Raw genomic sequence first — 72,089 nt, forward strand, 5'->3', positions numbered from 1 at the left:
ATTTTACAAAAAAAAAAAGAATAAAAACTAAATGTGTACATTTCAAAAAGTATATTACCCTATCAAGTTATTTTCCCTTGTCATAAATGTATGTCGCATGTACCTTTTAATGAAGCACATTATGTGTTACAAAAGGAATTTTTTTCTAGAAGTGGGTGAAGATTATTTTCCATTCCTATCTAATTGTGGTGGTGTTGACCAAAATCTTAACAAGTAGTTGAGAATGGAATAGATTAGTTTTTTGGTAAGAGAAAAAATGTTTGATTTTGTAATTTATTTTGGAATGGAAGAAGCTCATGCGAGTGGGTAGGGTTTAGGGGTTTATTTTTATTTCTTTAATGGTATAACAATTGAAAAAATGGGGAAAAAGTTAAAATGGTAAAATTGAAGTTTCAAGTTCTTAAGGACCAAAATTTGAAACCTGATGAAAAGAAAAATATATACAATTTTCATAAATTTTGAGAGGTTTGTACTTTGGACTTAATTACTGAAAAAAATTACAAACCATATTTTTGTTGGAAACAACTAACTAATCTCTTTCTAATTAACATTTATGTTTCAATGAGATTTCAACCCATAATCTCTTTATTAATATGATCACTTCTTACCACAGACCAAAAACAAATACAAACCACATGAACATTAGTTTTGTCTATATATAAAGTATCACATGAACATTAGTTTTGTCGACTATATATATAAAGTATCGTGGGTGGTAGAGGAATATGGATACGCTAAAGTGACATAAGGAAAAGGCACAACAAAGATGGCTATTTGTTGCCAACCCTATTATACCCTTATTTTATTTCATCTTTATCTTTATATATATTCATATCTACAGTGCATGCACATTTTTAATGATACATGATTTCTTTATATACACTTATACCTTCGTACATCTATATGCTTTGACTCCTGTCTACTCTTTATTTTCTTCATTAACTACTCCACAATATACAAGCACACACACATACCGTGTGAAATGGGTGTCAACCATGATGATGAAGATTTAGAGGCACTTGAGACTCTTTCTCTTACAGATTTTCCCCTAACAGAAGATGTGGATTCCAATTTTGAAGATCGACATCATCGTCCATCATCGTCAACCTCAGAAGATTTATTTGAGTTCTTTAGTGGCGGATTGGGTAGTTTTTCAGAAGAAAACGTTATGTCTCATGCTGAAGACATGATATCTGGTGGGAAGCTTATACCCATTAATGATCAGCCCCACCATGATCAACCACCACCAAGAAGTGAAAATCAAACTCGTAACCAGAAACAGGTTCATCGTCGGCGGTCTGAGTCAATGCGCGAGTTAAAGAGCAACACCAGTAAGACTACAGCGAGGCAACTCGTGAGAAACAGCCACTCTTTGGACTACAAGAAGCTGCAAAGGAACTCAAGATCGAATTCTGAGCCTACGGCGGAGATCCACCGCAACAGTTTGAGCAACAAAACTTCATCTTCTAGGTGGACTGATCTCGTGTTTGGGCCGGTGAAGGTGCCGACGGAGATGGATCTCCGGGACATCAGAAATCGGCAAACTGTGCAGAATACTTCGAAATCATTATTCCCTAATGCTGAATCCGGTGGAGGGTTGGCCGTTAGCCGCGTTGGCGATCACCGGAAAACTTCATGGGGAGTACTTGGAATCTTGAGCTGCAAAAGTTCCGTCAGTGTTGCCGTGACTATGCCGTTAAGTTGATTGAAATGTGTAAAGAATTGACACGTTGGTGCCCTTTCTTTTTCACAACAATACCATATGGGGCATAAACTAAAAAATTGTATTAGAATCTGAACCTTTTCTTGTTTGGTAGTTGTATGTGTTTAGTACAATCATTCCATGCATAAAGTTATAACCCATGATGCATTTTGTTTATATAATAGATCCTTAGACATTCTAAATTATTGTATGTGGTTTTTTCTTTTCTTTTTTTCTTTTTTGGAGAATAAAAATTATTGTATGTGGTTATCAAGTAATAAGATGAAAAATGAAAATCCAACATCTTGTTTTTCTTTGATGAAATTATGAACTCGTATGTGAAGGGTGATATTTTTATGTCAGTTTATGTCGGTTTTCGCACCATATTATATTCTTGATAATTCATATGACAATAACGAAATTTCAACTTTTTTTTATTTTTGAACCGGCGAGAAATTTTAATAAAGAGCCAAAATCTTGGCAAGGCACCAAGCAAGCTATACAGAACAAAAGATAGTTTTATATATAAACAAATTATAGGAAATTGTAGATTGTTTAAGACGATTATAATTGTACCCAACTCCAATTCTCCAATTTATCCTATTTTTAATCCACCCATAAACCAATGAAATTACATAATCCGCCGTTTTTGAAGGGATTGGAGGGATGTTGTTAATTAAAAACTTTATTTGAACCAGAATACTCTATATATGATACAAGAAAAACCTTCCTTTTCTTTAAGCAATGTCCCCACTTTGTTGCAAAGTTAATTAGTTTCTTCATTTTTGAAGAAGTCTGGCTATTTACGCCACACCATTTGAATATCCATATGAATGTTTCAATGGCAAAATCACATGAGACAAAAACGTGATTTGAATCCTTCTCCGCATCAGAACACATTGAGTAGGAATTAGAATTTAGATTGATTCCCCTATGAGATAGTGCTTTGGCAGTAGGAATACTATCCAGACCCTCCAAATAAAAATTGACACCTTCATAGGAATAATGTTGATCCATTTCATGATTATTGGTGTGGGGGAGGTTAGCAACAAGTCAATCTGGTCTATCACGATACTATCCTGAAAAGGAACCATCGTGAGGTAGGGAAAGTTGCCAAGGAGTCTGTGTTATTGGAAAATTCAAATGTGTGGACAATCCCGTGCAACGGATTGAGTTCTTCAATCTCAACCTGAGTGGAGGGGGTTTTCTTCCAAGCATATTTCAGATCATTAGAGTTTCGTCTTTCAGAGGAACATACGCAGATTTATGTTTCTCCCGAGCAAACAGACTTGGGAATCGGATTGGAAATGGTGTTGTAACATACCCCTCTTACATATATCACAATATTATCCACTTTGGGCTGCCAACACGAAAACTTTCCAGAGGTTCACCCATCATTGAATTGCTCTCACCCGAGCACGCTTAACTGCAGATTTCTTATGAGTTCTGTTGCCCTCATGACTTTAAAATGCATTGTGATAGGGAAGGTATCCACACCCTTTATAAAGAAAGCCTAATTCTCCTTACCAGTCGATGTGGGATCATGTACAACCCAACTTCACCCCATATTATACAGTTTGACGTCCTCGTTGAACACATCGACCCATGCCCCCAACTCGGATAACATTTGTAACATCCCTCTTCGGCACGTATCACAGTATTGTCCGGTTTGGACTCCTGATACGAAAACTTCCTAAGGGGTCACACATCGCTAAATTGTTTTTGCCATACACGCTTAACTACATATGATTATGCATCCATGAACAACTGTCCAAAAACTATAACTTTTGCCATTTAATCGATATGAAATAGAATAAATAAAAGAAAATTCTGACACTTAACAAGATTTTCAGTGTGAAATTAAATAGAAGAAGAATTTATTACGGAATGATTTTCGTTAACTCTCTAAAAGGATTACAACATAACATATATACATGTTCTAAGAAATAAACAATGTCGAGGGCAAAAGAGTAGATCGATGGGCTGATGCACAACACACATACACTACCCCCTCCCCCCCCCCCCCCCCCCCACACACACACACATATCCATTGTTTTTTTCAGGAGTAGATCGATGGGTGTTCAAACAAGACCAGAAATCTGAAAATAATTATGTGAAGAGCCCTTTTATAAATTGGTCGACATACTTACAGGATTATAACATACTCATTCGATAATATGATATCAACCCTATATACCTAGGGTTAAAGGAAATCAGAAGAGTAGGAATAACCCAAGAAACTTGCTCTTGATTTTCAACCAAAATCAAAGGGAACAAACACATATAATGTATCATTTTATGAGACAAGAAACTGCTAAAAAGATTGAAAGGCCAAAAGTGATCTCCTTAAACCAAAAATGAAAGCCTATAGATATAGGTAGTGACCGTTATATTGTGTTAGTTTTTTCCTGGGAAAATGACTTTTATTGTAGCATACATGTTGGTTGATTTTGAGGATAAAATCCTAAACAAGGGCAACGCCCCTTGATTCCCCTCCTAGCTAGGGGTGCATCCCCCAGACCTTCATGCTCCTAAGATCAAATCAAACCTCCTGAAGTCACTGTATAACGGAAAGTGAACCAAAGCTTGCCTCTAGTTAATCTTGATCATATTAAAGGGCTTGATGATATTAAAATCACCAACATCTTCGAAGATGTGAGTCAGTTCTAGATATTTTTTTTGTGAGGCGTGATGATTAGATTTTAGCATTAACAAAACTAAAAAAAGTTTTCATTCATGACAATCAAATAAACACATGGATATAAAGTTTTTTAGTAAGAACGGAAATTTTAAGGGATCAGAACGATTAAATGGATCACATATACTTTAGTGATAATTTTTTTTCACGATAAAAGATCTTACAAGAATTTTTGTAGTTAAATTTTATCGTCATATAATTGGAATAATCCAATAAAGTCACTCTCGATTTCAAGCAAAGAGACAAACATAGATAATGTATTGTTTAGGGTAATTTGCACGTTTGATCCCTAACTTTGCACGTTTGATCCCTAACTTTATTTTTTAACTCGGAAGGTCCCTACTGTTTGTTTTTGTTACGCACTTGATCCCTGTCTTACCTAAAAAAGACTATTTTGCCTTTGATTTTTTAATTTTTTTTTAAATAAACACACCTCAACCCTACCCACCTCACATTACCTTACCTACCTCACCATTTTTTCCTATTTAAATAATAGTCTTTTTAGGTAAGATAGGGACCAAACGTGTAACAAAAACAAACTCTAGGGACCAAGCGTGTAACAAACACAAACAGTAGGGACCTTCCGAGTTAAAAAAATAAGTTAGGGATCAGGCGTGCAAATTACCCTAAACCATAGGGACCATTCGTGTAATTTACTCATTGTTCTATGTGACAAGAAATCAATAACACATTGGAAGGCAAAAAGTTTTCTTCTAAAAAATGAAAGCTTATAAGTATAGGTAGTAACTGGAATAATCCAATAAAATTATTCTCCATTTTCAAGAAAAACAAAGAGACAAACACAAATAATATATTGTATTATGAGACAAGAAATCACTAAAAGATTGAAATGTTAAAAGTGCTCTAAAAAAACGAAAGCTTGTAACTATAGATAGAACACTTATATTCTATTTGTTTTTTGTTAGAAAAGAAGGCGTTTCTTGTAGCAGACACGTTGGTTGGTTTTGTTGGTAAAATCACAAACAAATACATCTGTTTGGTTGCCGCCCCTTGGAACCCCACTAGGGTTGGATCTTCCAAACCCTCATGCTCCCAAGATCAAATCATACCTCCCGAAGTCTCAATATACCCGAAAATAGGCTCAAACTTGCCTCGAGTTAATCATGATCATATACTAAACTGTTTGATCATACTAAAATCACCAAGACCACCGCGCTTTGAGCATAGTGGCAGGTCTAGGTATTCTTTTCGTGAGGCATGCTAATTATATTTTTAGTAGCGACGGATCAAAAAAGATGTTATTCATTCATCACAATCAAACAAACCTATGGATCTCAAGTTTTTCAATGACAAATACAATGTTAAGGGATCCCAATGTTTAAATGGATCACATGTACAATAGTGATGTTTTTTTGCCATAGGGATCTCACAAGAATTTTGTAGTTAAACTTTTTGGGCATATAGAGGGCCTTTCCTTACTCATCTACTACCGTGGATCAGACCTTGTGTGTGTCTTGGGATCGACTTTAAAATATTTATTTAGAGGATAACTAATTTAGTGGTTTTAAGTTCCTATTAATTTATTATTGGCTTACATCTTATTCTATTTATACACTACAAAGCATCAAATAAAGCCATATTGAGACAGGTCTCAAGTCCTTTTTCTTTTAGGGGTGGGTGGATCGGATATTGGCAACTAGCTAGGTCTTTTATTCATTATATTAGATAAAAGGGCACTAGAAGCTTAAGGGCCAAAATGGGAATAACTATATAGTCGAAGGTGAGACACTGATACATGATGTGGAAGGTACGACTCGGGTGGGGAATCACCACGGATGATCTTTGTCTGTCTTTATTAATATGACTGATAAGACGGTTTTGCCCTTGCCAAATATTGTTTTGTCTTGCATTTATTTGGGAAAGTTTTCTGTAGCATATTGCCTTTTAAAATAAAAATATATCAATGTGTATTTTTAGATAATTTAAGATATGAAATGGATTTTGTATTTTGTGCTTGTGTAAAAAAGTCGGTGGGATTCTTTATGATTGATGTGATGTAAGAACCTTTATTGGATTCAAATAAAGTTAGAGAGAGACTCGATTTCATATCTAAAATTTGAATAAATAATCAAATGTACGCTAATAATTAGTCTTTTTTTTTTAGAACGACAATTTTATAAAAGAGCAGACCCCGCCAAAGAGAGGGAGACAGGGGAAAAAGAAACAAAAACAAAAATAAAAACAGATTACAAAATATTGAAATGGCCGCTAATAATTAGTTGATGGGATTTTTATGTGTTGTTTAAAGAAACATTATAAGCATTATTGAATGATTTAAATTATGTTCTAGAAGTCTTGTAATAAGACACTTCCAATAATATTTGTTGACCTTTGGATCTATTGTCGAGTTGAATGGTAGATTTCTGTGATGCTACCATTTGTCTATAGTTTTTTATTGGGAATATTTTGATACTGGATGGATAATAAAAAATGGGGAATAACAAGATGATAATCGTGCATACTACAATTGTATTAAGAAAATATAAAATAAAAAATGGTTTTAATAAAAGAATTGGTTTAAAAAAATGATGGGTTAAAAATAAAAAGGAAATTGGTTTAAACAAGAAAAAGAAATGAAATTTGTTTTAAAATAATAAATAAATAAATAAATTCTCGTGAAAAAAAGTTTAAACAAAGCAAATGGATTTGTTTGTGTGAATCCAAGATGGGATCCATTTCACAAAAATGGGTCAGAAGCAGAAGGCATCTTAGACGGGTTGGAATCTCGGAAGGATGGATCGAACTTGAATCCAAAAAGAGATGGATCCGAATTGGATTAAAAGGTTGTTTGGAATCAAAATGTTGGGTTCGGAGTCAATGGATTCTCAAAAGGTATTTGAGTCCGAGATGGATGAGTCGAAGTTGAAGTGGTCCGAAATGGGTTATTGTGAATCCGAGAATAGTTGAAGTTTTGTAAAGACGACAAAAGGAAAATGGGTCGAGTTGGATACTTCGGAAACAACAACATGATAAGATGTCGGACCAGATGGTGTTTGTAGCTTCCGAGATAAGAGAGGTGATTGGTTATTTCTCTTGAAAGAGCATAACAATTCTCGTACAATTGAAGAGCCAACAAAAGTAATTAATATGGAGAGAGAGAATGTAGAGAATGCAGGGAACTGGTCGGGTGGCAACTGGACTCAAATCGAGACAGGTCAACCAACTCTGTTGTCGTGTCAAATGCAGAGGCATGCGCTTGATGGTAGTTGTTTGTCTAAAGCTGATAGAAAAAGAAAGTGGGACCTGACTATAGGCGAAGTGGTGCATGATGCTTGGTTGCGTCTCTCACACACTCAAAGTGAGAGTAACATTCAAGGCACGCATGTGACAACCCGAAATTTCTATCTTGTACAAACCATTCACTTCAATCAAAGTCAGACTTGTTTCTACTAACTTTTAGCACTTTTTAGAGTCTGTTTAAGCATTTTGAGCTTAGTACACCAAAGGAATGAGTGAAAGGAAGTGCCAATTGAAGTTGTACCCCATTAAGCAAACCATGAACCCTCAAATGAGGAGTTTACGGCTAGGAACCATGAGTTTACGGCCATAAACTCATGGTGGCCGTAAACTCCATGCTATATATATGGTCCTTAGTTATTTTTCAATCACTTTTCACATTTCCAAGCCTAGAAATCGGATTCGCTCTCAACATTTAGTTAAAATAGAATACAGGTAGACCCTTCCAAAATTGAAGCCATTGAGAACTGGTCAGCACCGAAGACGCCTACTGAAATTCGTCAATTTCTAGGCCTCGCTGGCTACTATCGCAGATTCATACAGAACTTCTCAAGAATTGCGAAACCTCTTACAACATTGACCCAGAAAGGCGTGGCCTTTGACTGGGAAGAGAAACAAGAGAATGCGTTCCAAATGCTGAAACGAGTTTTATGCATCGCACCGATACTATCCCTTCCCGAAGGGGTAGAAGAATTAAAAGTATATTGCGATGCATCCAACCAGGGGATCGGCTGTGTTCTGATGCAACAAGCTAAGGTCATCGCCTATGCCTCAAGACAGCTGAAGACTCACGAGGTCAACTACACCACACACGATCTTGAGCTAGGAGCAGTTGTGTTTGCTCTGAAAATCTGGAGACACTACCTGTATTATACGAAAAACACTATCTTTTCACAATTGATCCTTACTATCATGTTCATCTTTGTAAACTTTTAGTTAAAAGATGCCTCCGCGCCGATCAACGAGACGCGATCCTTTGGTAACTTCAAAACCACCACCACCACCACCACCTCCGCAATATAATCTGGCAGCTATCCAAGCTGCGGTAAATGCGGCTGTTACGACAGCTTTAGCACAATTCACCTCGACCGGTACTAGTGGGAGTGAAACTTATGTGCCTCCTACTGTTGTCAAAGCTCTAGTGCGCTCTAGTGAGTGCTCGTACAAGGACTTCACTAGCTGCAAACCCATGGCCTTCAATGGAACTGGCGGAATCATTGCCCCCTCGCAATGTTTCGAGAAGACGGAATCGATCTTTAAGATCTGTTCTTGTCCGGAAGGGAGCAAGGTAAAATTTTCCGCCTGCACCTTCGCGGACCGAGCTCTTACATGGTGGAATAGTCATGTCAAGTCACTATCCCTTATAGTGGCAAATGCTATATGCTGGGAAGCTCATGATCGAAGAATATTGCCTGAGGGGCAAAGTTCAGAAGCTGGAGCAGGAGCTATGGAGCCTAACCATGAAGGGCTTCGACATAGTTGCTTACACTGCTAGATTCAACGATCTGGTAGCGCTTTGTCCGTGAATGGTCCCTTCCGAGGAAAAGAAGGTAGAGAGGTATATCTGGAGGATAGTGCCTCCATTTCAGGGGAATGTACTCATTTCAAACCCCGCTACCTTCGATAGTGCCAAGCGATTGGCACAACGGCTCATTGACCATGGGGTATGTACCTCGTCAACAACAACAACCCTAGCCATCTTGGAACCCTCCGAAGCCACTGACAACAAGCGGAAATTCTGGGATGACAAGAAGAAGCAGAAAACTGCCAAAAAGCAGCAGGTCATGGCAGTTCATGCTGCGATAGCACCTGCCGCTGCTGCTCCGGTAAAGTGGTACGCTGGAAACTTGCCGAAGTGCAACAAATGCAACTTCCACCATAATGGACCCTGCCGGGAAAAGCAGTGTTCTAACTACAACAGGAAGGGGCACACTGCCCGTTTCTGCAAAGCTCCAGTAAAGCCAACCAACCAAGTCCCCGACGCTGGTGTGGGCCAGTCTTGCTACGATTGTGGCGATGTGGGCCACTACAAAAGGAACTGCCCTAAGGCAGGGAATGCCGGTGGAGTGGGGAGAGTTTTGGCCATAGGCCACAAGGAAGCGGTTGCTGACCCTACAGTGGTCACTGGTACGTTTCTCTTTGAAAACTCTTATGCATGCATACTATTTGATAGTGGAGCGGAGAGGAGTTTCGTGAACCAAAAATTTGCTCATTTACTTAAGCAAAAACCACGAACACTTAAAGAACCGTTCACTGTGGAGATGGCTAACGGAAAAACTGAGAGCACTAGCAGTATATACATAGGATATACTCTAACTCTAGATAGATTCAATCCCAATTGACCTCATGCCAATCTCAATTAAAAGTTTCGACGTCATTATCAGCATGGATTGGTTGAGTCTTCATTGCGCCGACATCATGTGTTACGAAAAAGTTGTTCGTCTTAACCTTCCGTCTAGCGAAACTCTTATTATCTACGACGATAAACCCAGCACGAGCCTTCGTGTAATCTTAAGTATTCAAGCCCAAAAGTACTTGCGTAAGGATTATCATGCATTCCTTGCTCATGTTGTCGATACGAGCCAAGAGTTGAAAGACCTAAAGAACATTCTAGTAGTACGCGACTTTCCCGATATCTTTCCTGAAGAACTACCAGGATTACCTCTGCAACGACAAGTCGATTTCAGAATCGACTTAGTGCCAGGGGCTACCCCCGTAGCCAAATCGCCCTATCGTCTAGCACCAGCAGAGATGCAAGAACTATTTGATCAACTTAACGAATTGCTCAGTAAGGGCTTCATTAGACCAAGCTTCTCACCTAGAGGAGCACCGGTCTTGTTTGTCAAGAAGAAAGACAGATCGTTTCATATGTGCATCGACTATAGAGAACTCAACAAGCTTACGGTCAAGAATCGTTACCCTCTACCTCGCATAGACGATTTATTCGACCAAATGCAAGGGCGAATTACTTTTCAAAGATTGATCTAAGATTCAGGTATCACCAATTACGAGTGCTAGAGGAAGATATTCCAAAGATAACTTTCTGAACTCGCTATGGACACTACGAGTTTGTAGTGATGCCATTCGGATTGACCAATGCGCCCGCGGTATTCATGGACTTAATGAATAGGGTATGCCGTCTTTACTTGGATTAGTTCATCGTCGTCTTCATCGATGACATACTTATCTACTCTCGAAGTAAGGAGGAACATAGTGACCATCTGCGACAAGACCTAGGAACCCTATGAACATAGAAGCTCTACATAAAGTTCTCTAAATGCGAATTTTGGATCCGAAGAGTCAAATTCTTAGGACATGTGGTTAGCGAAGAAGGAATCCATGTAGACCCTTCCAAAATTAAAGCCATTGAGAACTGGTCAGCACCGAAGACGCCTACTGAAATTCGTCAATTTCTAGGCCTCACTGGCTACTATCGCAGATTTATACAGAACTTCTCATGAATTGCGAAACCTATTACAACATTGACCCAGAAAGGTGTGGCCTTTAACTGGGAAGAGAAACAAGAGAAGGCGTTCCAAATGCTGAAACGAGCCTTATGCATCGCACCTGTAAGTCCCCAAAATTGCTTGTGTATCAATCAGATCCATTTGATGGTGCGGAATCCCAATCAATTGGATGATGTCAGATCAAATATAGAAGAGAAGGAGAAGAAGAATAACTTGAATCTAATGTATTGATGATATGATTGATGCTCCTTACAATAGATTCTCTTTCACACACACTTCTTCTCTCTAACTTTCTCTCTCTTCTTTATCCTTCTCTCTTTTCTTTTTCTCAACCGTACACTCACATGCACTCCTCTATTTATATGGACCTCCGGCCATACACATGTGTACAGCCGCACACCCTGTGTACGGCCGCACACAGGGTGTGCGGCCGTACACACGTGTACGGCCGTACACACAAACCCCAAACACATACAACATTACATAAAAATATATTTTTCCTAGAAAAGCAAAGTATAAACCATATTTTTGACCCAAAAATCTCCCCTTTGGTTTATAAATTTCTTTTCTAATTGACCCAACTAGCTCCCCCTAAAAAGTAGCTGGCTTTTTCTTGTTAATCTTCATTGGGAGCTTGGCTTCAGCATTAATCTTTGATTTCTTCACAGCTTCAAGATGAACTTGATGAATCTTCATGAATGACTTCATCTCGAGCGGTTGGGATTTTCTTCAAGATTTTACTCTGAACGCACATTGGGTGAGGAGGGTTGATGTACATATTCTTGAAAGATAGCGCTTCAGCTTGAGAATCTACAGAGAGAACAAATCTTCTGGATCACTTCAGCAGGTACAAAGATAACAGCAGATTGATTGAGGAGACTTCAATGCAATCTGTGACATAATCTTCAAGTACAGCTTCACCATGCTTCTGGGGTTGACAGATTGAATGTCGAAAGAATAATCTTCATTTCTTGCTCCTTCGAATGTGAATTCTTCGATGCTCATGGACGAGGCTTTGGCTCAGAAATCTTCAACACAAACTCCATGAGTCTTATCTATACCTGAAATCACTTTTCAAGACAAAACAAAACTAAAAGAAATCTTAGAACACAAATGAAAACATAAACAAAAAATATTTTTGGATTTTTGATTTTTCTGAATAAGAAATAAAACAGAAATAACACTATTTTTGGATTTTTAAATTTTTCTGATTTTTCTTTGATTTTTTTTTTATTTTTGATTTTTTTTGATTTTTTTTTAATTTTTAATTCTCCCTAATATTTAAATTAGAAGAAACTATGACAAATTTAACAAAAATAAAAATGATATCTAACTTTAAGAGAGATTTGGGATCAAAGTTTTTAGACAGCCTTTATCCACTTATCGGTACCTTTCATATTCACATCTTTGTCTGGTCGATCGTCGGTATTGTTGTCCACTTAAACACGAAAAATTGTGACAAATTTAGGACATACTATTTGTTACAAGACAGGTGAACTTAAGTTCCTAAAAATTATATCTGATCCTAATTTCTTAGATACTATATCTTAAGGACCATTCATCTGACGACGACCAGGGATATTGTTATCCACCTAAATTGAGCAGCGAGATCTATAGACAATCTGTATGTGTTCAATTTTAAGTGTACTAGAACGTGTTTCCCGCTTCCTGATATGCCCCAGCCATCAAGAACTTCCAGAGTACTCCTTACACCGGGTGAGCAGACAACCATTCAGAGAGAAGATAGATTCAGAATTCTATTACTTATTACTTATTACTTCAGAGGGGTTGAGAAGTAGAAGGTTGCATATGCTGTGTACCAGGTCGGATTAGAAGTCGCGCAGAGGAGACATCATATGGCTAACAGATAAGAAGTCTTTCAGATATATAACCTGCAAAGAAATAGAGTTGCATATATTGTGTACCAGGTCGGATTGGAAGTCACGCAAAGGAGACAGCATATTACTAACAGACGGAAAGAAAGAAAATGATATTCTACAGACCTAATTTATCGGAATTTACCAGTCGCCCCATCCAACCGGAATTAAGGACAGAATCTGCACATCGAGGAAAAGTTAAGCCACGGTTCCAAGTACGGGTTCAATTATTGTGACGAGTAGATTCCCATATATATCTCCCTGCTCAACCTATCCGAGCGCTGTATTGTCAGGCTGAACGGATCTAACTAGGTCAAGATTTGTCAAGTCTATAAATTTCCTAAGTTCAACTCTCCCTAGTTAAGTCCATTTAAAAAAATTTCGTGCCTACCGACACATCAAACCAGAGCATAGACCCTTCAACTTCGGGTATGCTACGCAGACTCAGGTTGCCTGTTATCACTTTATCATATCACTTCCCAAAACATCTCCCTCAAGCACATTCTATAACCAACATAATTTTTTTAATTTTTCTGATTTTCTAATGTTTTTGGATTTTCTAATTTTTATGTTTTTGGATTTTATATTTTTTTTATTTTTGTTTTAAAATTTTCTAATTTTTGTTTTGTTTTTATTTCTCCCCCTAAATTTGTGCATAAGAGAGAAACGAAAGTAAATGCACAAATTTAAACTATCCTAAGACAAAAATTAGTCTTTAAAGCGAATCAGGTTAAGAAAAACTCAGGAGTATAGAGAAGAAAACGCAAACCGTAAGTCACCGATTGAATTTGCATCCAGAAGGTCTGAGAATAGCACGCGTAAACTCAGAACAGATCCGAAAATTCTTCATGTCGTTAAGCACAAACCCCGTTTGTGATCTCTTCCTTTCTTCCTTTCCCGCCAAGGACACATACTCTCAAATAATGTTCTGAGTACTGTACAGTTGAGAGCTGTCTCCTATCATGTGCCTGGAACAGCTACTACCAACAAACTGAAGTCTGATGATATGCCTCCATAGCTGCTCCGACACAGAGCGGGATTAGTTGGTCTTTGGAACCCAGTCCATTTTGAAACTGGGCCGACCTTTGTCATCGACACACGATACTTTCTCCCATGACATGTCCAGTTTATCACAAACATAAGACATAAAAATATTAGAATCGTTAGTTGATTTGGGAGATTGAGCCTTTGGAACCCATTTGTAGTTAGGTTTAACCCATTTCTTTTTCGATCTGATGGGTGGCTCAGTACTTGCTTTTGAACTTGATGTCGGCCGTTGAGATGATTTTGATTTTGACTTCACGGGAGCATCTCTTGGATTTGGCTTCTTTGCCGAAATTCCCTTCTTGACCTTGTGGGTTTGATTCTTGGCCTTCTGGGCATTCCAATTGCTATTGTCTGAATGCGGCCTCGAAGGGTTTCTTTTGTAGAATCTCCCACTTTGCGCGTTTTGCCAGCCTTGTGCATAGTAGGGAACGTATGCTCGATTAGGACAATTTCTGGCAATGTGTCCAGGTGTTCCACAGTGAAAACATGTCTTTTTCTTCACTGTGAAGTTGTTTCTTCCTGCCCCTGGTGGTGTGTCTTTGCCTTGTCTCTTGCTTTTCCCACATGCACAACTGCAACAGGTCGGCTGTTTCACTTGACTTGGTGGCCTGTACTTCTCAACAACAGGTTGATCAGAAGCAACTGAGTTCGAAGAAAGAGATTTAAAGTTGAAGGAGATGTTGGTTTGTTCAATGGTGTTCTCCTTGTTCTCATCCTCTGCTACTTTACCTGCACATGAAGTAGAAGCATTAGTATCGTTTAGCTCAGCACCCTCAGTTGGCCCTGATTGTTCAGTCTTAACTGAATCTGGAGCAGGGGTTTGGCCATACTGAGCAGACATTTCTTCCTCATTGGTCTCAAAGGGTGGGTTATAATTGTGATTAAAAGGAGGTGGCACACTGTGATACCCTAGACCCTTGGTTTGACATGAAACTTCATTTACCGGAAATGATGTGGAACTCATTTTTTTATTTTTTTTTATTTAGTATTTTTTAATTTTTTTTTATTTTTAATTGCCCTTTGACTTAAAAACCGAGAAAATCAACCTTAAAAGTCAAACTCAAAAGTCAAACTTAAAAGTTAAACTTAAAAGTCAAACTTGAAAAGTCAAACTTAAAAGTCAAACCGAAAAGCCAAATGTGAAAAATTAAAAGTCAAACGAGAAAGTCAAAATTTAAAGTCAAAGGTCAACTTTTAAAAGTCAAAGTCAAAATTTTAAGATAAAAAAAACAAAAATAAAAGTCAAAAATAAAAAAAAAACCTAAAATTTTGGATGAAAAAGAAATTTAAAAATAAAAAGAAAATGATTTTTGGGCAAAAAGTGTTAAATTTGCTAAAATATGAACCGGAGATATAATATTTGAATTACAAAAGGGAAGGAAAGAATCAAGAAGGCGCCTAGCTGAATTGGTAAGACGCGAAGCTAAAGATGCAGGAGACCCGGGTCGATCCCCGGCTCCTACAATGCGTTTCACCAAATTTTTTTAAATGTGCGATGCGAGGACTTCTGCTGTTGCTGACCGAGACCGAAGCAAAGACGCTGGATCATACACGAGATTAAGCCACACACACCGAGCCGGCCGCACACCGAACCAAGCCGCACACCAAGGACCGCACACTCCGAGCCGTATACCGAGGCTGCACACCGAAACCCTAACCGCACACCGAGGCGCACACTCCGAGCCGCACACTGCTGAGCCGCACACACCAAGCCGTATACTCCGAGCCGCACACCGAGGCTGCTGAGCCGCACACCTTCAACAGATTCGCGAAAAAAACGACGTTTTTCACCCTTTTTTGCTCCAAAACTCGATCAAAAACTCGTTTTTATGAAAAATGCAAAGAAGTAACCCCCCTTATTTTTGCGACATCTATCCAAAAACGCTATTCTCTTTTCAAAATAAGATCAAATAAGCTCCAGATCTAAAAAAATTGATTGATACAACCAAGCTCTGATACCAATTGTAAGTCCCCAAAATTGCTTGTGTATCAATCAGATCCAATTGATGGTGCGGAATCCCAATCAATTGGATGATGTCAGATCAAATATAGAAGAGAAGGAAAAGAATAATAACTTGAATCTAATGTAATGATGATATGATTGATGCTCCTTACAATAGATTCTCTCTCTCTCTCACACACACTTCTTTTCTCTAACTTTCTCTCTCTTCTCTAGCCTTCTCTCTTTTCTTTTTCTCAACCGTACACTCACATGCACTCCTCTATTTATATGGACCTCCAGCCATACACATGTGTACAGCCGCACACAGGGTGTGCGGCCGTACACACAAACCGCAAACACATACAACATTAAATAAAAATATATTTTCCTAGAAAAGCAAATTATAAACCATATTTTTGACCTAACAGCACCGATACTATCCCTTCCCGAAGGGGTAGAAGAATTCAAAGTATATTGCGATGCATCCTGTCACACCCCAAAACCAAGAACGGCGGAAACGTTCTGGGGCGGAGGACGTCATGTAATGTATCACAACAAATGTAAAGTAGTAAACAAGCAACAACATCCTCCATTGCATTAATAGTAATAGTTTAATACATGTGTGTTCTTTCATAGTAATAAGATATTACAACAAGTAATCAAAAATAAAAGATGAGTCTTGACTGCTCCGTCTTTGCAAAACCTGGTCATCGTACCTGTCTATTGGTGACCTAAGAATACAAGATATTTTGAAAGTGTAGGTCAGCATTTAAGCTGGTGAGTTCATAAGTATTTAATGTCATTGTTCGTATAAGTTTGATGATAACATTTGAAATCGTTCAATGTAATTGTTTGTATATGTTTTGAAAACTCCTAGAAAATCCCATATTTTCTACTAGTATAAAAAGTCGTCTTCTACCAAGACCTGAATGTTTTGAAAGTAGTCTTTAACCAAAACTTGAATGTTTTGTTGTAACAAAGATGATTTTCCCATTTATGACTACTATTAACGATATGTATAGTCTAGTTCATCGTTTACGTGAATGTATCACAAAATAAAAGTAATAGGGAAAATATAGCCATATAAGTATTATCCTTTTTTATTAGGATAAACACGACATCGCGACTGCCGAAACGTTCTCACCGTGAATATCCGTAGATGTTCATTTTCCTATGTAGCTACCAGCAGGTGGAAGGAATGGTTAGTTCCTTAAATGTCTTCCTAGTATAAGTATTAAGCGTAGACATCCGTAGATGTCCATTTACCTCTGTTGCTAACAGTCGGGTTTAGGAATGGTTAGTCCCTTATTGTTTCTTACCACATAGTATCTATGTAAAAGTATCCCTATAAGTGTATCCATGTAAGAGGAATCTCTGTAAGAGTATCTATATAAGTATATCCATGTAAGAGAAATCTCTACAAGAGTATCTATATAAGTGTATCCATGTAAGAGGAATCTCTGTAAGAGTATCCCTTCATATAGCATGTAGTTTAGACTCATGAATGAACTGACTTTGGTGTAATTTCTTGTAAGAGGCATAATGTTTTGTATCCCCTAAACTATTCCTATAATAGTTTACTAGAATGTAATTGATGAGTGTCCAAGTAGGTTTATACACCCTTGCTACCCAAGAGTGTCGGAACTGAATTAACTGATGGATCATTTATGACTATATATGTACACATGATATATAACTAATATTTAAACGACCTTCGGAAGAGTACCCGATATCCCACCAGACCACATCCAAATCGAGGAAAAGGAAACAGGGTGGATAGCCTTCCTAAGTATTTTAAACATTTCTTATATAACTATACATATAGAGGCATGCAATTTATAATATAAAAGCATAAAAGAAGTTTTGTAAAACCTTTGAAAAGTTTAATAATTAAGAATTTATGACTTGATGTCAGTTTATAAATCGGTTTGAAAGACTGTTTGACAAGACAGTTTAAGTGTGAGAAAACCTTCGTTTGAAGCACAACTATAATAGATTTAAAAAGGAAACTTACAGTTTGTAAGATAGTTTCTAAGAGTGTTTTCAACATGTAAAAACGTTTGTGAAAACTATTTGAAGTACATATGAAAATGTTCGTTTGTTCTTGTATATGAATGTATCTCCTTGAAATAGTATTTCTAATAAGTAAAAGTTCGTGATGTTCTCGTAAAACTATACCTATTATAGTTTTCTTTAAGTGTGTCTCGTTTGTATAGTAATCCCTAGTAAAATATTCACTTGTTATGAAAAGTATAATTTTTATAGTGTCTAAGATGGACACATAAACATACAGTATAAGCAGAGTGTTTGATTTATACATATATAACAAACTTTTCATTTCAGAAGATATGATGTTATCGTGATGCATTTTGCATATGAAAGTTTCCTTATAATAGTTATAAATCACATATGATTCCATTCATAAAAAATGTATAATGAAACTTTATATAACACACGAAAATTATCGTGTGTTTTACTTGTATTCCCCCCCTTAAAAGCATATAAAAAACATTTATAAAAAATTTAAAAGTGTGGATTATAGGGGTATGAACTCACCTGATTGATTGAAGAAAGCGAGACGAAAACCAAGCAGAACTTCTACTCAAGCAAGCGGATTTCTCGGGATTCTCGGGAATCTCGGAAGCGTAAAACTTCCTTCCCAACTTGGATATGAAAACCAGGCCTTTGGGATGACTCCGAGGGTTGAAACGCAGAGCTTCGGTGCGAGAAAGGAAGGAATGGAGCAAAAATGGCCGGCACCCTCGCATCCCTTTTATAGTGGCTGGAGGACCTCGGTACGTTGGGCGTACGAGAGTACGCGGGGCGTACTCATGCGTCATGCATGAGCGCATCCTCGGTCGAAGCATCGGAGCGACATGGACGAATTGAGGCCGAGCATCCGAGTACACTGGGCATACGAGGGTATGCTGGGCGTAACCTGGATTGGTCCGATGACTCCTCCTTCGGATAATACTAGATTTTAAATTTAATTTATATTTTAATTATTTAGTAAACTTCAAAAATTCATATCTTTCTCATACAAACTCTGTTTTCGACGTTCTTTATATCCACGTGAAGGTGAGACTACGATCTACAACTTTCGTTTAGACTCCATCGGCAAATCTTGACTTTATTTTTAATATTATAATTTAATAGGTCGGAATAGGAAAAATCCGTTAAAGTTCCATAACTTCTTCATCCGACGTCCGTTTTCGTCAGACTTTTTACCGATGCACTTCTATTGTTGAGACCTTCGATTCTCATTTGATTTGTGTCGGCTAAAAGTCTCTCGATCTCTATCTCGAGTTTTTAGCCGTCTACTGCTATATCCGTAACTTAGAAAAATCATAACTTCCTCATACGAAGTCAGATTTGGACGTTCTTTTCATGTACGTTTATGGTTTAATGATATCTAAAACTTTCATTTAGATACCTAAGGCTAAAAATTATTGTATAGAAACTTCGCGTTTTATGTCTATCAGTGTTGCCGGTTTTGCCGAGAATCTTCGGTTGGTCATAACTTCTTCGTTACAACTCGGATTTTAGGGTTCTTTATATGTATGAAAACCTTGAAACGATTCCACCACTTTATTTAACCCAAATACGATTTTAGGAAAGTTAAATTTTTACCTATATTAGACTGGTGTTACATTTCATTGTCTCGAAATATTGGGTTGTCACATCGTCCCCCCGTTAGAGGGAATTTCGTCCCGAAATTAGAGTTTTAGCAGAATTGATACTACGCTACGGATAGAAGTTTTATTTGATCCTCACATTCCCAAGTGAAATCAAGTCTTCGCTTGTCCTTTCAGCGAACCTTTCACTATCGGGATACGACTTTGCTTCTTTCGTTTGACTTCACTGGTATGATAACTCCTCTTGGTAGAATGTATGTTGAATGTTTTTCACTTCCGGGCTCATAGTGACGATGTGTGCAAGGAATGTGTGATATTCCTTTCGTAAGTACTTTTAAGCTTGAATACGCGGAAAGATGCGAAGGTTCGCACTTGATTTGTCTCCGCAAATAACAAGAGATTCTTTGAATGGGAGGTTAAGATCAACTACTTTATCAAAGCCCCCGATGTCGGATCGATGTAGACTTAACCAACTCCAACTGATTATGATGTCAAAACCTTGGAAGTGGATTAGATGTCATGAAGATCTAAAAGAAAGTATGATTACTCCCGAATTAAGGAAAAAGGATAGGTATTTCTAAGTTTATTCACCCGGAAGCACGATCACTCTCAGTCTTGGGCAGTCTCCGTCTTGAAGTTCATAGTAGAACCCTTACCAGGTTCATCAATCATAGTCTCGGGTATATGATTCGTATATAAATAAGATTGAAACTGTGGGTCTTTGGATTGAACTTGATGTACTGCACGAGTGGTACTTCGGGGTGGTTTGCTGAGTTTTTCTTCGGAAAGGATAAGAAATATGAGGTGCTCTATGCCCGAGTACTTTGGTGTTCTGGAATGACGGCTTCGCTAGAAAGACGATTTCGGAGGAAGAGATGTACGCATGAAGCTGTTTTTGTGAGGATCAAATTGAATCAAGTCGTATGATAATGTCGGAATCATAAGGAAACATAAAGACATTAGATTTGAATATAAGACGTTTACAGACAAAACACAACCGTGCAACTATCAAGAGAGTTACAGTACTTTGGACTACTACAATACTATTGTTGCGAATAAGGTATACTACAAAAGGCAAGTATACACAGCACGAGCATCCCAATACCGACGGGATCCCGCAAAAGATAAGAATCTGGTTGCACTAGTTTTGGATGGTTTATAAGTTTGTTACAACGAAACGCCTAAATTACATTAACGTAGGTTCGGAGTTGTTTCTCCTGCAACTGTGATCCTGAGAATCCTACTGTCTGCGCCTAGGTTCTTTGTTATAGGGCAATCCTCCTTGAGGTGCCCTATCTCCCCGCATTGGTGGCATGACTGGCTAGTGCTAGCCTTGGTGGCGGGAGTGAGGTGTTTAGCCAGTGTTATGTGGACACGAGTGCCTTCCTCATTACTGCACCTTGGAAATTGCTTCCTAAAGCGTTCTGCAGGAGTTGCCACTTGTTGCTGTGGCATGGCAACTCTTTGGGATCTCTTGCGCTCCTTTGGGGTTTGACGATATCGTCTCTTCCTTTCGGTTTTATGGCTTCGCAAGTCTATGACTGTTGCCATTTGTTGGTTTCCTGGTTTGGTACTACCATCGGAACTCTCGATCCCTTTGTTGGTCTTGCTTGTGTTGCCTGAGTTGATGTGTGTAAGGAAAGTTGTCACAGTAGCTGCTACTGCAGCTTGTAATGTAGCGGCGTTGATATGGAGGATAGGGGTTTCATTGTTCGGTTGATTGTTTCCAGATGACGACATGATTCTGTAACACGAAAGATAAAGATTTTGTGAGCGATTATGGTTGACTCTAGATGTACTTCGATTGTTCAAATAAAGAGTATGACTATGTCCTCGAAAGTTTGACCTACATCCCTATGATGCAGTCCTAGTACGGATTCGAAGTATGTTCGCGGAGGTTTGACCCACATCCCTATGATGCAGTCCTAGTACTGAGTGGAAGTGTGTTCGTAGAATGGTCTCAAGACGCTTGTCGTCCAAGCCAAGGTATCGTTGTTTGATGAATAACATGATCCAACCACTAAAAGAGACTTGGAAATGTTTCCGGAGCTAAATTACTAAAGTCCAATGACTTGACTAAGGCGTGTTTCCGATAGACTCCAATGAGAGTATGATAAGAGTACTTGAATAAAGAATGACACAAAAGTTAGCAGACTGTCAATATCCTTTATATTAATGACGTAAAAGTTCAGGAATTTCAACCTTGTAGTAGGTCTTACATCATATTCGGAGTAGAAAAGCCCTTGACAGTATAAAGGGCTAACTAAAAGTACTTACAGTACATGGTAGTCACATAGAAGAGTGCTACCCAGAACATAGAAAGGAGAACGGTTCTTTAAAACAAAGAAGGATAGTATATCATCTCCTACTGGCGACGGTCACCCCTATTATGAACTCTTAGTTCAGCTAGTTGACGTTCCATATCTAGCAGGTATCTTTCGTACACCCTCTGGCGTACTTGAAGTTCCATGACTTTGGCTCGGGTTTCAGTTAGTGCTTGCAGCAGTGTCTCTTGGTTTCTCTCAGATCTCTCACTTGTTTTCAAGGTGATTGGTGCGAATGGTATGCATTCTTGCATTGGTATTAACCTCTTCGATACGTTGGAGAGCCGTCCTGCCCTGAATTTCGTTTCGGGCAACTCTACGGATTAGGATTGGCAAGATTCTGTCTGCTGAGCTCCCATTGCTCATGTCATAAAAGCTTCGGTCACCCATAAATGGAATGGGCTGATCTTGCTCTTCGCTCCATGTTTCCAAGCATTCCACCCAAGGAGACATCGGGCCATGAAAAGCCGGGCGAGGGTTAGGATTTGGAATGGGAGTTATCGGGGGTAGGTTCACAACCTCGGGTTCGGAGTTATCAACATCCGAAAGGTTTTCAGCATGGTGATCATTCAAAAGGGATTGGATGATCACTCTCTGGTTCTTCTTCAAACCATCCAACATTGTCTTTGTTCGGAAGGTACAGGTTGCCATGGGGATGGAGTCTAGTTATGTTATCTATGCGAGAATTGGGGTAAGGAAATAATTTATTAGACGAACTATCTAGATAATTATTAGAAAATCTTCATTAGTTACATCGCTATTTGTAAAGTGCATACTAGTCATATGTAATCAACACAGATAGGCTTTCGAATAAGTGACCTTAACTCCAAATTCACAAGGAATAAGGGTAAAGCAAAATTTCACCGATTCTAAGTCTATAACATCCCAGTTACATATAGCCTTAGTGTAATCACTTAGCAACTATCAACTTAGTAAATGAAGATCCATTTTAGTTCTCAAGTAAGTAATCATGGTAACCCAAAACACCCCTATGGTATTTTAGACTTACGGTATGTTATAATGTTCTCATTGTGGTAATGTTGGTAAGTTTAGAGAATTGTTGCTACATCACAACCATTCTTGGGCATATGCTAATCACTCCTCGGACCAGCATAGTTGATGAGGCTATGCCACTCCCAAGAATGACTATACATCCCCAAGCTTACTTGTGATATTCAACAATCGTAATACTTTTGTTCTTGTCGTTGTGACACCGATTTTAGTATGAATGCAGGCACGTATACTTACTTAAATATTTTATTATTTAGAAGTATAAACTGTAAGTCAAAGTATTTTAATCCCAATGTATTTATAGTTAGTATATCTTTTATGGGTTGATATACTATATTCACTATAAACAATGCTCTGATACCAATCTGTCACACCCCAAAACCGAGAACGGCGGAAACGTTCTGGGGCGGAGGACGTCATGTAATGTATCACAACAAATGTAAAGTAGTAAACAAGAAACAACATCCTCCATTGCATTAATAGTAATAGTTTAATACATGTGTGTTCTTTCATAGTAATAAGATATTACAACAAGTAATCAAAAATAAAAGACGAGTCTTGACTGCTCCGTCTTCGCAAAACCTGGTCATCGTACCTGTCTATTGGTGACCTAAGAATACAAGATATTTTGAAAGTGTAGGTCAGCATTTAAGCTGGTGAGTTCATAAGTATTTAATGTCATTGTTCGTATAAGTTTGATGATAACATTTGAAATCGTTCAATGTAATTGTTTGTATATGTTTTGAAAACTCCTAGAAAATCCCATATTTTCTACTAGTATAAAAAGTCGTCTTCTACCAAGACCTGAATGTTTTGAAAGTAGTCTTTAACCAAAACTTGAATGTTTTGTTGTAACAAAGATGATTTTCCCATTTATGACTACTATTAACGATATGTATAGTCTACTTCATTGTTTACGTGAATGTATCACAAAATAAAAGTAATAGGGAAAATATAGCCATATAAGTATTATCCTTTTTTATTAGGATAAACACGACATCGCGACTGCCGAAACGTTCTCACCGTGAATATCCGTAGATATTCATTTTCCTATGTAGCTACCAGCAGGTGGAAGGGATGGTTAGTTCCTTAAATGTCTTCCTAGTATAAGTATTAACCGTAGACATCCGTAGATGTCCATTTACCTCTGTTGCTAACAGTCGGGTTTAGGAATGGTTAGTCCCTTATTGTTTCTTACCACATAGTATCTATGTAAAAGTATCCCTATAAGTGTATCCATGTAAGAGGAATCTCTGTAAGAGTATCTATATAAGTATTTCCATGTAAGAGGAATCTCTACAAGAGTATCTATATAAGTGTATCCATGTAAGAGGAATCTCTGTAAGAGTATCCCTTCATATAGCATGTAGTTTAGACTCATGAATGAACTGACTTTGGTGTAATTTCTTGTAATAGGCATAATGTTTTGTATCCCCTAAACTATTCCTATAATAGTTTACTAGAATGTAATTGATGAGTGTCCAAGTAGGTTTATACACCCTTGCTACCCAAGAGTGTCGGAACTGAATTAACTGATGGATCATTTATGACTATATATGTACACATGATATATAACTAATATTTAAACGACCTTCGGAAGAGTACCCGATATCCCACCAGACCACATCCAAATCGAGGAAAAGGAAACAGAGTGGATAGCCTTCCTAAGTATTTTAAACATTTCTTATATAACTATACATATAGAGGCATGCAATTTATAATATAAAAGCATAAAAGAAGTTTTGTAAAACCTTTGAAAAGTTTAATAATTAAGAATTTATGACTTGATGTCAGTTTATAAATCGGTTTGAAAGACCGTTTGACAAGACAGTTTAAGTGTGAGAAAACCTTTGTTTGAAGCACAACTATAATAGATTTAAAAAGGAAACTTACAGTTTGTAAGATAGTTTCTAAGAGTGTTTTCAACATGTAAAAACGTTTGTGAAAACTATTTGAAGTACATATGAAAATGTTCGTTTGTTCTTGTATATGAATGTATCTCCTTGAAATAGTATTTCTGATAAGTAAAAGTTCGTGATGTTCTCGTAAAACTATACCTATTATAGTTTTCTTTAAGTCTGCCTCGTTTGTATAGTAATCCCTAGTAAAATGTTCACTTGTTATGAAAAGTATAATTTTTATAGTGTCTAAGATGGACACATAAACATACAGTATAAGCAGAGTGTTTGATTTATACATATATAACAACCTTTTCATTTCAAAAGATATGATGTTATCGTGATACATTTTGCATATGAAAGTTTCCTTATAATAGTTATAAATCACATATGATTCCATTCATAAAAAGTGTATAATGAAACTTTATATAACACACGAAAATTATCGCGTGTTTTACTTGTATTCCCCCCCTTAAAAGCATATAAAAAAACATTTATAAAACATTTAAAAGTGTGGATTATAGGGGTATGAACTCACCTGATTGATTGAAGAAAGCGAGACGAAAACCAAGCAGAACTTCTACTCAAGCAAGCAGATTTCTCGGGATTCTCGGGAATCTCGGAAGCGTAAAACTTCCTTCCCAACTTGGATATGAAAACCGGGCCTTTGGGATGACTCCGAGGGTTGAAACGCAGAGCTTCGGCGCGAGAAAGGAAGGAATGGAGCAAAAATGACCGGCACCCTCGCATCCCTTTTATAGTGGCTGGAGGACCTTGGTACGCTGGGCGTACGAGAGTACGCGGGGCGTACTCATGCGTCATGCATGAGCGCATCCTCGGTCGAAGCATCGGAGCGACGTGGACGAATTGAGGCCGAGCATCCGAGTATGTTGGGCGTACGAGGGTACACTGGGCGTAACCTGGATTGGTCCGATGACTCCTCCTTCGGATAATACCGGATTTTAATTTTTATTTATATTTTAATTATTTAGTAAACTTCAAAAATTCATATCTTTCTCATATGAACTCCGTTTTCGATGTTCTTTATATCCACACGAAAGTGAGACTACGATCTACAACTTTCGTTTAGACTCTATCGGCAAATCTTGACTTTATTTTTAATATTATAATTTAATAGGTCGGAACAGGAAAAATCCGTTAAAGTTCCATAACTTCGTCATCCGACGTCCGTTTTCGTTAGACTTTTTACCGATGCGCTTCTATTGTTGAGACCTTCGATTCTCATTTAGTTTGTGTCGGCTAAAAGTCTCTCGATCTCTATCTCGAGTTTTTAGCTGTCTACTGCTATATCCGTAACTTAGAAAAATCATAACTTCCTCATACGAAGTCAGATTTGGACGTTCTTTTCATGTACGTTTACAGTTGAATGATATCTAAAACTTTCATTTAGATACCTAAGGTTAAAAATTATTGTATTGAAACTTCGCGTTTTACGTCTATCAGTGTTGCCGGTTTTGCCGAGAATCTTCGGTCGGTCATAACTTCTTCGTTACAACTCGGATTTTAGGGTTCTTTATATGTATGAAAACCTTGAAACGATTCCACCACTTTATTTAACCCAAATACAATTTTAGGAAAGTTAAATTTTTACCTATATTAGACTGGTGTTACATTTCATTGTCTCGAAATATCTGGTTGTCACACATCCAACCAGCGGCTCGGCTGTGTTCTGATGCAACGAGCTAAGGTCATCGCCTATGCCTTAAGACAGTTGAAGACTCACGTGGTCAACTACACCACACACGATCTTGTGCTAGGCGCAGTTGTGTTTGGTCTGAAAATCTGGAGACACTGCCTCTATTGTATGAAAAGCACTATCCTACAACATATTCTCGACCAGAAGGAGCTCAACATGAGAAAACGACGGTGGGTCGAGCTACTTAGTGATTATGAATGTGAAATTCATTATCATCCTGACAAGGCCAACGTAGTAGCGGACACCCTAAGTGGGAAAGAATATTCTAGTCGAAGAGTCAAATCATTGACCATGACTATCCATTCGCACCTGTCCACGCAAATTGAAGAGGCTCAACTAGAAGCCTTGAAACCCAAAAATGTGGTAGGTGAATCCCCGAGAGGGATGGATAAGAACTTGGAAGTCAAGGGTGGCGGAGCCTTATATCTCATGAACCGGATCTGGACATCGAAACACGGTGGCTTCAGAGACTTGGTCATGACCGAAGCGCACAACACTCGTTATTCCATCCACCCAGGTTCATATAAGATGTATCTGGATCGTAAAAAGTTATACTGGTGGCCTAACATGAAAGCAAAGATTGCTACCTTCGTAAGTAAATTCCTTACCTGCACGAAGGTTAAGGCCGAGTACCAGAAATCCTCAGGTCTACCACAACAACCAGAGATACCGGAATGGAAGTGGGAGCGGATCACAATGGACTTCAGAACAAAGTTTCCAAAGACAATGGGTGGTCTCGATACCATATGGGTGATCATTGACAGGTTAACCAAGTCCGCACACTTCCTACCCATCAAAGAAACTGACAAGATGGAGAAGCTCACAAGAACATACATTCGGGAGATCGTACGACTACATGGTGTTCCTATATCTATTATCTCCGATGGAGATAGTAGATTCCCTTTGAGGTTCTAGCAATCTCTACAAAGTTCCCTAGGAACGAGGCTGGACATGAGTACAGCCTACCATCCACAGACTGACGGACAAAGTGAGAGAACTATCCAAACCTTGGAGGATATGTTGCGATCCTGTGTGATTGAATTTGGGAAGGCATGGGATACTCATTAACCCCTTTTCGAGTTTTCCTACAACAATAGTTATCACACGAGCATAAAGGCTGCTCCATTCGAGGCCCTCTATAGCCGGAAGTGCAGATCCCCTCTGTGCTGGGCTAAGGTGGGTGACACCCAGTTAGCTAAAGGACGAGTTCCTGACAGCACTCTCACATGTCCGGAAATCATTCGGGAAACGACAGAGAAGATCGTTCAGATTCGTGAACGATTGAAAGCCTCTAGAGACCGACAGAAAAACTACGCAGACAAACGAAGGAAACCTTTGGAATTCCAGGTGGGAGACCGCGTTCTTTTGAAAGTCTCACCCTGGAAGGGCCTTATACGCATCGGAAAGCGTGGGAAGCTCAATCCAAGATACATAGGGCCTTTCGAGATTCTCGCTAGAATCGACCCTGTAGCTTACAAACTCAACCTACCCTGCGAAGTTAGTAACATACATTCTACTTTCCATGTCATGAACATGAAAAAGTGCCTATCCGACGAGACTCTTGTAATACCACTCGACGAGATCGAGATCAACGAGAGCCTCAACTTCGTGGAAGAACCTGTAGAGATCAGGGACCGAGAGGTCAAGCAAACAAAGAAAAGTTGTATCCTGATAGTTAAGGTTCACTGGAACGCCAAGCGAGGACCTGAATTCACTTGGGAGCACGAGGATCAAATGAAATTGAAATATCCTCATCTTTTCACTTAGTTATTTGTAACTACTTAATTGCTTAAACTCTAATTTCGGGACGAAATTCTCTCTAACGGGGGGATGATGTGACAACCCGAAATTTCTATCTTGTATAAACCATTCACCTCAATCAAAGTCAGACTTGTTTCTGCTAACTTTTAGCACTGTTTAGAGTATGTTTGAGCATTTTGAGCTTAGTACACCAAAGAAATGTCTGAAAGGAAGTGCCAATTGAAGTTTTACCCCATCAAGCAAGCCATAAACCCTCAAATGAGGAGTTTACGGCCAGGAACCATGAGTTTACGGCCGTAAACTCATGGTGGCCGTAAACTCCATGCTGTATATATGGTCCTTAGTCATTTTTCAATCACTTTGCTCATTTCCATGCCAAGAAATCGGATTCTCTCTCAACATTCATCAAGTGTTCTTCAAAATCTTCTTAAATGTAAGTGTTTCCATCCTTGATTTGTTATTACATGGCTATATCTAGTGATGAATCCTTGTTTCATTCCACAAATTTCTTCTTTTGGGTCTAGATCTTCAAGATCCTCAAGAACATCAAGACCACTTAAGTATTTTGAGCCGAGAACACCCTCATTTGCCTTCAAATCGTAAGTACACTACCTTTAGCTTGTTGTATACTTGAATCACTTGATAAAAATTTGAAAGCGTCAAGAAATCAAGAACAAAAGGGTGTTTACGTCCAAGACAATCTCCCTTGGCCGTAAACCCTAATAAGTGGTGCAATAGTGCCACTACTCCTTCCTAAGCCTTGGACTTAAGTTTAGAACACTTCAAGGAAGAACATAGGACCTTAACACACAAAATGGTACAAGATACCATGATTTTATAGCCGTAAACTCATTGGGCCGTAAACCCATGGGTCGTAAACTCATGGGGGTTTTACCATTGGGCCGTAAACTCCTATGTGAAGCCCTACACCCCTTAGATGCAACCCTTTTGTACTTCTAGCACTTGAATCTAAGTGTTATCCATTTCCTAGGATGTCTTTACTTGCATAATTAGTTGTCTAAACACTAATTGTATACATATATGTATCATTGTAAGATAAATAGGATCCATGTGTGTGCTCAAGTCTTCACTTGACACTTAGCATCCTATACCACTCGTTCATCCAAACCACTCAGTACAGGTGAGTTCATACCCCTTAATCAACCTTTTAAATGATTTTAAATGCTTTTATGTGGGGGGAGGGGGGAATACAAGTTGAAACATTATAGTTATTATATCAATGACATGTAATTAATAACTATCAAACAAATGGATTTACTATACTTTTAACTGTTTTATCAAACAAACTACTTCAAGATATTAATCAAACTCTTTTACATGTCAAACTCTTTATCAAATTTATTCTTATATGCCAAACCTTTTCTTTTAACTCTTTCAAACTTATATGTTGTCAAAACCATGTCTAATGCATATATAGTTATGTAAGTAAGGTTTGAAGGACTTAGGACTGATAACTCACTTTATTTCCTGTTCCTTGTTTGGTTGTGGACTTAGAGTACCATGCTGTTTGTCTGAGTGTCATTTGATCCTTAGTTATATATTATGTATATATGTATAGACATAAAAGCTTTTATCTCAGTTCAACACACTCATTCATACAAACAACTCTACTAGTAAATTATAATAGGTATAGTTTAGGAAGTCACTATTCACTATTTCTAGTAAATGAAACATACAAAGAGTCAGTTCATACATGAGTCAATATTTACTATAAAGAGAAACGATAGAGAATACTATAATGAGAAACAATACTTACTTTAAAGAGAAACAAATAGAGAATACTATAACGAGAAACAATACATACTATACACCATACAAGAGAACATACTATGATGAGAAACAAAGAGAACATACTACATACTAGACAAAGAGAACATACACTACACTATTACATACAATACATATAAAAGAAATGCTATAACATAAATATGAGTCACTACTTCGGGGCATGGCATCACTGTTATGGCTTGTTTTTGATGGGTTTTGGTCCTAAGAACATCCTATGTGCTCATACAAACCCTAATGCTTGGATCTAGGTTTCTCTATTGTACATGCAAGTTATCCAAGACTATAAACCCTAATTCTAGCATACAAGTAATCATATTAACATGAGAATAGGTTTATAATATTACCTTGATTGTTATGTAGCAATAACAATCCCAAATATCCTTGTATTGACTTTGGAAGGCTTAGAGTCACAAGTGTCACTCCTCTAATGGTTCACAAACACCATAAGCAAGAGGATGAAGAGGAGAGAGGATGGAGGCTGCCCTAAAACGTGTGAAACCCTAGGATAAGTCTTAGCCACGTTTTTGGTCATAAGGGATCTCTTTATATAGGAGGCAATTAGGGTTATCTAACAAGGAAACCCTAATTTGGATGCTTAAGCCCTAAGCAACCCATGGAGCCCTTTCCTTAAGGCCTTGGATGATTTCATATGGGCTTCCCCCATAGAATTCGTCCACCTTATAATAAAAGGCAATCCATGGCCCAAATTGCAATTATCTTATAATTACAATTCCAGTCCCTTAAGTTTAATTAATCACTTTTAGTCACAAAACTAATTACCAATTAATTATTGACTAATATTAATTAAACAATATGATTTATCCTTTAATATATTATTCCCATAATATATTAATAAATCATATTTAATCCTTTCTCTCCATAATTCATCCTATCAAGTTGCTTTGGTGAAGGCAACCCAAAAGGACCATGCACCATCGGGTCAAGTATATACCAAAATAGTTATGGACTTAGACACTAGTGCGTTTACATATTATCAATGTGCAACCGATTTGCAAGATACAACTCACACATCTCGGTTTCAAGAATATAAGATGTTATCGTCTCACCAATCACTCGTGATACAATTCATGGAGTGATCCAAGTGAGCGTGGGTTTAATCCAATGCTCAAATAATATTCATAAGCACTCATGAACGTTCCAGCAAACATTTGCTTATGTCTAATACTTTTTTAGACAATTCACACACCAATTCACGACAGCCTTCATTCATACTTACTTCCAACGTATGACTAACTGTGGTCCATTTGAATAATTCGATTATTCTTAATAAACTCAATTATTCAGGAAGTCAAAACATGCAAATGTGAAACACAATAATAATACTAATCCCATATGGCCTCAAACCTTTGAGTATAAATAAAACACATTATATTTATCACCATATCGATTACTCATTATTTGTCATTTCGAGTAATCAACTTCTTGAATTATTACACTTGTCCCATGCTCTTAGCATGCACACAATGTTTACCTATGGTTCTTACTTTTGTGAAATAGATCAAATTGAACACATTTCCAATCATTCTCATTTCACAACTCCGAATCCTTTTTCATAAGTGTGAGAATATCAAATTCTTGTTACTTATAAAATATGCTAGATTCTAACATTCTATGCAATGATCCTTTTGTAATGTCACTGCACCAAAATCACAAAGACTATTGCCAATGAAATTACAAAGTCCTCTATCGGATATTGTTACAATACAATTCCTTAGATATGATGTCTCTCACTCAAAGTACTTTCCTTTGAACATCCTTTTGCATAAAAGTTTCTAATCTAGACATAGATTTTCAATATTCAATTCCCAATATGGATACTCTTCCATATTTTCCATATGACAACTTATTCTTAATAGAATCTTATCTATTCGTAATAATGTCGATATTGTCCATCCAATATGGAAACATTTCCATATTTTCCATATGACAACTTATTCTTAATAGAATCTTTTCTATTCATAATAATGTCGATATGGTCCATCCAATACCATGCTTCCAACTACTCACAAGCGACCAATCCTCGTCGAACTTTGGATTGTCCTTTGATAGTTGTTTAATTATTTTAGTCAAAACCGATTCTAGTCCCTTTTCCCTCTAAATGCGCTAGACATTTGGAAAATTTTACAATGGTCAAACATTAAAGAATTTGCAATCGATCCTATACCCGAAGCGTATGGGACACGACACACAATGTTTTATTTGCTATGTTCTCAAAATTCGAATTCTGAAGAGGAATACCGTAATCATAATCGAAAATTTAAGAACACACTATGTACCTTTGGCTAAATTTATTAACATTTCTCAACCTAATCCTTTAGATTTGAAAATGAAGCATAATATTCTCTCCCTTAATTATAGCAAAACAACTTTACAAACCTTACGATTTTGCAAGGTATAACTCTTGTTTTCTATAATTGATATTGCCAACTTGCAATACGTGCCTTAATAATCATACAATCATAACATTTATGCTCCCACTATCATGATGATTATTATAAACATAACACTTATGGTCCCACTAGCTTCGACATGTATTCAGAAACAGCTTAACTTTCAGAAAAACAATACTTATTGAATTTCTTAAGTTCATGTTTCTAATACTTAGTGCTCTTTTATCAATGCTTCTTGAACTTATACACCTTTGCCTTAGATAGTTCATATGTGTGTCTAAACAATTAAGACTAGTTGCCAAACCTCACAATTCAAATCATGGAAAGGGATACCTTAACCATAATCGAATTTGAGAATGCAATTTTACAATCACTATCTTCTTAAAATCTTTCTTAGTGAAAGCATTTCCTCACAATCGTTTTCATGAAGGAGGAAATCTTATGACACTTAGATTTAAACGGTGTATTTGTTCCTATCCATGTGAATTTGTCAAAACCAAAGTTGACGACAAATTCAAACTCATATGGATCGAACTTTCTTGATCTCGATTTCTTTCCTTTATGGTAACACGATATGTTGTAAACCTCAACTCGTGTGCTAGTGATGATCGATAAGGTCTATTTGATTTGTTCTTGAAACCTTTCAAGACCAATAAGACTCCCACTAACTCCTTGACATATAAGAATCTCTTGTCAATAAACATTTCTTGACAAACAAATATTCAAGAGTTAGTGTAGTTTTTATCAAAACACTTCATAAATTGGTCCTAGTTGGTCTTTGTCTTATCCAAGACATCACAACTTTCCACATTTGATGAATGTTATAAACCTTCTTAATACTTTTCCACTCAATGTAACAATCTTAACTCTAAGACTTGTTTTGGAACGAAGTATGATTGACTTCTTGATTTAACCATTTCTTCAATCCTTGTTTCCTCTTCTTAAACATACAATTGTACTAAGACTCACTTAGAGGATCAATTGAGATATGGTTCTTAATCATTAAGACCTATCATAAAGCATAAAAGGTACTCTCCCTTCTTCTTAAAATAGAGAAACTTTTATCTTTCTGCCTACTTGATTCTTCTTATTCGTTCTGCTATTGATTTAAAAATTTTCAATCAATACAGAATTACACTTAATCTTGTAAGTGTAATCATATTTACTAAACCTTTAGTAAATCATGACAAATATCTTGTTACTCTTATGGTAGACTTGATCAACACACTACTTTGTGTACTCGATCTCCTAGTCCTTCACTTGACACTTTGTCAATGAATTAGTCTAATTTCCAAATATGAAGTTTCTCATTCATCGTGCAACCAAGTTGCATGATTCCAAGTTTCTGTCCAATTGAAACTTGGGCGGTGAGAAACTCTCCCTATTTGGTAAATTCTCGACATTTCCACAAATAATATAATTAAGAATCAAATCCATTATTGCTAATAATAGAAACATTCAAACACCAATTTTTCACATACGCCATTGCAAGGATAAAATCAAAATTTTTTTATTGCGGAAAAATTTGTCCTTACAATGCAATTCATTGAAAAACTATGCTAATATTTATTTCTTAGCAATCTAATTCTAACTCTAAGTAGTAGCTCAAGAATCTAATCTTCGAGAAATGCGATCGAAATCCATTCCTTCACGGTTAGATTCTGCTCACTTCTTCCCTTAAGCTTCCTTTCTTTTCTTCGATCCTACAAAACATCAATTGTAATCTTATTACATTATGTATTAAAAATCTAGAATAGAAGCTTAAAAGAGTTAGTGGATTTTCCCTATATTAGAACCATACGTTTCGACTCTCCCATCTCTTAGATCTCTTAGGTAAATGGTGCAGCTTCGTCTCCAATGCCCTTTCTCTTAGCAATAAAAGCAAATTGACTCTTTTGGAGCATGACATGGAACTACTTTAGACGTTGCCTTTCTCTTATGATCAAACTTTTCGATCATAGCATGTCTTTCGTTGCCATTGTCTATATCCATAGAGGTCTCGAAGGCAGATTCACCAATCAACTTTGCTTTTCTATTGCGCCAAACCATTGCTGATTCAGCAGCAATAAGCATATAGGTGAGATCTATAAGGGTCGCGTCGCGGTTCATCATATAGTACTCTCTTATGAAGTCACTATATGAGTTAGGAAGTGACTGAAGAACCCAATCAACAGCCCTCTCCTCACAGACAACGGATCCCATTATTCTTAACCTATCAATGTGTGACTTCATCCCTAGGACGTGTGCACACACTGACTTTCCTTCTTTATGTTTACTTGCCAAAAGGGCTTGAGTGAACTTGAACTTTTCAAGCCTTCGGACTTGTGGGTTAGGGAGAATAATTGGAGGAGGTGGAGGAAGTGAAGCATGATTTCTTGTTCCTCGATCGAATCGTGGAATATCATCTTCATGTGGAAAGCTTGTTGCACGGGATTTGGGAAGACCATAGTTGTCAAACTTTGACATCTACAAAACGGGAGAAAACGAATTCAAGTTAGTTGATTGATTGAGTCCTTAGTAAATCACCCAAATGAAATACTAAGGCTAGGACCCAACACAATATTCTACAACTCGAGAGAGGGATGCCGTAACCTAAATTGCAGAACATTTGAAGGTAAGTGAATGACAATTCACTAATTTCCACCATGAAAAACGAAAAAGAAATTTATGTTTTAAATCTATGATAACTCCTAGATCCTATGAGATTCATTGAACATTTCAATGGCATGTTTAATCTCGATATGCCCCTCTTGTTTGTGACTGGGATGCCGAGGATCACAAAGCGGGTGTGAATAACCATGCAAACTACATGGTGCCCTCACATGTTACAGTCACCCATTCGATGTGCCGGTAAACCACACACGCTCCACCGAACTATGACAAACATTGAGTCACCCTTTGCTACCTTTGCTTAGAACCATTTAGTGTGCCGGTAAACCACACACGCTCCACTAACGTCTTTGCAAGGGCACAAAGTGTAATTTCATGGAATTGCATCATTTCACTTTTGCCTAAGTAACTAATATTGGGAATTTTATGAAAACATTTGGTTACTTTTATACTTCATTATACTTATAATGGAAGGTTTTGTCCCATCCTACCCATTCGGTTAACGACCCTCCACTAGTCAAGAGTGCGGTGGGTAAGAGTGGATACCCATTCAATCGCCATTTTATAGGCAATTTCCTTAAACACCCCTTATAGACCAGCTTCGTGAATGAGGCCTACTAACGGTAAGACTGACTTTTACTCATACATATATATAATGTTAGACTTTTAATGTTATATATAGTATATGGTGTATTTTATACTTTTAAAATATTAGGTGGTCAAATTTAACAATTATACTTTTAATTCAATTAAATTTTAGACCAAAAACTTTATGGATTTATTAAACCTCTTTTAATTATACACCTTAATCAATTAATAAAACCATAAGGGTGTGATTTGAACTTTTTCAAAATAATACTAGGGTCTTAGAATTTAACATTTCTAATTAAACTTTTAATCAACTTTTAAATTCCAAAACTTGAGGGCAAGTTTTGAAACATTTCAAAACATTAGCGTTTAGAATTTAAATATACATCAAAATTAAACTATTAATCAAAATTTAAATTCCAAAACTTGAGGGCAAGTTTTGAAACCTTTTTCAAAACATTAGGGTTTTAACTATTTAAATTTCAAAACAACAAAACTTTTGGGTTTAAATTTAAACTATAAAACCTAAAGGGGAAAATATGAAACAATTCATAACATAAGGATCAAATAACAAATAATCTAAATTAACATTTAATAATATAATTATCCATATTTGATTTATTTAATGATTTCTTGCAAAACAATTTACCAATTTAATCAAAATAATTAATCAATTATCACATAAGGAAACAAATATTTTATTAATTGATAAATATCTTCAATTAGATCAAGAATATAGTCAAATATATCATAAAATCGGATTAATATTGATCTAATATGATAAGGCAACTATCCTTAAGCAGAAACAGCAAGAAATCCCGGTTTTCCCTCCATCTGACCAGCCGACTCGTCGAGTTCATCATGAACTCGGCGAGTTCATCTAGAAAACTCGGCGAGTTCAGCCCCCAGAAACAAAAAATCGAATTTTTTTTTCAACATACAAAGCATCAATACAATAGAAACCAATCTAGTCTCTGATACCACTGATGGGTTGTGGTCCTAAGAACATCCTATGTGCTCATACAAACCCTAATGCTTGGATCTAGGTTTCTCTATTGTACATGCAAGTTATCCAAGACTATAAACCCTAATTCTAGCATACAAGTAATCATATTAACATGAGAATAGGTTTATAATATTACCTTGATTGTTATGTAGCAATAACAATCCCAAATCTCCTTGTATTGACTTTGGAAGGCTTAGAGTCACAAGTGTCACTCCTCTAATCGTTCACAAACACCATAAGCAAGAGGATGAAGAGGAGAGAGGATGGAGGCTGCCCTAAAACGTGTGAAACCCTAGGATAAGTCTTAGCCACGTTTTTGGTCATAAGGGATCTCTTTATATATGAGGCAATTAGGGTTATCTAACAAGGAAACCCTAATTTGGATGCTTAAGCCCTAAGCAACCCATGGAGCCCTTTCCTTAAGGCCTTGGATGATTTTATCTGGGCTTCCCCCATAGAATTCGTCCACCTTATAATAAAAAGCAATCCATGGCCCAAATTGCAATTATCTTATAATTACAATTCCAGTCCCTTAAGTTTAATTAATCTCTTTTAGTCACAAAACTAATTACCAATTAATTATTGACTAATATTAATTAAACAATATGATTTCTCCTTTAATATATTATTCCCATAATATATTAATAAATCATATTTAATCCTTTCTCTCCATAATTTATCCTATCAAGTTGCATTGGTGAAGGCAACCCAAAAGGACCATGCACCATCGGGTCAAGTACACACCAAAATAGTTATGGACTTAGACACTAATCCAACAGTTTTGTAACCAGAGTCTCTTAGAGGGAGAGCGTGAATATGTGTATATATCTATATTGTACTGACCGTCCTACACCTTTCTGCTAGCTACAGTGGGACCTGCAGGTCTACGGGTGACGAATGTCATACCATTTCGACGTCTTCGAGCGTCGTGTTTTACTAAGTCGATCAAGTATGGTTATAATCATATCACATTATACCTTAATTAACAATCGGTTTAAGGTAGTTAGTACAGCAGTAGTTACTATAATACAACACTACAATACTTTTTTTGTTTTCCCATTGCATTCACATTGTGATCTTGTCACATAAACGGTAATGTAAAAACTATATTTTGTTAATGATAGTCACATTTGGGAGAATTACATACTTTTACAAGAAACAAACATTCATAACATTTGATGCCTTGGTAGAAGGCTACTTTTAGTTGAAAATATAGGATTTCCTAGGAGATACAAACATTTACTACAAAGTTTTACAAACTTATACATCAAAAGCTTACAAACATTTTCATACAAACAGTGACACTAAAATGCTTATGAACTCACCAGCTTTAAAGCTGATAAACTCTTTCAAAATAACTTGTATTCTCAGGTCATCAGTAGACAGGTACCGATGCCAACTTTTGAGAAGATGGAGCACATTCAAGACTCATCTCTTATTTTGATTCATATTTTTGGTGTCTTATAAACTATACAGAACACACTTGTGTTAAATTATATTATTAATGCAATGGATGATGTTGTTGCTTGTTTACTATTATGCTTTGTTGTGATACTGTACATGACGTCCTCCGCCCCAGCACGTTTCCACCGTTCTGGTTTTGGGTGTGACAATGCACGTGTTTGATTGATAAATTCCTTTATTTTCCATGGAATATTGTAGACTTGATACATATGCATACGAAGCTTATAAGGCTTGTACCAACAACATAAATCACTTATACCCTCGGAACTTAATTATCCAAACACACTAAAATCCATATCATCTCAGAAAATCATACATGTAACTCCATTTTATCTCGGAAAATGCATGCATATAAGCATCGTATCACAACTCAAACAACTTGTACATTCCGAACCAACTATCCAAACACTTCTAAAAATCATATATTTTGAACTTAATATCCGATGTTCAATGTTTTACCCCACAACTATATTTTTGTCTTTTTCAAAAGGGAGAATTTCATACATGCCCTTCTTAAATATCAAAATATCATATTTACCCAACTTAATTTCTAAATATCATATTTACCCTTTATAAAATTTCTAAATATCATATATACCGTTCATAAAATTTCAAAATATCATATATATCCTTTTTAAACATTAAAATATCATATATGCCCTTCTTAAATATCAAAATATCATATATGTCCTTGTTAAACATCAAAATATCAATGATAATATCTATAATATCTTCCATCTACAACATGATAATAATCAACAACAACAAAAACTAAACAATCAAAATATACACTCCATTGAGAGGGTTGAAGATGAATCTTTTTGTTTGTCAAGGAGGCGACATTCCAACAATTTAGAAGTTCACATTCCATTATCATAAATGTAAGGATAATATGGTTAAATTTTTAATTATTATAATAATTCTAAGGTATAAAAATGATTGTAAAATATTAAAAAAAATTATAAAAAAGGATTTGGGCAAATATGATATTTTGAAGGTTTATCAAGGGTAAATATGATATTGAGAAATTAAGCTGGGAAAATATGATATTTTGAGGTTTAAGAGGGGCATATATGAAATTCTCCCTTCAAAACACCAATTTTGCATGGGATAAGAAGATCAAACACCATTTTTTCACAAAAACTTGATCTTCTCCAACAAAAAAAATTATTTGCATGAACTCAAATTTAACAACAATAAAATGTATGAACAAAACAACATAATTTTTATTTTTTTAAGCAACATCACCAACAAAACAGTAAATAACTCACATAAGATTTTTCAGTTGCGAAGGTTGAGAAATGCTTCAAGAATGATGAAAATCTTCAAGATAATAAACCAATCGGGATTATTCCCTTGAAATAATCAGTTGGATCTTCAAGGTCTTGGTCAGATACCAATTTTAGGTACCTATTTATTTGATTGGATTGGTGCAGAATAATATTATCAAGAAGATGGTCGTATGAACAATTATGAACATGAACATGTAAGTAAAACTATAATGGGTAGGTAGAGATATTTAAAATGTTACATGAACAACTAACATGGCTAGGGAGAATCCCAACCAAACACTCTCTAATCTAAATGTATACATGGTGTACTCATAAAATAAAATGACCACTCACCTCCATTTTATATACTAGTGGAGGGAATATAGTCTCATACAAGGGAATATTCTAACCTAATAAATCACTCATCATTGTAGAGTATTTTCATGCTCCAACAATTGGTCTGACCAATCAGAATTCGAGTATCTGTATGGTTACATATAAATTGGGACTCTCATTTCCATAAATATTGAGGACTGCAAGATACATGCGTATATGAGTACATAGTTTTCAAGAGAGCAATCATTGTGAGGTTAAGAACATATTATTTGGAGCAATTTATCAATAATAAAGATTTATTTTCTTTGAGTGCTCAAGTGAGGTGCAAACTTTTATGAGTGATTGTAATTGGTCTTGGAAGCTTAATAAAATACTCTTTACTATCTTATTCTCAATGGACAAACGTCACATCGAGCAAAACATCTTAATTATTTTGTTCAAATTTACAGTTTTAGATTACTGTTTTTCATAAGTTTATTTTGTGTGATTTATAGAAATCATTTATTTTTTTTTAAGTTACTTAACTTGTTTGCTTGAATCCCAAGACATAACTCAAATAGATGCAATGGTACAAGCATCGATAAAAGACATGTCACAAAAACGAATGCACAATGGAAAAAAGGAGAAAATGACTTAAATAATTCAAATACTAAGGAGACAAGTTCCTAACTATGAATGATTACCAATAAAGAAATTCCACTAAGATCTGTCTCATGAAGCAAATAAGGCGAACAATGCTGAAAAAAGTTCCATCGACGAACATAATTTTGTTATTAAAGTTCTAATAATTGTATTTCTATTTTTAGGAGATGAAAACTCCAAGTAAGATATTTTACCAACATGCACCAAATGATGTCCTTTATGGGACATACAAAAAATTTAAAATGATACAAAGAATATTAGGATGACCCATGTGGAAGGATGTATTGTGTGTTATTCAAAATTGATTTTCAAAAAATGCTAAAAAGGCAACAAAAGTTGAAAAATATAATAAGCTTAAAATTCTTTTTAACACACCAATGATCATTTTGAAATGAAGGAAAGATTAAATTAACAATAGAAAGTGAAGTGTTACAACCTTTGAAGACTTTGATTATCATGAGAGATGAAACTTGATAAAGTGACACATGAAGCTCCAAAGAAGAAACTTTCTAGAAATGCCCACCAAGCAAGAGTAAAACTACCACAGATGCTAGTCTTCACTTGTATATATAGTGTTCTAAAGCCTTAAAATTTTATATCAAAATAAGCCTTCAAAGTAGAAGCAAAAAAATAATCTAGATCATGCATCAAAAATTGCAAGGCCAAGAGAGAGAAGGAGAGCCTTGTGCTCTCGGCAATATAGAAAGGAAATAGGAGAGAAGCTTATGAAAACAACTAGCTTTGTTTATGGTATTTAATCTCTATTATATACTAAGATATATTGTATAAAATGCTCCATACTTTCCATAAAGTCAAGGTATGATGTATGTAAGAGGTATGGAGTGAAAGTGTTTAGCCAACAAGCAACTTCTCTCTTAAAGAGAGGGACCTACGTTTTGACTACCAACTAGTCAAATTTGGTTTGTCTTTCACTTAACTTCTAACTAACTCGTTATACGTAGTAACTAGATGGTTACTCAAAGTTCCCAAGTAATTGTACATGACCTATAAATTCATATCATATTAATACAACTAGTTATTGTTCTCTTTTGTTATTATTTTCTAGAAACAATATTTCCTAATATGCTGATAAAATATTATTTTCTTAAAATAATGCTTTTACAATTAAATACAAATGTTGATAATATTTATTAATAATAAAATTACTTTAATAAATAATCAATTAGTCCATATAGGATCATATGTCACTAGAAAATATCATTCTATAATGACTTTTGGGCATAAAATTCTTTCAATACCCTGGTTGCACAAGACACGTCATAGATTGATATAGATAGTGGTAAGCTTCTAGAAACGTTTCAATTCCCCCATTAACACAGTTCAATGAATTTCATTCATCAACATCAAAATCCCAAAATCTTAAAGCTACAATTAATGTATAATGTAAGTTTTCAGTTATCCCATTGTTACAGATATACTGCTAAATATGAGACTTAGATCACATTCAATCTCATTTTGTGTTCAACTTTCGGTAGTGCTCATTAAATGTCTTGCTCTGAACGCCCAAGAGGAACAAATCCCATCTTGACTATATAAGCCTATTGCATAATTCACACCACACCTGATAATAGCCTTTGTAACTCGTTGGTTACGAATCAACATTTCACTATATCAAAGCAAAACACTCCTTAAACTTAAGTCCAACTATGTACCTCAGGTATTAACGATACAAAGATAGTTCCTTTTTTATCAAGTATCTCTCATGATAGAAATCATTGAGGTGATTCTGATGTAGATCCGTTCAATACCAGTTCTCTAACAAGTACCTATAAATCTTAATTACAACCTATTGCATAACTTCAGCTTATGACAGTCCACAAATTTAATTCATATTAATCTTACTTCAGTTGCCCCATAATTATAACTGACTATGAGCTTTTAGAATAATTAAATTATTCATGGATTAACATGATAATATAGAAAACAACAAGTATAACTATGAAGATCATATCTGAATATATCAAAACATAACAATAGTTGTTGTTACAATGTTCCAACATCCAAATACTAAATCAAATTCGAATCTCATTTTTATAATAAAAAACTATTATAGCTTAAGTGTGGTCAGTGTTGCTTAGCTTAAAAGGAAGACTTTATTAATGAGTGTAACTAACTTTAATTTTTGTAAATTTTGTGAATACGACCATCTTTATACTTAACTTTATTCTAAGTATTGTTACATATCTTGAAGAATATGATTGGTGTTCTGATGTGACTTAGATTTTCTTAGCTTGATTAAGTACACCCTTGAAGTAAAAATAAAAGATTTCTAGGTTATCCGTGAATGGAAGGACTCAACATAGTGTTGTGAATGAACTTATTCATCCAACCATATTTGATTACAACTTCTACAGTAGCTTTGTATTTGATTTTGTAGTAAACTATGGAATTATGTTTTGATTTGATCTCATTGCAACAAAACTTACTCTTCATTCCATAATTATGTCATAATCCAATTATAATTCATAATTATATGTACGTGTTTTGAATTCAGTATCTTGTGTGTCTCTTTACATAAATATCTTCTTCTAAATTGATTATCTTATATATATATATATATATATATATATATATATATATATATATATATATTCTCTTAGTTCTTCTTAAGTACTCTTAGAATATCCTTATAGTCATCCAATAACTTACCCATATATCCAATTGGTATCTTATGAATGCATTGTTACCCCGCAAACTGAATGTATTGTTGATTTCTTATGTGAGTTATTACAACCATGCTAAAACCGAAGTTGGCCTACTGCGATGTTCTTCAGGCGTCGGAATGTTAGACATTTGTCACCCCAGGCGTGCCGTTCTAGATATAGCTAGCAACTTAGGTGTAGTGTAGGATTGTCAGTCCCGTATAAATCTATAAACAAGTATCACACTCTCTTACCGAGATTGTGGTTATAATTCAAGACTTTAGTGTGTACTCTGGTAGGTACGGTGAAGATTTTGTCTCACATAATTGTTTCAACGAGTTTACGCGCCAGTGTAATGAAAACCTTTGTATTTTTGAATAACACTTTTCCATAGTAATAACTTAGTGTAAAAATAATTATACCTTTATATAATTATTCATCTTGTCCCAAAACAATAAAATAGTATTAATGACCCTATTATAGTTTATTATTAAATGTCTTATTGTGCCTATATATATATATATATATATATATATATATATATATATATATATATATATATATATATATATATATATATATATATATATATATATATAAAGTTAACAAGTTTAGATGTTCATAAATAACCTATAATTACATCTAACACAAGTATATGAACATCTAATACGACGAAGTCAATTTTCTAGTTTTTGGCCTTTTTAGGTCACCAAACGATAAATAGTGAGTTATAAACATTGTAAAATTCATTTTTACCCTTTTGTGGAGATTAAGCCAAACTACCCTTATATATTAAAAAAAAAAAGATATTTTAGGTCAAAATCACAAAAATGGTACCATAACCTAGTCATTACCATTTTTGCTAGAAAACCCTAATTTTACATAAAATGGTGGGTTTTTAGGTTTTCTTTTTGTAAAACCAAATCATTGGTATTTATAACTAGTTTCATAACATATGCCTAAAATAACATATTTTGGTTTATATCCCAAAAAATGATGTAATATCTCGGTTATAACCATTTTTTGCTAGAAAAATCATATTATGTTCTTAAAAATGCTAGTTTTTTTTTTTATAGTTTTGTTTTTATGACTTTTTCTTAAGAACATATAGCATGTTTACAACCATTTTTCATAGATTTGCATTTCAAACAACATACCACACATAAATGTTCATAATACTCAGTGATAACATTATTTCATGTAAATAATACTTTTACACAACTCGAAGACAAAGCAGGTATAACAACTTCTATTATTATACAAGTTTACCTGTACCCCCCCCCCCCCCCCTTCTTAAAACTTGGATAAAAACAAAAATGAGGGGTATTAACTCACCTTGAGTGTGTTCCTTGGTGGATAAAGAGGTGAAGATGAAGGTTTTCAAGCTAAGAACACTTGAAGACACTTGAATAACACTTGAAGGTTGAATTATCCTATGGATATTAACACATATTAATGTGTATAATTGTAACAAAACTAGTATATATGTGTATAGAATTACTAGATTAGTAAGGAAAAACATATCAAAAGATCAAGAACCAACGTATGGAGATTAAATCTTGAGAAGGAAACTTGTTCTTGAGAGGAAATGGAGAAGAAGAAGAAGAAGAAGAAGAAGATGATGATGATGAAGTGAGAGGGGGGTCGGCCGAAGTTTAAAGGAGGGAGGGGGGAAGGTGAGGGGGGTGGGGTGGGGTGGGTATGGGGGAGGTTTGGTGTAGGGTTTGACTTTGATTAAAATACTATTTCTTTATAAAACGTGTCATCATTTTATAAAAAAATTGTTTTTTTATTTTTATAAAAAAATGGATAATTTTTATAAAAGTTGGTGATCTTTTTAAAAAGTATGGTAAAAATGATGTATATTTACTTAATTTTGAATCATTTAAATTCAAATTACTATAAAAATCAATACCATAAAAAATTATAACACATTACATGAAAGTTAGGAAAATTCCTAATTCTTTTCGTTAACGTATGAATGTTTAAGCCGGGTATAGAATCTATCGCATTTGGTGACGAATTCACCAAAAATTTGTATATATGTAACCCTTTTTTATGAATTTGTCATGTAGTATAATGTTTATGAACTCCACTACATTATGTTATGACTTGTCAATAGTACCTGAGGTAATTTGTATTCTAACTAATATAAAATTGAATTATCGAATTGTTATGCTACTAACCCTAATTAGGGTTTATATTTGATAATTGGAAACTAAAGTGGTACTTTGTATTATAACTTGTCAATAGTACAGTACATTAGAAACATTAGGGAATTTCAAATTTCTCGTAAAATTATAATACGAGTTGAGTTGACCTGGTTGACTTTTGTTGACTTTGTTTGACCAAAATTGACGGCTGTCACATCATCCCCCTGTTAGAAGGAATTTCGTCCCGAAATTAGCTCTCCGAGTGGGTTCAAGAGTTAGGGAAGATATATGGGTATTTCTGTTTCATTTGATCATCACATTCCCAATAAATTCTGGTCCTCGCTTAGCGTTCCAACGGACCTTTACTATTGGTATGTGGCTTTGCTTTGTTCTCTTGACTTCCCTGTCCATGGTTTCCACAGGTTCCTCGACGAACTGGATACTCTCTTTTACTTTGATTTTGTCAAGTGGAACGACGAGAGTATCATTAGACAAACACTTCTTTAAATTGGTCGCATGGAAAGTGGGGTGCACATTGCTGAGTTCCTGCGGTAGCCGAAGTCTGTAAGCTATTAGGCCAATCCTGGCAAGGATCTCGAATGGCCCTATATACCTTGGATTTAGTTTCCCACATTTTCCAAAACGTATCAATCCCTTCCAGGGAGAGACCCTCAACAATATGCGATCACCAACCTGGAATTCCAAGGGTTTGTGTCGTTTATCCGCATAACTCTTATGGCATCTCAGTCGATCATGAGATTCCTTTAGTTGTTCATGAATCTGAGTGATCTTCTCTGTCGTTTCCTGTATACTCTCAAGGCTAGTAAGAGTGTTGCTAGGCACCCGTCCTCTAGTGAGCTCAGTGTCACCCTCTTCGGCCCAACACAAAGGTGATCTGCACTTGTGCCCATAGAGGGCTTCAAATGGAGCAACTTTAATGTTAGATTGATAATTGTTGTTGTATGAGAAATCGATGACTTGTAAATGGGTATCCCAAGATTTACCGAAGTCTATCACATAGGCCCTCAACATGTCTTCCAGCTTTTGAATAGTTCTCTCGCTTTGTCCGTCGGTTTGTGGGTGATAGGCTATACTCATGTCGAGTTTGGTTCCCAAGGGCTTTTGTAGCGATTGCCAAAATCGTTAGGTAAACCTACTCTCTTTATCGAAGATAATGGATATTGGTACACCATGTAATCGTACAATCTCCTTGATGTATGTATTTACTAGTTTCTCCATTTTTCTTGTTTCCCTTATTGGCAGGAAGTTCGTGGATTTGGTTAACCTATCGATAATTGTGCAACACCTGCAAATTCGGGCTAGTCAATTTAGAGACAATAAGTGTCAAAATAACCTTTTTTATATAATATTATTCAGAATAAATAATCTTGACCAGGTTATGGTATATGTCACAAGTGTTCTGTACATATAAAGAACGCTGAAATCCGAGTTATAACGAATAAGTTATGACCCGTCGTAGTTTTACGGCAAAATCGGCACAACATCGGGAATCGTAAATAAGTGAATTTACGATTAAATACTTTCTAGCATTAGCGATCTAAACGAAATTCGTAGTATATGTTAAACCGAGAGTGTGCATAAAAAGAACTTCCAAATATGACTTCGTATGAGGAAGTTATGATTTTTCTAAGATTTTGCACAGCAGTACACAACCCGAAATTTGAATTTTAGATCGGTCGATTTTTTAAAATAAATGTCTAAACGAGAAATGAAGATATCGTTAATAGAAGTTCAACGTTAAAAAGACAGTCGAGAACGGAGCTCGTATGCAAAAGATATGGACGAAACTAAGTCCGTACTCTTCGAGCGCGGCGAATTCGATACAATTTTGTAAATATGAGATAGAGTGAGAATTAGCTAACGGGATCTAAATGAAATTTATAGTAATCGTAAATACCAACGCGTCGATATAAATAACGTCAAAAACGGAGCTCGTATGCGAAAGATATGGATGAAGCTTAGTCTCTACTCTTCGAGCGCGATAAATATGATACATTTTTTGTAAATCTGAGATAGAATGAGAATTAGCCGACGGAGTCTAAATGAAAGTTGTAGTACTCGTAAATACCAATGCATGGATATAAAGAACTTTGAAAACGGAGCTCGTACGTGGAAGATATGGACGACACTTAGGGACTACTCTATGATAAAACTCCTAAGAATACGAGATGAACTCTTCATAATTTCTTCACACCATAAGCCTTTCTTTCTCTCTCTAACTTCTATCTAGCCTCCCCAAACCCCTCCCAAGTCTAGGGAACCTCCCTAGCACGAGAAGGAAGCCCCGGAGCACCCGACGGCTCCGAGAAGAAAAGCCTTCGGCTTGGAAGCGCTGCTCCAACGAAGCCCGATTTTCTTAATAGAAACTCGCTGTAAGTGAGCAACGCCTACATTATTTCTAATATAGCTTTTATTTAAATATAGTAATGTTATTAGGACCTTATAATAATTATTTGGGCTATTATTATGAGTTATATAAGCGTCCAATACTAGAAAATAGACCTTTAATGACGCGCTTTTTACGACACGCGCTGATTAATGATAAGCAAAAGGACGTGCCCTTAAAATAGTGTCATCTCTTCAAAAAAATTTAGGATTTATGTCACGCATTACTGCGTGCCCTTAATTTAGTGTCTCAAGAAAAAAAATTAAAAACACGGAGGGCGCTTTATCTTAAACGCCCGTTGTCTTTACCTGTCGCTTCATAATTTTAATGAAACGCGCTTTTAGTAGACAAGGGGGAAACGAAATCCCCAAAATTTTGAAAACCTGCCTTGTTTTGAAATCTTCTATCTATCTTTCATCCTTGCAATCCACTCTCTTCTCTCTGATACTCTCTCCTCTAGATCTCCCTTCATTCTCTACCTCCCGTCTCTCTGTAAACCCTAAGCCATCGCCACCTCCCTTCTCTCTAGCACGTGCTAGGCCAGGGTTTTAGTAGATACTGGGGAAAATGAAATCCCCAAGCATTTTGAAAACCCTCTTCTTTTTTATCCTCCATTTTTGTTTCCCTCTTGCTCTAGTTACGATGCTTCCTTCCTTCCCCCTCCTAAAGTTCAAGCTCTAGAAATCATGGTTTTCGATTAGGAATCGGTAGGGAAGCATGATAAAATGGAGATGAATCGTGTACCTTTGAAGGAGAAGATTTTGAAGGAAAACATCAGAAACATCCTTCCGTTTGTGTGCTTTTCCATGGCGAAGAAAAAAGAACTAAGGTTTGTTTCCCCAATTCAAAATTAACGCTAATTTCTTCTTAAACTGCATGTTATTTTACAGTTTCATTGATGTAATTTCTTATTTTGACAAGCATAATGATGTGGGAAAGTCTTTGACAAGCATAATTTCTTCTTAAACTGCATGTTATTTTACAGTTTCAGAGTGATTCCTATTCTTCATGCTAATTTTGGATCTCAAGGTAAATCATATGTTGAAAATAAATCCATCATCACTAACTGTTCATCATCATCCCCAACTACTTACTTCCTTTTTATTGTGTTCAAGCTTCTTTTTATTTTTTATTTCCATGTCTGGTGCAAGTTTTTTTTTTATTATTTTTTTATTTTAATGTGTTGGATTTTTATTGCCCACTAAGTGTTTGATTATTTGCTTCACTGAGTTTTGCAATATTTGATTATCGAATCATGGCCCCTGTCTTCATGTATGTGCCTTTCTTGCAAAATGGTATGAGTTGTCAATACAATTTTCTTTCTTGCAAAATGTTCCATTGAGATCGACACATTAGGGTGAAAAGGGGTATTGGAGATATAGGTGAACAAGATAGAGAAAAAGGAAAGTAAAATATATGTAATGAAGGATTTGGTTAAGGGTTTGTTGAAAATATCACCGAGTTAGCTAAGAATCCATCATAACCACCTTATTTGTGATTGAATGATACATGGGTACAAGGAGGCTCAACAACTTTAAGATAATATTTCAATGTTTTATAAAAAAACATGAATCTTTCAGATAACTCATGTGACATGAAGTGTATGTATGTATGGAGAGACATTATGCATAATACATATCCCTGAAACTTTCATATAAGCTAGCCTATAATTTTCTAATTGTAACATGAATGAAAGAATTGACATAGAATAGCTAAAACAGTAAATTTTAAGTCCAAATTACAACTCTATTATTTGTTTCTTGTCTGAATGCTAATCTGGAATCTATCCAGGTAAAGGGCTTAAATCCAAAATTCATTTATTTCTTTTAGGAGCTTTTCATTTTTAAATATTTTTTTAGTCAGATGCTCACGCCTTACTATTACTTCATCTCTTCTATCTAGAATATATGATATGGGTTATGGTAAGTAGCAGTATATTGTTTATGGTTATCATTTTCATGTCTGTTTAAAAAAACTAATTTTATGGGTTTTGGACTGAGATTCAAGGCTGGTAACACTTACGTGTGGTGCCCGGTCACTTTGTTACTATCTATTTTTCTAGTTTTCTAAGTGATTAAACATGTAATGTGGTGTACTCAGTTGTTTACTTTGCTGTCGTGGATTCCAAAATGGAATGTCATGCCATTGTTGACTTCTTCACCTTTGTTTTAGTAAAAGAAAAGATTTTTTTATAAAGGAAATTTCTTTGGGATAAAGATTTGAGAATTAACAGATGTGTGGATGATGGTGAACCTACTATTGTTTACCTTTGGTGCATTGAAGGTGTTTTATATTACAAAGTAATTCAAGTTCCTCTTGTTGTTGACTGCTTACAGCCTGTTGTCAACATAGTTCCATTGCAGGTATTTAAAAAAAACACTATACTCTTTGTTTATTTCATTTTTTTTGTATAAAATCACCTATCATGTATTATGTGTTTGACTGATAAAAAGACAAGTGTTAATGTCACTACTACTCTATTGGTCATTCTTCATTCTAATCCATTTGTTAAGTGCATAATACTCTGCGTATATATTTTTGATGTTATATACATGTAAATTGGTTTTTTTAAATGCAGTTGTTGGCTTATTATTTAACTCTTCTACAAGGTTATTACAATATATCAAGGTGATTGAGTATGGGTGAGAATCTGGAACAACAGAAGCTTAGTTTTCCGGCAGTCCAACACCAACAGCCGCCACACACACCGCCGGAGTTATGCAAAGCTCCATAGCTGTCACCCAACAACAATTACCTGTTTTCAATGATTGTGGAAGTGGTGGGTCCCATAGGTTTTCAAACAATTATAAATCGAAAACTTATACAAACATCACATAAAAACTAACTGAAAAAGCTCTCCTATTATGGAGATATAATGAACCTTTTCATTTTAAGTTTTTTCATGTAAAAGCTCCACCAAAAAGTTCTCCTATAGTGGACGCTCTTATCAAATGGTGTATAAAGTAGAATCAAAAGTAACTATATATATTATGTACATATAACATGAAAACAATTCATATAGAAATTCATTCCACTTTCACTTGGAAACCGTTTAAAGATGCTCAAGGAACGTAATTGTTCATTCCATTCCATTACTACAGCATAAATAGAGTCTAATGTGATTGGTGTGTGCAGGTATTGGCTGCAATTTGTGATGAGCTCCCTCCAAAAAGTGTTATGCTTATATACATAGCAGCATCAGGTTACCTTTTTACCCTCTGTAGGGGATTCTAGTCAAACTAGTGTTCCGCATAAGCAAATATCAGTAAGTATGAGAACATATGTAAAGTTAAATACTGTTCATGAACGCAGTAACTACTTTATGCCTGGAACTCATGTTAATGGGAAAGTAAGTTCCAGTCACCCCTCTGAAAATTCTATCTGGCTAGGGCCCACCAGAAATGCAGGTAAAAATTACGAATTTCTATCATCTCCATATAAGAAGCTAAAATTATTGTGAAATTTTACTTTGTTTCATGTTTTTTGTTTTTCAGGTTCTAATAATCTTTTTCCCCATTTTATGTCCCTTCACTGACTGCTATCCATCAGTTTTTAAGCAATGGGACATTCCCACAACAACCACAGCAAGGTGGTGGCATGTATCCAGCACTACCAGTGGCTGCCGCCTCTAATTCTAAATACCCACTTCAACAGTATAAAGCTAGGAAGCAATAACTCGGGACATATTGGAATGGCGGGAAGCTATGGACCATATGCTCAGGAGCCCTTGCTAGTTATAACCCTGGTTCAGCTGCTACACCTGTACTGATTAATATTTCATTAAATTTTATTTTTTTATTTATATCCTAATATATATTCTTGACTTCCTTCTTGCTCTAGCTTTATTATTCATAACACCATTGTTTGAATTTATACCTCAGGTACATATAATACAGTTATTAAAACTTTTTATTTTCTATCTTGACTTCACTTCAACTCTTGTTGACTTTTTTTTACAGTGTGCTCTAGCAGCTATTGTAGTCTCTGCTGTAATTGGGCTAGTAAGTTTCTTATTTGATATTGTGTAGGACCCATGGATATATATATATTATTGTTCACATCCTAAGTTTTAATTATTATTTAATAATAATAATTACAGGTAAAAAGAAAGATAATAAACATAGTTAGTTAATTTCTAAGCAGTATTAACTTTTGTTTTTGGATTTACAAGTACTAAGAACATAATTGATGCTTGTACTAAACTTAATGTGAAGAGGCTTATCTATACAAGTTCTCCTAGTGTGGTTTTTGATGGGATACATGGAATACATAGTGGAGAAGAATCATTGCCATACAAGTCCAGATGTGAGTTTGATGATTTGTATTCCCATATTTTATTAAACTTAAAATTGCTTAGTTTTGTAAACTGGCATTTTTTATTTTTTTTAAAACTTGAAGTCTTGAAAGTGAAATGATATATATATATATATATATATATATATATATATATATATATATATAATCTGAATGGAAAATAATATGATATTTTATTAGTTTTACTTTGTTTCTTTTTTTATCTTAATAGGCTTAATGGGTTAAGTACTTAATCTAGAAAGCTACATATAGTTGTGTCCTTTTGACTTAATTTGGACATAATGACTTGATGAATTAACCAAAAAAGCTTGCCACATATTTTAGATAAGGGTATTATGGGAAAATCCTACGAATAAAGGGCTTATTAATGGGAAGGGCATTTTGGGTAATTCTTTATATATTTTGTTTGTTGAAATAGAGTATATAAGTGGGTAGAAGGATTGGGGGATGGTTATTTGTCATGATAAATGAAGATTTTCACTATCACTGCCTTCACTGCTATCAGGAATATACATATTTCATGGTCTTTTTTCCTTTTTTAAAGGTAAACATCCATCAATTTTGAATTAACTCTCTCTTTTATCAAATATCATGTTCTTCATTTTAGAGAACATTAATCTCTGTTAGTTTTTATTTATTTATTTATCCTGTTATGTGTTGGATTACAGCAGTGAAAGGAGCATTAAAAATAAAAAACAAAAACAAAAATATAATTCTCTCCTTATTATCATATGCCTAATATATTTTGTACTTCAATTTGCAGAAAGATCATCAAGCAATAGATATCCTTTTAGCAGAGATCGATATATATGAGCTTTTTGCATTCAAACACTGTTGGGGAAGAAGGTTGAAACTTGCTCTTTGTGAAGGTAATTTTTTTCTTAATGTATTATCCTCTATATTCTTGATATTTTCCCACTTTTTAAATCTTTTATCTAATTCTCACTTTTGGATACAGAGCTTGATGAGAGAATGCGTGACCTAAATCTTTTATCAAATTCTCACTTTTGGAGGTGGCCATAAGAAAAGGTAAGCAAAGGGTAATTTTGTATTTGTTGTTGTTATTGTGTATTACAATACTTCCATGTATATATGTATAAAGTTTGTTCTTATTCAGATTTTCCTTTTACCATTGATTTCCTTATTGAGGCATTGTACTTTGAAAATGTTAATTCTTACCTTTTGTCCATGTAGGATCCACCAGGAACAGGAAAAACACAAACAATTCTTGGGTTTCTTAGTGCCATATTACATACCAACTTAGTCTCTTAACTTTGTAAGACATTGATTACTTGAGGGTATTTTTAGTAACATTGTAAGAGATTGATTACTTGAGGGTACTTATGGTATATAATGTTATATTCTTTTGTTAACATGGTCCTTAGTGCAATGAATTATCTTTATTGTTTATGGTATTTTATTTTGTATTATGAGACTTTTAATGTGTTATTTAATTTGAAAATTAGTAAATCTATCAAAAAAGTATTTTATTTCTATTATAAGAAATTAAATGCAAATTTAATTTAAAAATTAATAAATATATAATTTTTTTTAAACATTTAAATTTACGATACGCAAAAATGTGTGTCATCTTCATTTATGACATGGCCTTTCTTGACAGGGGCTTTCTTGATATGCATTGTGTGTCATTAACACGCGCGTCGTAAGGTTACGACACGCGAATGCGTGTCGTCTTCCTTTATGACAGGGCCTTCCTTGATACGCATTGCGTGTCGTAAACGCGTGTCGTAATTGCGCGTCGTAAATGCGCGTCGTCTCTCTTTATGATAGGGCCTTCCTTGACGCGCATTTGCGCGTCGTCTGAGCCTTTTACGACGCGCAATGAGCGTCGTAAAAGGCTGTTTTTCTAGTAGTGGTCGTTATAATATCCTTTTAACCACTCGTAGTACGAGGAATCTGGTAGGGCCGCAAAGGGTTGTTGGATTTCAGAAGTGCTATATGCCAAAATGGTCCTGCCATCCGGTGTTTTATGTCTGACCCCTGTCTGTACATAGTGGGTGGAGCGTATCGTTTAACGCTTATATAATAGTAATAATAGCTAGACTATTAATTAGTAGTAACGCCTGTGTTTCTAGGCTTGTCATTAATGTTGATATAATAGTCTAGGTTAACCTTTGTAACCCGTTTCGAAATAATAGAAGTGTATTATTTGAGTATTATGTGTTTTGTGCTTAATTGTGTGTCTTAATTAAATTAAGAATGAAAATAAGCGTGAAAATGAAATATTAGATAAAGCCGATATCTATGGATAATGTTGTAGTAGTTGAAACGAGGTTTCCAAATATATAAAGAATGCCGAAATCCGAGTTATAACGATGAAGTTATGATTTGTCGAAGTTTCGCGACAGAACCGGCACGACGCTGAATGACGTAAAATACAAAATTAATATAGAGCGATGTTTAGCCCTAGTGATCTAAATGAATGTTGTAGAGTTCGTTAAACCGAGAGCGTACATAAAAAGAATGCCCAAATCTGACTTCGGATGAGGAAGTTATGATTTTTCTAAGTTTCAGCTTAGCAGTATGCAACCCGAAACTCAAATTCGAGATCGAGTGATTCTTGGTCGAAACAATCTAAATGAGAATCGAAGATCTCGTTGATAGTAGTGCAATGGTAAAAAGATAGGCGAAAACGGACGTCGGATGAAGAAATTATGAATTTATAACATAGTTTTCCCATCCCGGCCTACTAAAAATAAATTCAAAATTAGCTGACGGAGTCTAAACGAAAGGTGAAGAGCATAGTCTCACCTACGCGTGGATATAAAGAACGTTGAAAACGGAGTTCGTATGAAGAAGACATGAATTTCCGAAGTTTTTAAATTATTAATATTTATTAATTAATCTTTAATTCGGATGGTTATCCGAAGGAGTCAGAAATCTGATCCGAACTATGCCCAGCATAGTTGAGTATGCCCAGCATACCCCAATTCATGCACCGCCTCGCACTCAAGAGCTCTGATGACGTAAGCGATGACGATTTCCGAAGTGTACGCCCCGCGTAGAGCATTATGCCCAGCATAATGCGAGGCTTCAGCCTCTATAAAAGGCATGCGAGGGCAGCTGGCTTCTTTTGCCAAAATCTTTTCTCTCTCTCTCTCTCTCTCTCTCTCTCTCTCTCTCTCTCTCTCCTGTTTTACATTGTTTTGCGTGCCAAAAATATCCTGAAGCCCCGATATCATTCCCGAGCCCCGAAGCAAGTCCCGAAGCCCCGAAGATCCCGAGAAGTGCAATTCCCGAGCCGAAGCTTTGCCCGCGAGAAGCCCGGTTTTTGTGAAGATCTTCCAGATCTGCCGAAGAATACTACTTATACAAGTCGTAGTGTTGTCCGATCATCTTCTAATCAAGTGAGTGTGTAGTTACTTTCTTCTAACACATAATTACGAAGTATTTTATACGAAATACGTGTTATGTGTATATTTTGTTGTTATATGTGTGAATGTATATTCAGTTTCTTCTATCTCATAGATATGATTTATTTTCTATGAAATACGTGTTATGTGTATGTGTATCATCTGTTATTTGGAATATGTATTGAATGAGAATTCTATATAGGTTTTAAACTATGTATAAAAATATATATTTTATCTACTAATATGTTGGGTAGAACATGGGTAGATAGTTGATGTGTGATAAACAGATGAGAGGCCTCGATGTTGTTGTTGTTGATCTAGTTATTCAGCAAAGTATGGATAACGACCACAGACTCTTTCTAGACAGTCCTGTGGAACGCTAGCAGGCTCATAACTTGTAGCTGTTGTGAACGATGTGTTCACCGGTGCACTCTATCCCCATCATGGTTGCCTTTTGGACATCTACTGATGAGGAAACCCCTTTGCAGTAATGTCCGTCCCGATGAAAATCCTAGATTAGGTCCATTGAGATAGATGTTGTTTTAGGGACGTAAAGTGAGGATAACGGGAATGGTTAATCGGGTTATTGTTGGTTGGTGAAATTAAATATAATTATTTATTGTGGGTTGAAAACCCTATATGCTCACCAGGCTCCCAAGCCTGACCCACTCAGTTTTGTTGTATTACAAGTAGTGGCACGAGAGCATAAGTTGGATGACTTATCAAGATCTTTTGATATTAGACCAGTAGTTATATGTAACCATTGTATGGTCTATCTTTTGTTGTTTATGGTTTTGTGTCTGTATCGGAACATGACATCCCGAGTTTTGATTATATAATGAAAATACATTTCTTTAAGAAATACTTTGGTAAATATTATTTTTATCATATTTTGTTTTTGGGAACAAATTCCGCAACTCTTTTAAATCAAAAGGATTAACTCTGAAATTATTTTAAAAAGCATAAATGAAATCGATCTTTTCTGGCCGAGATTTTGGGGATGTCACAGTTGGTATCAGAGCATTAGTTTAAGCGAACTAGAAATTTGTAGGATTTCTAAACTTAAATTTAGAATGCTAAGTGGAGATTGTGAGATGTGTGTCTGTTATATTATAGACACGAGCACTAGTTTATTTTAGGAAGATGCCTAAAATGCTTTTATGTGCTAAATGTTATATGTTGCCATATATGATATTATTTGTTCAGATCTACGGTTTGTTGCCAACCGGATCTGGAAACCTTATGTGTGTAGGATTCTAAGCGTATGACGACGGTATTAGAACTAGCATGTAAACGTTTCGGAGTGATAAGGATGATTTAATTATCTATCATGGATGAGGATCTAATCTGACCTTATTCGGTGTGTAGATAAAAAATGGTGAGAACGAGGAGCGGAGTGGGAAGTGCTGATGAAAACATGAATCAACCACCTGTGATTGAGCAAATACCTGTTGTAGCAGCAACACCAGAACCAATAACAATGGCTGGGGTGCAAGCCGTGATTTGGGCTATGTTAGCCGAACAAAGGGATGAAATGCGACAGATGTTGCATGATAATAGGGACGAACCTATCGTGCCCATTGAGGAACCTGAATTGATTCCCGAGCAATCGGAGGAAGGGAACAATAGTCGCATTATGAGTCAAGTTGGGACTCAAGGAGAACGAAGGAACGACCCAGAAAGGAGAAACAACAAGGATGGGCGAATGTACAAGAATTTCTTGGGCGCCAAGCCGCCAAGTCTTTCTGGAAGCCCAAAGCCTATTGAGATTATGGATTGAATCTCCGAAATGGAGATGATATTTGAAAGTTGCGACTGTAGCAACAAACAGAAGACTTTCTTTGCAGTTTGACAACTAAAGACCGGAGTCTTGAGCTGGTGGAAGTTGTTAGCAGATACTATGCCATGAGGAGAAGCCCTGAAAATGTCATGGGAAGAGTTCTTGGAACAATTAAGGGTGCAGTACTATTCGGAGATAGAGCTGATTGATCTAAACAAAGAGTTCCAAAACTTAAAGAAGGGGAGAATGAGCATAGACGACTATGCTACTGCATTCACTGAGAAAATGAAGTTATTTCCGTACTTAGTGCCAACAGAACTCTCCAAGATTGAGAGGTTCGCTAATGGACTGCCTGCCGACATTGGACCGACAGTCAAGATGGCAACCACTCTAAAAATAGTTGTTCGAGCAGCTAAGAACGTAGAGGCCCAACAGAAGGAAAAGGGTCTGGAAAGGATAGATGTTGGTGAGAAAAGGAAGTTCGATGGACCTTTAGGGTCCAACAAGAAAAACAAGTTCTCGAAGTCTAGTTCGAGAGGAGGAGGAGGCGAAGCAAAATGGTGCGACAAATGTAAGAAGAAGCATCACGGAAAATGTGACGTGGTGGCCACATGCTTCAAATGTGGAAAGCTAGGGCATTTTGCCAACGAATGTACTCTCACCAAGAAAGTTTGCTATGGTTATGGTGAGGAGGGACACATGTCTAGGGACCGCTCGAAAAAGAAGGAGGCAACAATACCTAACATTCCGCCAAATCCGAAGGCGAGAGCCTTCCAGATGACAATGGAAGCTGCTAAAGATGAAGCTGATGTCGCTTCAGGTACCTTTCTCGTTAACGAATTACCTGCCCAAATTTTATTTGATTCTGGAGCCAACTACTCCTTTATTTCGCATGAATTTGGTAGAAAACTAGCTTTGCCTGTTGATAGACTAGATAATGTTTTATTAGTCGAAGTTGCTAGTGGCAAGTTTGTACCTATTAGCCATCGTATGAAAAAAAATCTTAATTGACTTGAATGGGAATAAGTTTCACGAGGAACTATTGCCTATCGAACTTAACGGTTTCGACATCGTGTTGGGAATGGATTGGCTTAGCGCCAATGACACCGAAATATTGTGCAGAAAGAAGATAGTCAAAGTAAACCTACCAGGGAAAGAGTCGTTTATGGTGTATGGAGATAAACGCAGTGTAAATTCTAGAATCATTTCATTGATGAAAGCCAGAAAGTGTTTGGCCAGAGGATGTACATCGTATCTAGCATTCGTGATCGATGCTAAGAAGGAGAAAAAGGAGATGCAGAACATTCCTGTCGTGTGTGATTATCCGGAAGTATTTCCCGAAGATCTTCCCGGATTGCCGCCTGATAGACAAGTGGAGTTCAGAATAGTCTTGTTACCAGGGACGACGCCAATAGCAAAAGCACCTTACCGATTAGCACCGACGGAGATGAAGGAACTTATGATGAAACTTCAGGAGTTATTAGACAAAGGTTTCATTAGACCTAGTTCATCACCCTAGGGAGCTCCAGTGTTATTCGTGAAAAAGAAAGATGGAAGCATGAGAATGTGCATCGATTACAGAGAGCTGAACAAGGCAACAATAAAGAATACATATCCGTTGCCGAGGATTGATGATCTGTTCGATCAACTTCAAGGTTCGAGCTATTTCTCGAAGATCGATCTTAGGTCAGGATATCATCAGCTGAAAGTAAGAGAGCAGGATATAGAAAAGACTGCATTCAGAACACATATGGACACTACGAGTTTTTGGTTATGTCGTTTGGACTAACCAATGCTCCAGCAACATTCATGGATTTAATGAACAGGGTTTGTAATCTGTTCCTTGATAAATCTGTGATAGTGTTCATAGATGACATTCTGATTTATTCGAAAAGCCAAGAGGAGCGTGGCAGACACTTGCAAGAAGCATTAGAAGTATTGAAGAAGGAGAAGATGTATGCTAAGTTCTCCAAATGTGATTTTTGGATTCGAGAAGTCCAATTCTTGGGTCACGTGGTCAACCAAGAAGGGATAATGGTTGATCCAGCAAAGATCGAAGTTGTGATGAAGTGGGAACAACCGAAATGTCCCACGGAGATCTGAAGCTTTTTAGGATTAGCCAGATATTACCTAAGGTTATCCAAGGCTTTTCTTCGAACGCTAGTCCATTGAGAGCTTTGACCCAAAAAGGAGCTACTTATGCTTGAAGTGATAAGCATAAAGAAGCATTCGAGAAGCTAAAGAAGAAACTATGCGAGGAACCAATACTTTCTCTACCCGATGGAGTTGAAGACTTCGTTGTTTATAGCGATGCGTCTGGGGTTGGACTGGGTTGTGTTTTGACCCAAAGAGATAAGGTGATCGCGTATGCATTTCGACAATTGAAAGAACATGAAAAGAACTACCCGACTCATGATTTGGAGTTGGCAGCGGTAGTTTTCGCTCTAAAAATATGGAGGCATTACCTCTATGGCACGAAGTGCAAACTTTTCAATGATCATAAGAGTCTCCAATATCTCTTTAGTCAGAAAGAATTGAATATGAGGCAACGACGTTGGCTAGAATTACTTAAGGACTACGATTGTGAGATACTTTACCACCCTGGTAAAGCAAATGTTGTTGCTGATGCTCTCAGTCGGAAAGTTAATCTTGAAAGAAAGAGGCCAAGAGCGTTGAGAATTGAAGTTGTCTCGACCATTGTGGAAAGTATAAAGAAATCTCAAGAGGAAGCTTCTGAGAAGAATGACCGAAAAGGAAGAACGTTTGGGCAAAACGTTGGTGTTCGGTATAAACATTCATGGACTGGAGGTGTTCCACGATCGGATTTGGATACCTAAGACAGGAGGAGTTAGAGACCTTCTGATAGAAAAAGCTCACAAGACCATGTACTCGATTCATCCTGGTAGCACTAAAATGTATAGGGACCTAAAACCCTATTACTAGTGGCCGACGATGAAGCTCGATATTTCAAAGTATATGGCCAAGTGTGTGACTTGTGCGAGAGTCAAGACACAACATCAGAAACCATACGGGAGTTTAGAACCTTTACCTGTGCCTATGGGTAAGTGGGAAGACATTGCTATGGATTTTGTCAGTAAACAACCCAGAACAAAGAATGGTCACGACATGATTTGGGTGGTCGTTGATCGATTCACTAAGAGTGCGCATTTCATAGTAGCCAAGGAGAAATAGTCTATGGATAATCTTGCGAATTCTTACGTGAAGGAAATTGTGAGGCTTCACGGTGTTCCGTTAACGATTGTGTCAGACCGTGACAACCGTTTCACCTCATAATTTTGGAAAAGTCTACAAGAGGAATTGGGTACCAAGTTGTGTTTAAGTACAACTTACCATCTACAGACTGATGGTCAGAGTGAACGAACGATACAAAAACTTGAAGATATGCTGAGAGCATGTACTCTGGAATTCCTAGGTAATTGGGATGAACATTTACATTTGGTAGAATTTTCCTACAATAATAGTTTCCACTCAAGCATAAATATGGCACCTTATCAAGCTTTGTATGGACAGAAGTGTCGTACGCCGTCTTGTTGGCTTGAGGCTGGGGAAAAGCAGTTTAGGGGACCAGAGATAGTTCATCAAACTGCTGAAAAGTTGAAAATAATTAGGGAGAGAATGTTAGCAGCTCAGGATTATCAAAAGAGCTATGCTGACAACAAGAGAAGACCGATGACTTTGAAGTTGGAGATTCGGTTTTGCTTAAAGTCTCGCCATGGAAGGGACTTATAAGATTTGGTAAAAGGGGAAAGTTGAGTCCAAGGTTTATTGGACCGTTTAAAGTTCTTCAGAGGGTTGGGAACCAAGCTTACAAGCTCGAACTACCAGAAGAACTGAATGCAATTCATAACACTTTCCATGTGTGTTATTTGAGGAAGTTCACGGTAGAAGTACCCGACATGATTCCACTTTCGGAGTTGATAATTGATGATAACAAAAGGTTGAATGAAGAACCATAGGAAATCATTGACCGAAAGACTAAGAAGTTGCGACGCAAGATTGTCTAGTTACTGCTTGTCCGATGGAAACACACGAATGGACCGAATCTCACCTCGAAGACGGAGAGTGACATGATGAGTCGCTACCTGCATTTGTTTGTTGATATGTAATTCCAGGGACGAAATCATTCTAAGGTGAAGACAATTGTAACGCCTGTGTTTCTGGGCTTGTCATTATTGTTGATATAATAGTCTAGGTTAACCTTTGTAACCCGTTTCGAAATAATAGAACTGTATTATTTGAGTATTATGTGTTTTGTGCTTAATTGTGTGTCTTAATTAAATTAAGAATGAAAATAAGCGTCAAAATGAAATATTAGATAAAGCTGATATCTATGGATAATGTTGTAGTAGTTGAAACGAGGTTTCCGAATATATAAAGAATGCCGAAATCCGAGTTATAACGATGGAGTTATGATCTGTCGAAGTTTCCCGACAGAACCGGCACAACGCTGAATGACGTAAAATACGAAATTAAGATAGAGCGATATTTAGCCCTAGTGATCTAAATGAATGTTGTAGAGTTCGTTAAACTGAGAGCGAGCATAAAAAGAATGCCCAAATCTGACTTCGGATAAGGAAGTTATGATTTTTCTAAGTTTCAGCTTAGCAATTTGCAGCCCGAAACTCGAATTAGAGATCGAGTGATTGTTGGTCTAAACAATCTAAATGAGAATCAAAGATCTCATTGATAGTAGAGCAATGGTAAAAAGATAGGCGAAAACGGACGTCGGATGAAGAAGTTATGAATTTATAACGGCGTTTTCCCATCCCGGCCTACTAAAAATAAATAATAAAAATAAATTCAAAATTAGCCGACGGAGTCTAAACGAAAGTTGAAGAGTGTATTATCACCTACGCGTGGATATAAAGAATGTCGAAACCGGAGTTCGTATGAAGAAGATATGAATTTCCGAATTTTTTAAATGATTAATATTTATTAATTAATCTTTAATTCGGATGGTTATCCGAAGGAGTCATCAATCTGATCCGAACTACGCCCAGTGTACCCCGATGCATGCACCGCCTCGCACTAAAGATCTCCGATGACGTAAGCGATGATGATTTCAGAAGCGTACGCCCCGCGTAGAGCATTACGCCCAACGTAATGCGAGGCTTCAGCGTCTATAAAAGGCATGCAAGGGCAGCCAACTTCTTTTGCCAAAATCTCTTCTCTCTCTCTCTCTCTCTCTCTCTCTCTCTCCCTTTTTGCATCATTTTGCGTGCCAGAAATATCACGAAGCCTCGTATCATTCCCGAGCCCCGAAGCAAGTCCCGAAGCCCCGAAGATCCCGAGAAGTGTAATTCCCGAGCCGAAGCTCTGCCCGCGAGAAGCCCGGTTTTTGTGAAGATCTTCCAGATCTACCAAAGAATACTACTTCTACAAGTCATAGTGCTGTCCGATCATCTTCTGATCAAGTGAGTGTGTAGTTACTTTCTTCTAACACATAATTATGAAGTATTTTATACGAAATACATGTTATGTGTCTATTTTGTTGTTATATGTGTGAATGTATATTCACTTTCTTCTATCTCATATATATGATTTATTCACTATGAAATACGTGTTATGTGTATATGTCTCATTTGTTGTTTGGAATATGTATTGAATGAGAATGCTATACAGGTTTTAAACTATGTATAAAAATATATATTTTTATCTACTAATATGTTGGGTAAAACATGGGTAGATAGTTGATGTGTGATAAACAGATGAGAAGCCTCGATGTTGTTGTTGTTGTTGATCTAGTTATTCAGCGGAGTATGGATAACAACCACAGACTCTTTCTAGACAGTCATGTGGAACGCTAGTAGGCTCATAACCTGTAGGTGTTGTGAATGATGTGTTCACCGGTGTACTCTATCCCCCTCATGGTTGCCTTTAGGACATCTACTGATGAGAAAACCCCTTTGCAGTAATGTCCGTCCCGATGAAAATCCTATATTAGGTCACTTGAGATAGATGTTGTTTTAGGGACGTAAAGTGAGGATAACGGGAATGGGGAATCGGGTTATTGTTGGTTGGTGAAATTAAATATAATTATTTATTGTGGGATGAAAACCCTATATGCTCACTAGGCTCTCAAGCCTGACCCACTCAATTTTGTTGTATTACAGGTAGTGGTGCGAGAGCATAAGTTGTATGACTTATGAAGATCTTTTGATATTAGACCAGTTATTATATGTAAAAGTTGTATGGTCTATCTTTTGATGTTTATGCATTTGGTTTGTTTATTGGAACATGACATCCCGAATATTGTTATATAATGAAAATGCATTTCTTGATGAAATGCTTTGATAAACTCTATTTTATCATATTTTGTTTTGGGAACAAATCCGACAACTCTTTTAAATCAATTGATTTACTCTGAAATTATTTTAAAAGCATAAATTAAAATGGTCTTTTCTGGCCGAGATTTTGGGGATGTCACATTAGTCTTAGTGAATATTAGACTAAACCCTAGTGGTAATGATACTAGGTTTTGTCGAAGGAAATTATTTTAAGAGTAACGAAGCGCTGTCTGAGTTCGGCATCACCACCTTACCAAGTCAGTGGATAGTTATTTGTATACTTGCTATCTATGTTGGATGAACGATGTTATACATGTTTTAAATGATTTAAACTGTATATGTATTTTCTATCTACAAAATGTGTTGGGTAAAACATGGGTAGATGTAACAGTTGCTGTGTGATAAAATAAAATAATGAGTGACTCGATGTTATTGATGATCCAGTCATCTAGCGGAGTATAGATGACGACCACGGACTATTCTAGGTTGTCCAGTGGAACGCTAGCAGGCTCGCAACCTGTAGGTGTTTATTTGAACGGTTTCCTCCCCAACAGTACTCCATCCTTCACATGGTTGCCTTATTTAACATGACTTGCTGAGGAACCCCCAAAGCATGTGTTGTCGCCCCGATGAAAATCCTTAGGCTAGGTCCCTTGCGTTAGATGTTTTAGGGATGTAAAGTGAGGATAACAAGAACGGGTAATCGGGTTTGTTTGGTTGATGAAAATAATAAAATTATTTATTGTGGGTTGAAAACCCTATGTGCTCACCAGGCTCCTAAGTCTGACCCACTCAGTTTCTTGTATTACAGGTAGTGGCGTACGAACATAGATATGATGTTTGGGATGAGAGATTACGAATATAGGTCTGTAGATATGAATAAATGTAGTAAGGCTTATATTGTATTGTTTATGCTTTTGATCTATATCGAACATGACATCCCGAGGTTTTTAATGAAGTACATTTCTTTGGAAATGCTTTGATAAACCTTTATCAAATTTTATTTGGGAACAAATTTAGCAACACTTTTATTTAAAATGTTACTCTGATTTTCAAACAAAGCATAAACAAAATTGGTCTTCTCTGGCCATGAAAAATGAGGATGTCACATTTGGTATCATAGCATTAGTTTAAACGAACTAGGAATAAGGATTTATTTCTAGACTTAAACTTAGAATGCTAAGCGATGATCGTGAGGAGTGTGTCTAATATATTTTAGGAAGTACGCCTGAATAGACATAAGCACTAGCTTAATTAGGGAAGATGCCTAAGATGCTTTTATGTGCTTAATAATTTTTTATGCTTTATGCTATCGTTTGATCAGATCTATGGTCTGTTGCCGACTGGATCTGGAAATTTTATGTGTTCAGATTTATGAACGTTTAATTATGATATTTGAACTGGCATATAATTTTTTGAGGTAATAAGGAGGAATACGCGTCTAAACCTTCCTCTATATTTATTCTCGTCTCGATACACCAAACGACTGCTTTGGTGTGCAGAACATCATGATGAACACTCATAGTGAACTGAGTAAATGGAGGAAATGAGAAGGCTTACGATACTGAATGGAACCTATCGGAATATAACGTAAAAGTGATATCTTGCCTTTAGAATGCATCTAATAAATAATACGTCTAGTACGGGAGAAGTACACTTTCGAATAGCAGACAAAAAAGATTTTTGGTATAATCCATTAAGTTACCCCATCGTCGGACATTTCCATCACCAACCAAGTTGAAGCGGAATTGATGATTGAAGATATGCATGGAAGAAGTCCTAGTAGAGTCTAGGGAAAATTATATGATTGTTTACACATTTGTATGTGTTAAAATTGTTTTTGTGATAATGTCTTGGAGAACTACGAGACAATACTTGGGACGAGTATGAGTAGGTGTGAAAGGTAGTAGAGGCCTATACTACCGGAAGCACAAGACTCACGCTTGGATTAGGGAAAGTCACAAGGTTACCAAGGCACTAGTATGAATAGGTGTGAAAGGTAGTAGAGGCCTATACTTGTGTCACATTCCATAAACTGATTCCAGCAAGCGCGGGTTTATTCCAATGCTCAAAACTTGTTCATAAGCACTCATCAACGTTGTAGCAAACCTTTGCTATGTCTAATACTCTTTTAGACAATCTACACACCAATTCATGACAATCTTCATTCATACCTACTTCCAACATATGAACGATTGTGGACCATTCGAATCATTCAATTATTCTTAATAACTTAATTATCCAGCAAGTCAAAACATGCAAAGTGAAACAATAGTTAAACAATTAACATAAGACATTATCTTTACTTATAAATAATACTCTTTTATTTAATCATCAAATGTCAATTCCATTTATCTATTACATGTTTCAAAACTATCTAATCTAAACTAATATCGTCTTTCAGCCCAATGCTCCTAGCGTGCTGCAAATGCTTAACCCTACTCAGTCCCTTCGTAAGCGGATCTGCTGGGTTATCCTCTGACGATACCCTCTTTACTATGAGGTGTCCTTCTTCTACTCGATGTCTAATAAAGTGATATTTTTTGTCGATATGTCGAGATCTACCATGATCCCTCGGTTCCTTGGTCAAGGCAACCGCTCCTTCATTATCACAAAAAATTTCCATAGGCTCCTTTATGGTAGGCACAACTCCAAGGTCACCAATGAATTTCTTCAACCACATCGCCTCCTTTGACACTTCGCTCGCTGTAATGTACTCTGATTCGCACATTGAATCAGCTACGGTCTCTTGTTTGGAACTTTTCCAAGTCACTGGTCCTCCATTAAGGGTAAAGACCCAGCCCGACTACGAACGGTAGTTGTCCCTGTCGGTCTGGAAGCTGGCGTCACTATACCCTCGCACCTTTAAGTCATCACTCCCTCCGAAGACTAAGAACCATTTCTTGGTCCTACGAAGGTACTTAAGTATATTCTTGACTGCAATCTAATGAGCTCTGCTAGGGTTCCCTTGATATCTGCTGACCATGCTCAAAGCAAAGGCCACATCAGGGCGAGTACAAGTCATAGCGTACATCATTGAGCCAACTGCGGAAGCGTAGGGTACTCGGCTCATCTCAACTATCTCGGCTTCGGTACTCGGACTTTGAGTCTTACTCAACTTGACATTACTCTGTATCGGTAGTTCTCCCTTTTTCGAGTTTTCCATACTGATGAGTTGAAAAACTCTTTGATCGTTTAGATCTTCAAACAGGTTAATCAGAAAAATACTAACAAAAAGATCAAACACAAGAATGAATCAAAATATGTCAAATGCTTCAATAGATTCACGCCTCAGCAGAGCTCGACTAAGAACTTCCGCTGTAGAGGCTATTTAGGGTTACAAAAGATAAAAGATTAAATCTCCTCAAAAAACCATACGTACTAGGATGCATGCAAGCACCTATAAATACAAAACCCTATAAAATAACTCACGGATGGACAGGCCCATACCAGAGACTAAATAGACTAAATAGCGAGCCCAAGACGCAACACCTTCTGGACCTAACAATCTCCCCCTTTGCGTCAATTGGAGCGAGACTATCTCTTCGACTTGCTGGGTCCAGCTGTAGGAACTTTCTTAGTGGTATCAAACAGACGTGGGATGAGAGCAAGGATTGTCTATCTGAAGCGAATGTACCACTGAATCACGTCATCGAAGTACTTCTTGTCGTCTGCTGAATTCTGCTTGCATCGATGAATGATTCCCAGAACATGTTCCAGGCATGCAGTGGTGTAAAGGTGTTTGTCAGCCAAAGCGAACAGGCATTTTTGGCCTTCGTTCCTTGTAAACATGACATAATTCCGTTTCGGGTCGATCCTTCCCATCTGTATCATGTTCAAATCACTAGCAGAGCCAACAGGAGAAATAGTGGGCTTTTTCTTGAATATGCTAGCGATCTCCTTATCCATCTTGACAACCTCCATAATGTAGCATACGAGCATCCTTTTGAAGTGATCAATAATTGGACCATACTCAGCTTCGTTGGTGAGGAGGATGTTGTGCGAAATAATACAATCATGTGGATTTAGGTTGGGAAGATCAGCAAGCGATATGGCATGTTTGGTTTTAGCAGAACTGCTCAGCACTTTGAACCGAACGTTTGTGAAGTTCCCCTCACGAAACGACTTGAGGACCCGAACGTTGACAATCTTCTGAGCGCTCCAAGTTTGATACTGTGGTTGAGCAGACTTCAGATAGAATTCGACGAGTTCCCTATCAACCTTTGGATGAGGATGAGGGACATCAACAACGTTATCAAAGTCATGGAAGATAAAGGATTTTCGGGTCGGTGGCACGTCGAATTGAGAATCGACAGAGTTGATACGATCCAATGAAATCACTGGTTCAAGCCACAGAATGCTGGGAGTTTCAATCGCCTCTTTCAAAAGCTTCTGAAGAGTCCACGGAGGAAAAAGGGTTTTCCTGCTCTCAAGAAGGTCATGAGCCTCCTTCATTTTTCTTTTGGTCGCCTCAGCCTCTCTGGCAACCCGAGCGTTCATGTCAGCATCTTTATCACGGCCTTGTTTCTTTAAGAGATCTGCAATCGTCTCTTTATCATCATCATCATTGTCTTCAGCAATTTTCTTTCCTTTGTCTTTGACACCCGAACCTGAGGCTTGACCTGATGAAGGAGGTTCGGTTGCTTTAGTTGCTGTAGAAGTGGGAGGCGGTTGAGATTCATCTTCTCCCCCCTTGTTTCGGAATGGACACGAACTCAAGGAGCCCTTCAATTTTGCTTAAGAGAGCAAGGGCAGGAGCAAGCTTCTCTGCGAGAGTGTGCCTCACTGAGTAATTCAGGATCGGATCATGGGTTTCAAGTATGTTGGAAAGGGCGGCGTGGACATCCGAAACACACGAAGAAATAACCTCACACTCAGATTGAAGAGAGTTAAATTCCTTCTGAGAGTGGAAAAGCTGAAGACTCTTGACCTTGAGAGCGGTGGTCTTACGAGCGAGAGCGTCCATGACTGAGTTCTCGGCAGCTAGGTCTTCGTGCAGCTTAGTCAGGCGCTCCTCAATAGTCACCTTAAATGATGTGTTGTCGTCACTGAGAACTTGACGAAGACTGGAAAATGACTGCAGTTCTGAGGCAACTGAGGTAGCCAGCTTGTTGACAAGAGAGTCAAGCCTCTCTGCATTGGATTCAACAGTTCCCTGTAAAGACTGCAAAATAGAAGTAGTGTCAACAAATAGTTTTTCGACTTTTTCGGTCGCAGCAGCACATGCCTTGGTAGAGGCATCAATGGCGGCAGTGGATGAGCTGATGGAGGCTTCATGAGCCTTAGTAAAAGCATCAACAATCCCCTGAATAGTGGCCTCTGAGATGGTAGACTGTGAGGAAGAAGAGGAGGAAGCAATGAGAATATCAATCTTCTCATGAAGCTCCTTGAGATGCTTCTTGGTTACCGGAACATCATCGTCATCATCACTCTGCATTTGGTACGGACTGTAATAGACCGAGTCAAATGTCATGTCCTCTCCTCCAAGAAAAGGTTCTTCATGATCTGCTGAGTGAGCAGGAGATGAGGGTGAGGGTGAAGGTGGAGGCTCGGTTATGGAAGTAGGTTCGGGTATGGATGTATGTTCGGTAGTGGGAGTGGGTTCAGGTGCTGTAGTAGGAGCCCCCGTATCAGATACGTTGGTTCTAACTCCAGCGGTGGTTGTTGTTGTTGCTTCAATGAAAATGGGAGGGGGTACAGGGATAGAAGTTGGTGGTATTTGAGTAGTGGAGGTTATGGGGGGAATGGAAATAGAAATGGAGATTGGTGGAGGAGAGACAGGTCTAGTGGAAACATGTACCTAAGGGGTAGGCGAACGTGGAGGAGTGTTACCACGTAGGGACTCTTCGGAGTCTGAACTCTCTTCCTCAGATTAACTGGAGGAGGAGGCAAGAATCAGCTTTCACCTAGGTTGAGTCTTTCTCTTCTTTGGAGGAGGAGATTGAGCGGCTTTGGAGGGTTTGCATTTCTTCGGAGATGGACCTTTCGCTCCCTTGACAACATTCTTGTCTTTTCCTTTGTCATTCTTCTTTCCCCTGGGAGGAGGCCGATCAGCATCATGAATTGATTGAATCATGTCAGGAGTGAGTTCTCTGGGACCAGAGCGACGAAACTCCTTGTAAGTTCTGATGATCCGGCTGTCGCTTGGAACATCCCCATACATTGACTCACGGATTGAGCCAATAAACTGAAACTTAGAGGAATCAGATACAATAATCTTCGTGGTGTGGAAAGTACCTATCGAAGAAAGTGGAGAGTCATCAACGATTGGAACGAGATACTTGTCCATCCCCCATTTTGCGACCAGCATCCAGAATCTGGCGTAGGAGATCTCTGAATGGAAAGATGTAGACGCTAGACTCTGAATCAGCTGCTGCCATAAAACTGACCCATAATCTAGGTTGATGTCGTGATACAACCCATAAAGAATGGTCATAAACAGACGACTCGCCCCGTCTGAGTCTGCACTTCGTTCTGATAGCCCTTTGAACAAGACGGTGAAGAAGTCGTTCCATTGAGGAGGTAAGCAAGACTTCTTGAATTTGGTTACTGTCGTTAGAACTTCAGTGTATCCCATGTTATAAAACATGGAAAACAACTGTCCCACCAGGATGGATTCAGGGTTAACCCTATATTCATCGGGTTCAAACCCTAAAAGCGAACTGAATCGCTGCTTGGAGATGGAGGCCTTGTGATCAAGAATGTCGAAGAAGATTTGATCGACAGACTTGTCATAGTGGGCTGTGGAGAAGATTTGCGAGAGACACTCCATGGGAACTGTTTCGACCATGGTGAGAGCTGGAACCAGCGGTGAATACTTGAGACATTCCATGATTGGAAACATGAATGCATCATAAACTTGAGGGGTGAGTTCGATAATCAAGCTTTGTTGAGGACGGATTGGCAGAATGTGAGAAGTAGCATGAACTTTTATACCGTGGTGAGAAGAGAGAGAAAAATCTGTTTCCAAATCTTCAAGGGAAATACGAAAAGTTTCCTTAGATGATTGACGCGTGACAGTGTAGAGACCCGATGATTATGCAGGAGAGAGAAGGACTGTCCCGTTTCACATGCCTTCCCATCAGGCGCCGTTTGAAATGTCAAAAACGGTTCCACTTCACACGCCTTCCCATCAAGCGTCGTTTGAAATATCAAACCGATTGGACAGTCGGCTGAGTCAGCAGCTTATCCCTTTAGAGTGAGCTGTCGTCATAAATCAAAATAACCACATGTAACATTGTGAGCCACATCTCTTTTATAACCTCAAATTCCATAGCGAAAAATAGCTTGTAAGTAATGAAACCAGAATTATGGAAAATCAAAAAGATTTTCGTGCAGAGTGTGTAAAAGAAAAAGAAATAAAGCAACACATATGTGGGAAATTGTGATGTCAATAAAGATACAAAACAATGGATCCCGGGCACGAATCTCTTCCTTCAGAGTCAAGAGAGACCTTAAAGTGTTTGTTTGGTTTCCCGTTGAATTACGATCAGACACTTATTGAGAAGTGTTGAAAGGCATCTTTTAATTAGGCTAATTTGGGTGGCTTTCGCTTCAGTGCAGAATTCCTGAGCTTGACATAAGACAAAAATCGTCTAAAGCACTTGTGAGACAAATGTAGTCTGTTGAACAAGTAGGTGTGAAGAGAATTTAAGTGGCAGTTTGAAAAGACTTTTAGGGAAAATCTCAAAAAAAATAGAAATTGGATTCCAAGGGAAGAAATGTTATGGGATTTAACAATTTCATAAGAATCACACAAAGAGAAAATTTAGAGACTTCAAGGTACAACCCCATGGGTGAATTCGTCAATTCTTTAGTGAAAACTAGAGCAAATTTAATTGTTCACCGTCAATGCATAGTAGGTATTGAATTGTGGGTTTCACTTAGCACGTAGTGGCACGAAGCTAAGATCATGAACACAAAAATTGTGTAACCATAAACCTCAGTGGTAATTTCTGAGAGTCTCAAGGGTTACGTGTATGAGGCGAATAGGATGGAGAAAAGTATTGGAGATGGTGTAAAGAAACCAAAGTGCCTCTGCTGTTAAAATAAGGACCAAGCAGAAAACTCTTATCTCATGTGAGAAGAGAGTAAGGTAGCTCATGATTAGAATAAATATAAAAGCCTAATTGGGAAGACAAGGGTTGTATATACCAAGTCTGGAAGGCTATTATTTAGAATCGAGTGAGGCTTTGGACACATACAACAACATGTTTCTAGGGACACTTAACTAATAAAACGTGCATGAGAACTAGAATTTCCCCACAAATATCCACAAATAAAAATTAACGAACACAAACAAAAAAAATATTTTTGGAGTTTTTGATTTAAAGAGAGAAACAAACAAAAATATTTTTGGAGTTTTTGAGTTAAAGAAATAAATAAAATATTTTGGAGTTTTTGATATAAAAAAAATAAAGCAGACAAAGAAAAAAAAAACTTTGGAACCGAACCCAAAATAGACCGAACGCTCGGTTTATTTCGGTTAAAAAAAACTTTTAAAAAGATAAAAAAAAATTTGGAAAATGAGAAATAAGAGTACAAAACGTTTACAACCAAAGAAACTACCTTTAAGTGATAAGCGAAGATAAGAGAATAGGACCGAACCTGAGCGC

The 72,089-nt window shown here is 36.8% G+C and overlaps 1 protein-coding gene and 1 non-coding gene across 2 annotated transcripts; both read left to right on the forward strand.

Annotated features, from left to right (window-relative positions):
- The first annotated feature begins 982 nt into the window (after nt 1-982).
- Nucleotides 983-1,705, forward strand: LOC145050117 (uncharacterized). Its single transcript, XM_078998419.1, has one exon. The coding sequence runs from the start codon at nt 983-985 to the stop codon at nt 1,703-1,705; it is 723 nt and encodes a 240-aa protein (XP_078854545.1).
- A 38,982-nt stretch (nt 1,706-40,687) lies between these two features.
- Nucleotides 40,688-40,785, forward strand: LOC145055828 (U6 spliceosomal RNA). The gene has a single exon (XR_013685378.1). It is a non-coding gene; the product is annotated as a U6 spliceosomal RNA (small nuclear RNA).
- Nucleotides 40,786-72,089: the final 31,304 nt, after the last annotated feature.

This window comes from Lactuca serriola, chromosome 5 (assembly GCF_051521515.1).
Source record: "Lactuca serriola cultivar US96UC23 chromosome 5, Lser_US96UC23_V15, whole genome shotgun sequence".
NCBI lineage: Eukaryota > Viridiplantae > Streptophyta > Magnoliopsida > Asterales > Asteraceae > Lactuca > Lactuca serriola.

Bases quoted from the DNA above. Each gene is read 5' to 3' on its own strand.
- LOC145050117 (XM_078998419.1), top strand. From the start codon at position 983: ATGGGTGTCAACCATGATGATGAAGATTTAGAGGCACTTGAGACTCTT.